General features: G+C 32.6%; 6 protein-coding genes and 1 pseudogene across 9 annotated transcripts; all 7 read right to left on the minus strand.

Annotated features, from left to right (window-relative positions):
• Positions 1 to 4,856: 4,856 nt before the first annotated feature.
• On the minus strand, positions 4,857 to 10,092 carry LOC123193028 (CTD small phosphatase-like protein 2-A). Of its 2 annotated transcripts, none has more exons than XM_044605785.1 (7): positions 9,953 to 10,092; positions 8,685 to 8,911; positions 8,351 to 8,487; positions 7,656 to 7,758; positions 6,881 to 7,417; positions 5,983 to 6,320; positions 4,857 to 5,786 (listed from the first exon to the last, which is right to left on the minus strand). In XM_044605785.1, the coding sequence occupies exons 2-7, from the start codon at positions 8,848 to 8,850 to the stop codon at positions 5,628 to 5,630; spliced, it is 1,440 nt and encodes a 479-aa protein (XP_044461720.1). In that variant the 5' UTR covers positions 8,851 to 8,911; positions 9,953 to 10,092; the 3' UTR covers positions 4,857 to 5,627. The 2 variants fall into 2 exon arrangements, with proteins under 2 accessions (XP_044461720.1, XP_044461721.1); XM_044605786.1 differs by having other exon boundaries at positions 8,685 to 8,912; positions 9,949 to 10,055.
• Positions 10,093 to 12,409: 2,317 nt separating this feature from the next.
• LOC123230380 (putative pectinesterase 63) lies at positions 12,410 to 13,886 on the minus strand. The gene is made up of 4 exons (XM_044656569.1): positions 13,734 to 13,886; positions 13,436 to 13,642; positions 13,072 to 13,334; positions 12,410 to 12,653 (listed from the first exon to the last, which is right to left on the minus strand). Exons 1-4 carry the CDS (start codon positions 13,884 to 13,886, stop codon positions 12,410 to 12,412), a joined length of 867 nt encoding a protein of 288 aa, XP_044512504.1.
• Positions 13,887 to 17,326: 3,440 nt separating this feature from the next.
• On the minus strand, positions 17,327 to 19,304 carry LOC123230381 (annotated as a pseudogene).
• Positions 19,305 to 20,256: 952 nt separating this feature from the next.
• On the minus strand, positions 20,257 to 21,681 carry LOC123230382 (putative pectinesterase 63). The gene is made up of 4 exons (XM_044656570.1): positions 21,157 to 21,681; positions 20,853 to 21,059; positions 20,520 to 20,764; positions 20,257 to 20,416 (listed from the first exon to the last, which is right to left on the minus strand). The coding sequence occupies exons 1-4, from the start codon at positions 21,679 to 21,681 to the stop codon at positions 20,257 to 20,259; spliced, it is 1,137 nt and encodes a 378-aa protein (XP_044512505.1).
• Positions 21,682 to 25,980: 4,299 nt separating this feature from the next.
• Positions 25,981 to 27,793, minus strand: LOC123230383 (disease resistance protein RUN1-like). Its single transcript, XM_044656571.1, has 3 exons — positions 27,755 to 27,793; positions 26,544 to 26,622; positions 25,981 to 26,342 (listed from the first exon to the last, which is right to left on the minus strand). The coding sequence occupies exons 1-3, from the start codon at positions 27,791 to 27,793 to the stop codon at positions 25,981 to 25,983; spliced, it is 480 nt and encodes a 159-aa protein (XP_044512506.1).
• A 468-nt stretch (positions 27,794 to 28,261) lies between these two features.
• LOC123193532 (protein NCA1-like) lies at positions 28,262 to 33,270 on the minus strand. 2 transcript variants are annotated; one of them, XM_044606562.1, is made up of 8 exons: positions 33,044 to 33,270; positions 32,255 to 32,617; positions 31,917 to 32,151; positions 31,412 to 31,557; positions 30,066 to 30,153; positions 29,826 to 29,972; positions 28,826 to 28,975; positions 28,262 to 28,747 (listed from the first exon to the last, which is right to left on the minus strand). In XM_044606562.1, exons 2-8 carry the CDS (start codon positions 32,602 to 32,604, stop codon positions 28,682 to 28,684), a joined length of 1,182 nt encoding a protein of 393 aa, XP_044462497.1. In that variant the 5' UTR covers positions 32,605 to 32,617; positions 33,044 to 33,270; the 3' UTR covers positions 28,262 to 28,681. The 2 variants fall into 2 exon arrangements, with proteins under 2 accessions (XP_044462497.1, XP_044462498.1); XM_044606563.1 differs by lacking the exon at positions 33,044 to 33,270 and adding an exon at positions 32,778 to 32,977.
• A 6,670-nt stretch (positions 33,271 to 39,940) lies between these two features.
• On the minus strand, positions 39,941 to 52,968 carry LOC123192371 (protein ZINC INDUCED FACILITATOR 1-like). 2 transcript variants are annotated; one of them, XM_044604902.1, is made up of 17 exons: positions 52,456 to 52,968; positions 51,539 to 51,579; positions 50,968 to 51,028; positions 50,749 to 50,851; positions 50,510 to 50,621; positions 50,378 to 50,431; positions 50,243 to 50,305; positions 49,866 to 49,915; positions 49,685 to 49,760; positions 47,952 to 48,161; positions 46,137 to 46,224; positions 45,175 to 45,260; positions 44,974 to 45,081; positions 44,011 to 44,055; positions 43,800 to 43,888; positions 43,290 to 43,333; positions 39,941 to 40,226 (listed from the first exon to the last, which is right to left on the minus strand). In XM_044604902.1, exons 1-17 carry the CDS (start codon positions 52,604 to 52,606, stop codon positions 40,147 to 40,149), a joined length of 1,461 nt encoding a protein of 486 aa, XP_044460837.1. In that variant the 5' UTR covers positions 52,607 to 52,968; the 3' UTR covers positions 39,941 to 40,146. The 2 variants fall into 2 exon arrangements, with proteins under 2 accessions (XP_044460837.1, XP_044460838.1); XM_044604903.1 differs by having other exon boundaries at positions 50,519 to 50,621; positions 52,456 to 52,965.
• Between the last annotated feature and the right edge of the window lie 19,121 nt (positions 52,969 to 72,089).

Raw genomic sequence — 72,089 nt, forward strand, 5'->3', positions numbered from 1 at the left:
AAGCTATGACCATTTAAATGTTTAGCTAATAATGAATGTAAACATTATATTTTTATAAACTATGAATCAAATGGTCATAGCTTATATGGAAGTTTAATATCTATTTAAATTGTTTATGCACTTGATAAAAAGAATGTTTGGTTGGGTATCTAAGATCAATTTTATACACAGAACATTAAATAATTTTTTTTCTTTTTCACATATATTTGTATGGTTTTAAGGTTGATGAAATTTATTTTATTATTATAATTATACCATATAATAATGGATCATTTGCAATCCCTTCAAGTCATTTACATATATATTAATCTCTCTCTCTCTCTATTCTAGTTTTGGGTTTAAATCATAGCCGACGACTAAATATCTTTTGATTCTAGTTCAAAATGGATATTTTTTTTACTCTTATTAGAACCTATCCTACTTTTTTTAATTTTGACAGAATCAAAACCAAAGATCAAGTTCTTACTAATCATAGTCTTATACGGTCGATTTTCTCAGCCTACCCAATATCTATAAGAAACTATAATACAAGAAACAAGAAATTATCTAAAATATAATAGCATTATCAAAAATTACAAACAACAAAATCAACACATTGAAATAAGAACAAAATAAAATATGCAATTGAAAAAAATTAGGAAACACACGAAAAAGGGAATGAAAGTTGAAATAGGAGATTCACTTTTCCTATTCAACAACTGTATTCATATTAAAACAAACCAAAAAGGGAAAAAAATTGGAATAAGAGATTTATCTTTCCTATTTGAATTCTGCATACCTACTAGTCATAATATTTGTACCTTTTTATTTTGATACTTTTATAAGTCATAATATCAATAAAATTGTGTGTATAACTTTTATACATAACTTTATATATAAATAATGATATTGTTTTATCTTTAATTTTTAACTATCTTATCACATAATGACATATCATTATTTATACATAAAATTATCCATAAAAATTGTATATATAACACTACTTGTCATATTATAATACTCATACCAAATCGCAGCCCAACTTGCATTTAACAATCCAATAACATTATTAGGATGAAACCCAATATTTATAAGTGGCAGTATATTTTCCCTCCTAAATTTTCATATACTGCCTTCTTATTTTAAAAACTTTTAATTTGGGAATAATGGTGATAATTATTAACTAAGTTTTTAGTTGACTCCTAAAACATTTAAAAATTCTAATTCTCTGTAAAGTTACTTTTTTTAATCTTTATCCTCCTTAATCTCTACTCACAATGTTGCTCCTATTCAAGCTCTCTAGGTATTGTTGTAAGCGTAGAGATATGTAGGATTTGAGTTTATTTCCTTCTTATTCTGGTTTGATTTGTGTTGATTTGAAGATGTTATAATTGGGTTCTTGGTTTATATTGCTTTTTGTATGAAGTAGAAGTTTGTTGATTTGTTTAATTTATAAATTTAGATTTATTTAATTTTGTGAACGATTTGTGGTTGATTTTTTATATAACTTTTCTAATATATATTGTTAAATGTCCTATTTATGATTTAGACAAAAGAATTTAGACAAAAGGGTAAATTAATTAATTTAGACAAAAGAATTTTCGCCTATATCTTTTTAAGCCAAAAAATTTGAGTATTATTTTTCTAAGCAAATCTCATATTTTATGTTAATAATACCCTTTTAGTTATATTACCTTCTTCTTCACCAAATGACAAGCACACGCTTTCTTTTACAAACATCATCACATTCTAAGTACCATTTTCTTCTCAACACACTAAATGACAAGTACATGGTTTCTTTTACAATATCATCATATTCTAAGTGCGATTTTTAACTTATATATATAAAAATCTAGAACTTTCATCTGCTTATGTTAGTGTTGAAAAGTTTAAGCTTTTAACAATTAAATCATGATAAATTTTGAAAGATGTTTTTTTGTTTGTTTGTTGGTAGTTAAAATGATTATATTACTTGTAAACAGTTAATATCTGTTATATTTGTCAAAGTAAAACAAGTTTTAGTGTTTAGATTGGAAAAATACTAGAATCACGATTTTCTTGTAAAATGCAATGTGTTTAAGTATTTGTGTTTGCTTGTTTGCATGATTGCATTTGTGATTGTGTTTGCGCTTGGACTGCAATGAAAATTTTCAAAATATTTGTGGGTTAGTTGCAATATATTGACACATAATTAAATTTTTTTTTGCACAGGAAAAAGGGTTGAGGTAATATATATGCTTAAATATGGTGGGCAAGAGGTTGATGAAGTTGATAATAGTTCGAAAAACATTAGAAGGGTTCAAACATTAGTATCAGTTGATGCAAAAAAAATTACGATGGATTCCTAGAAGTAGTGTGTTCTTGCTTGGGCATTGACTGAAGTTACAATAATGTAAAAATTAGGCCAAAGGATTATTTCCCACCCAAGTTTTAGCTCAATCTTAAAAGCATACTAACGCATTTTCAAAAACCCAAACATCCACCCATTAACCAACTCTTGTTAGAATTTTTTATTAGGGTTAATGGTAAAAATTATCATTTTATCAATAATAATAAAAAAATATGTAATTTTTTCTCATTCCCCCTCTCAGATGTTGAAAACTCACATTTCACCCCTTAACCTCAACTTTGAAAAGTAACTTTTTCTTCCTAAATCTCTAGGGTTTTCTCCCCTCTCTGGTCTCTATCGACGATAGCCACCACTGTCTCTACTATTAGCCCAACAATCCTTCTCAACAGAAGATGTCAATGAAAATGAAAAACTTCATCTCCATCAACAAAGACGAGACAAAACACTATCTTTTCGTTGAGAAAGAGACAAAGACGTCATTAATGTAGATAGAAGACAATGAATCTTCTGTCTCAGTCGACAAAGAGACAAAGACAAAGACAAATCATCTCCATCTCTTTCTCGACGAAGAGATGAGCTTCTCGTCTCATCTTTGTCAACAGAGACGAAGTTTTTCATTTTCGTCGATGTCCTTTGTTGAGGAGGGAGACAATTGGCTAAAGGTGAAGATGGTAGGGGCCACTGTCGATGAAGACCAAAAAAAGGAGAAAACTCTAGGGATTTGAGGAGTAAAAAGTTACTTTTTAAAATTACGAATGGGGGTTAAAATGCAAATTTTCAAAATATGGGAGAAAAATGAGATAAAATTATATATTTTTTAATATTATTAATAAAGATAATAATTTTACCCTTAACCCTAATAGAAAATTCTAACTGTAGTTGGTCTATAGATAAATGTTTGAGTTTTTGAATAGACGTGGGTATACTTTTAAGATTAAACTAAATCTTCGGTGGGAAATAGTCCTTTGGCTAAAAATTTATATATAAAACCCAACCACTGCTAATGATTTGTTGTATCTATTAAAATAAAGATTACTTTGGTAATATTTAAATACTTAAAGTAGAGGTGGTAATAAAATTACCACTTATATTACTTATCACATCACCATTAGTAATAAAAGATTGTCAGAATATTTTATTACTTATAAATCAAATAAAATAATATAACTAATAAAAGATAGAGTATGAGAGCAAGTTTTTTTTTACCCTAAACCAAAACCCCCTTAAGAAATATTTTTATTACCTATTTGACTTAATTGCAGCTTCTCATGAAATCTACTATTTATTTTTGGCCAAAAGACTTATTCCCACCCGAGGTTTAGTGTAAACTCAAACTCTTATCCACTAATTTTTAAAAATCTAAATACACACTATTGTTAAATTTTTTTATTACTGCTAGGGATAAAAACGTTTTTTAGAGATTTTATTTAAAGAACAAAATTTATCTTATTTTTTTCTATCTTAGTTTTGAAAACTCACAATTCTCCTCTAGCCACATATTTTCCAAGTTTAAAAACCGAAATTTTCCCTCATGTCTAGGTTTTGCAACCTCCATATTTTTCCCATTTACAACCCCTCCCCTGGCCTTCTAAAAAATCTTAGTTTCAACCCCTCTTTTAGTTTCAACTTCCTACACACTCTGATAACCTTTTTTAATCGACTCCTCTACCCAAGACCATGCCTCCCTTCCCCTCCAGTGTTAGTCTAGCCTCTTTCTTCGGTTGAGTCTCTTTCCCTTGATGCAATCACAACGCGATAGCTCTCCCTATTGTCACACAACTTTCATTTGTCGCAAGTGAGCACATCACACACATTCCCTTCCAATGGTTATTTATGTCTCTTCGTTGGCTCTTGAGATCTCTACACACATTCTCTCATCGTGCCTTCATTCACAATAGAGACAACATCTTCATCTCCAAAGACGAAGACGTCAACCGAGACAAGGATGAGGGGGAAATGGATGCCAACAACTTAGACTAGATAGAAGAGACGCTGGTGATGCAGAGAGAAGGTCGCCGATGACAATTTAGAAACTGAATTTGAAATAGGGTGAAACTAAGATTTTTTAGAAGGCTAAGGGACAACCATAAAAAGAAAAATATGAAAGTTGCAAACCCTAACCTTGAAAAAAAAAAAGAGTTTTTAACCCTGAAAAATGAGACTAAAGAGGAATTATAAGTTTTCAAAACTAAGATAGAAAAAAGAAATATTTTTTTTTAAATAAAATCTTTAAATATCAATTTTACCTATAGATGAATAAATATTTAAATTTTTAAAAGTTAAAAATAAAAATTTTAAATTTACACTAAACCTTGGATATGAATAAGTATACTTGGCCTTATTTTATTTCACTCGTAACTTTGCGTTGTGCAACGTCACCACGGTTCTCGAAATGTTAACAATTATAAGAATAAAAAACTTATAAATATCAAAGACCTCTGAAGTTTACATAATGCATACCGTCAGACAAAATTCACAACTTTAATGCAATTCAATCTTGGCAAAATATAAAACAAAATGAGCTGAGTTCATCATAAACGTACATGGAAAACCCTTGATTATTTCCACAACTGAACACATAAAGTACATTCAAAAGCTTCATAACTCACAAGGCTTCAACTAAGTTTACATCAAGACTTTTAAGTATCTCCAGTACAGGGTATCCCACAAATTGGATGTTATCAATCTACATGAGAATTCTTTCAATAACAAAATAACCTAAACAATATAGCTATTTCTTTCTTATCATTTGGAAGACTGCACCTAATTATGTAAAAGACTGCAGAAAATGATTCTAGTTCACCGTAGAATTGTATATATATAAACAACTCTAGCTCGAACACACATATAATCCATATTTTGAAAAGAAATACACTCTAGTCTTTCAGCAACTATAACTTTTGACTTGGCCATATCTATGAAGAAAACACCTAGGAAGTGGAAAGAACACTAATTTAACTAAATCTGCAACCCTAGCTGTACATTTACTATAATTAACGACTGGCTCTGGCAGCAGGAGAAACTCACCAGAAATGATTGAATCCAAGTTTGTGGTCATTTCCACAAAGTGGAGGATAGATGGTTGTTTTTTGTTACAATAAAACTATGTATACTTATAGTGAGTACCAATTTGAGTACTATTGATGATGTGTCACGATGTAATAAGATAATTTTGAATTAAAGATAAAGTAACACTCAATTATATGACAACACATCGTTATTGGTACTCAAATTGTTACTCATTATAAGTGCACATAATATTTCTCTTTTGGTTAATGAATGATTAAACGACAAAAAACTATTCCTTCATGCCGAATGTTTTAGCTATGATCGGACGAACATCATCCACATTTGCCAAAGTCTCTAAAAAGGGAATTAAAGAAATTAGTGCAGAGTCTGATGGATCATCAAACCAACTTTCTATTGGAATACCGTTATTCACTTGCAACCGATACACCTGAAATTGAAAAAGTGATTAACACTTCAGTAACTTTTAGCTACCTAGATTTAAAGATTGAGATGTAGTAAAAATAATAAAAATAAAACACCCAACTTTTTTCCAGGTTTTTTAATGATAAAGATAAAACATCCAATAACTTGAAATGATAAAGAACACATGAAAAAGAAAAAGAGGGTGAGAGAGAGACTGCTACCTGTGGAGAATTGTCAATTATAGCTATTTTTGAAAGGTCAACTCCTACAGCTGTCAGATCCTTTGTGTAGCTACCATCAGAAAATATGCATGATTCTCTAAAGAGTCGTCGAGCTATATACTTTTTTTCAGGATCCAGTATATCCAGCACCTGCTCAGCATAAATGCTTTGGCTGGCGGTAAAAATGACGACTTCAAACATCTCTGCCACTCTCTCCAAAAATGTCCGGAGGAAGGGTCTTTGTCTTACATACACAGTGTGGTCTTTCATGTCAAAGGAAACTTGAAAAGTGAAGTCTGCATTACTACAAGGTTCCATGGTGGAGTGGACGAGTGTCTCTGCATATTTTTCAGTTAAAAGAAAGGTTGCAGCAGTTGATTACAAATTCTTAAAGTCGACAACATTTTGCTTTAAAAAAAAACAGATTTAAATCCAGCTTCATCCATTATACCAAAATTTATGAAGATGGAAATACCATCCAGATACTTGACCACCACTTAAATATAATTAAATTATGAAATTTTCTAGGTAAATGTTGCAACTCCACTCATTTTAGACTCAGCAAGTCAAAAAACATACAAGGGGAATAGCAGGACTTTATCAAGGCAAAAAAAATTAAAGAAAACAAGAAAGTAAAAATCATCTGCAATCAACTCCATTTGACCATGCACAATACAAGATATACACTTCAACACAAAATAATTGTGCAGAGTTAGCATTTTGGTAAGGGAATTAACTCAATGTCACAAAGGGAATTAACTCAATTTCTTTTGCTGACATCAAAAGAATGTTAAATAGCTACTGTGCTCACTTAAATCAGACAATCAAATTGAAATAACAGAAAATGTAAATAGCATTTAATAGGAAAAACAAAAAAAAAAAAAAACGATTCTCTTACCATCCAAATCAAGAACTAAGGTTACAGGTTTCCTACTGCTGGTCTCCTCAGGGACCAATACTGGCAACAAGTCAGCCTCCACGTCAGAGAAGTCCAGGAAGTTTCTAATGAACAATTGTGGATCAAAATCTTCTTCATTTATATCAACAGAGTTAGATTTAACATCAAGCTCATGATCATTGAATCTTATCTGCTGGCTATGGAACCATGAATATCCAGAGGTCTTAGGAAGCTCTTCATAGGATCCAGAAAAATGAATATTCTTTTTCTCTATTGGTTCCTCCTCAAGGGCAGGCAACTTCATACATTCCTCAGTCATATCAAGCATCAAATTTTGCCCAACATAATCTGGCTCGGTTAATAGGTCCTCAGTTAGAATATAATCTAATTCACCAATCCCTTCAACTGATACTGGAACACTCATGTCAGAGATATAGGAATCTGAAGCATTAGAATTTTGACAACTATATGAAAAACTGCTGCAACTAACAAAGTCACCAGCTGTCATTTCTGGAACAGTGGTACCATCTTCACACCCTAAGCACAATATCAGATGAAAGTAAGCATAATAAGGTCAGGGGAAAAAGCAATCAATATGTCTAAATGGAACATAGTTCTCTTAAAATGGCATGCACAACTTTCACCAGTTCACTCAAAGAACAAGAGGGATGCATATCCAAATGGAACAGAGTTCTCTAAACTAGATGACAGTGCTACCAGCCCAAATGAAAAATGCGTGAGTAAAGCATTAGGGAACATGACTCCCAGAAGTTACCTTCATGATCCTGAGCACTTGACTTGAGTTGAATGCCACTGCCATCAATAAGAGGAGAGAATATTGCTTCCGAATTTATGGAACATGCAAAATGTGGAAAATCCTGCCAAAGAAAAAATTAACTAAACAACAGAAAATAACAAAAGGATAACAACTGCTTTAGTTGAATAAAAAGGTAAAATTACACAAACTTCAAAAAAATATATAAAAGCATTGGGATTCATAAGTCAAGATGAAAAGTAGTTCCTGCCAGCTTAGGACAGATAATGCTAACATGATCACTATCTAGATGACACTCAGGCAGGTTAATGTCGCAATCATTAAAATAATAACAAACTTTAGTCTAAAACAATAAAGCAACAAAGTCTCATTTCTGAATCACATTCTTATATCTTAAACTAGTAATTTTAAAATAGAGCGAAAGAAGAAAGGAAGAAGGTGTTTTTGGAGAAACATAAGAGTGTAACTTGCAATCCACTTCCAGGAGCAAATATTAAAATCTTCTTTTTGGTCCCCGATCATTAATTGAACCAGACACCAGTATTCTTTAGCAGGGTTCAAGAAAATACAACATTGAAAGGCAAAAAGTATAAACCATGACATAGTGAGAAGAGATAAGCAAGAATGTACTACACTGAATTACAAAATTTTGTAGAAGGATTATATGCATTTAAGCGTTGAAGATAACTACTTACCATTATTTTTACGGAAATAGTATCTTCAGCACATGAAAATTGTTTTTGGCATGAGAGAAATTCTCCATCATGAAACATTTTCTGAATAACTTCGTTACCTCCATCTTCCATGGCAAAAATTTCAACTTTGCTAGAACCTGAATCAACAATATTACATCAGATGGTGACAAGTCTTATTTATGGTGTCTGAACAACCAGAAACCCACTCAGACCCTATAAGAATCTTCCATAATAACTTGAAACTAGGACAGAATAACCTAAGTGGATTGCAATAAGGTTTGTTTTATATTATTTTAGTTTTTTCACTTGCCTAAATAAAGTTTCAAAGACTTACCAGTTTCACAATTTTCAATTGATGAATCCAATTCTGCCATTTCATGAAACAATCGGACTAGAGAATCTGAAGTCTTGGAGTTTTTACATGACTTCTGAGCAACATGGAGACAATTTACTTCTTTTACAGAAGTGCTTGATTTAGGCTTCATTTTCATGGCAGGCATTGGATCTAGATTTGTGAAGAATACTTCATATTCAATTTGAAACACAGAGCAGAAATAGCTCCCTGTTTACATACAAGTCACAGGAGTAAACGACATGAATTTGACATTTCCAAACATTCTTATTGGTATAAGATATAGAAATATACTACGATAATGTACGAACAAGTACCAAGGGAAGGAAATTTGTACAGTGATCATAATTACCATCTAGGCAAGTAATTCATATAAGCAATTTGGAATGGGAAGATGGTAGCTCTAATAATAAAATACAGAAACCTAACGTACGAAAAACAAGAAAAGCTTTCCCCAAAAGTACATACCAACTTCTTTTCTAAACAACACTTCAAAAGATTTTCTTGCTTATACCAAAGTGTTACTTTTAGAAAAGGAACTATCAATTTTGTGATTCAAAAATGCACTTGCATCATTTCAGCAGAACACCAGAAAATTTACACAAAGACACTTTTAACCTAATGAAAGCACTTCTGATAGCTTCCCAAGCAACTCTGAACGCTTTATAATAGCCTATATCATACACTATTTCCACCTAATCCCAGAAAGTATAATAAGAGATCAAGTCGAAACCCCAGCACTGCAATGAAACCCTAGCCTAACCACATAATCAGAAGTCTAGTCAAGCAAATCATGAACGAAAACCCTATAATTAGCAGAGCTCACTGTACATAAACACATCGGAAGGTCAAAATATTTGTATATCTCTTGAACAAATATATACTACAGTAAATTTCCTTCATTAATCAAACAATATTTGAAAGTGGAATCATAAACTTATATGAAAAATCACCTTAAACCCAAATTTAAATCAATAAAACAATTCACAATTCAAAACCCACAAAAAAATTCACATACAACTATTTACAGATCACCAAAGAACTGGACTTTAACTCATCCAAACAATTCATAATTCAAAACCCACAAAGCAACTCAAGTACACGTAAAAAAATACTCGAGCCTTAGCTCGCTTAACAAATTACAATTCAAAATCCACAAAAGAATTCGAGAAAACTGAAGAAGACATGGACGAAAACTAGCTCAGAACAAACAAAAAGAGAGAATTTTGAGAGAATATTCAGATACCCACCTGTATGGACCACGAAGGTGAAGACCCTTTTCTCTGCAAAGCTCGGCTTCTTTTCTTTCCCTCTCTTCTGAACTTTCAGAAGAAGAGAGAGCGAGAAAGGTTGAAAGAGGAGTCAAACTTGCGGGCTCGATTTGGTTTTATAGGGGTCAGGGAGGTTGAAGATCCAACGGTGTTGATAGATTTTGGTTTTTTGTTTGGATGTGCAGGACACTGAAACGTGTCAGCTGAAGAATGCCCAGCTCGGCAGCAGCAGCTTTAGAATTGGCTTTCGCTTCACGAAAGATTTTGACACCCAAATCACTTAATTCGGAATTTTATTTGGGGGGTAAGAGAAAGATTTTGTTTTTAGGTTTAGCTGCTATTTTTCACTTTTTTTTTTTTAATTATCTCTTCAATTTAAGATAAAAATCCTTCTTCAAATATAAATAATTAGAATAAGTCTTCAATAGAACTTTCAGAAATCTTTCATCTTCAAATATCATGATCATTTTGGTATATTAATGTTGTCTGTGGTCCTTAGTACGAATGTGTGTTTTTATGTTTCCCTTAGAATTTTTTGTTGAAAAAGTAGTTCAAAATTGACATTAATTGCCATTTCAAATAAGGCTGTTCAATAAATTTTTTCTTGAATTTTTTGTTATTTTGTTGCTTCAATTATAATATTTTCTTGAAATTCTTAATTTTTGCTTAAGCTGAAATGTTATTCTTTTGTCCCACATAAAGAAAACAACAATGTCTCACTAAGCAAAATGATTTTGTAAGACACTAACAAAATTTTGACACATGACTTATGCCATAACAAAAAATGAAAAAATAAAAAAATTGCTAAAATGTGTAGAGGAGTGCTTATTCCAAAAAATACGAATAGCCTTTCCATTTTCTGGGTTTCTCATTCAATAAAGAACACCCTCATTCCACTATCTATTCTCTATTATGTCTAAAGTTGAATACAAATGAAGAACGAAGAACGAAACACTTGTTCAAGAGATTGAACATCCAGTCTATATTATTTCAAGTCAAGAACTAGACTATTCACAAGTCTGTTCAAAGTTGAAGAAAATTAAAGTTTGAAAGTTGGACAATCGTTTCAGAAAGTTGAACGCCTATTCTATAATATTTAAAGTCAAGAGCATGTTGTTTAGCAAGTCATTCACCTTTCTGGACAATTTGAAGAATATGTGAAGTCTAAAGGAAAAACGAGCATTACAAGTGTGGATAAATTGGATAAATTGACATTTTACAAAGAACAAGATTGTTCCATGACATGTATTCTACCTAAAGTTGGATAAATTTATGTAGAATTGAATGTTTGTTATAAGGATTTGAACTCTATTTCCAAGTAAAAGATGACAAAATTACATATAATTTCAAGCTCCAAATACTCGATCTCCTTCTCATAAATTCAAAGGTTTTGGAATTTTGTCCTTGGACTTTATTAGAAATAGTTTGGGATAACAACTCCTCATATCCTACTCTACCTCCCAGGTAGCCTCTTTGATTTTGTGGCTCTTTTAGAAGACCTTAACTAGCAAAATTTGCTTGTTCCAGAGCTTTTTGACCAATCTATCCAATATTTGTACTAGTCTCTTATAATTTAGGTCATTTTTATGCTCAGTATCCTCAACTCTTAGCAAGTGTGAAAGATCCTTAATATACTTAGGTAACAACAAAACATGGAATACATTATGAATACGGTCTATGTTTATTGGAAACACTAGTTTCTAGGCCACCTTGCCAACCCATTCAACTACCTCATATGGGCCAATAAACCAAAGAGTTAGCATGCATTTTCTCCTGAACCTCATAACATGCTTGAAAAAAGGGCTACCCAAATAAAAACTTTATCATCCACATTATACTCTAACTCATGTCATCTCTAATCAGTATAGCTTTTCTATCAATCATAGGCCTACGTCATCATTTGTCTAATCCTTTTGATATTCTCAACCATCCTATGGGTGATCTTCAACCCAATCAACTAAACTTAAACATCCCTCTTACTGATTTCATCCTAATGCAAGGGAGAATGACATCTTTGGCCATACAAAGCTTCATAAGACGTCATCTTAATATTTGCCTAGTAGTTGTTATTATAAGCAAATTCAATCAAGGGCAACAACTCAACCCAACTCACCTTATGGTCCAAGCAATAGGCTTTTAACATATTCTTTGACACCTATTAATCCTCTTTGTCTAACCATCCATTTGAGTATGATATTTGATATCACAATCATAATCTTTCACCAGTTACAATCATCTCTGTTGTCTCATGTTTAACTCCGTCTGGATGAAGACATATTTCAAACTCTTGTGATTTGTATAAATATTGCATACCCCATTAAGATAATGCCTCCATATCTTTAATGCAAAAATTATCGTTGTCAGCTCCAAATCCTGAGTGGCATATCTCACCTCAAAGTCCTTTAACTGTCTCGAGGTATAGACTATTACTTTACTTCATTGTATCAATACAACACCAATCTCACTGTGAGAAGCATCAATGTAGACATCAAACTCTACCCCATCCTCAAGCAAGGTCCATTGAAGCAACATCTCTTTCTTAGTGAGTGTCATAAGGGGCTTAGCTAACTTGGCGAAATCATCAACAAAACTTCTATAATAACCTGCCAACCTAAAGAAACTTCGGACCTCCTTAACCGTCTTTAATCTTTGCCAATCAATTACAGTTGCTATAACACTCCTTGTGTCAACACCACATGCCCCAGAAAAGTCACTCAATCCAACCAAAACTCACACTTGGATAACTTAGTATATAACTTCTTCTCCCTTAACCTTTGTAGTACATCTTAAAAATGTTAGTTTGGACGGGTTGAATTCTTCTTATTTACTTGAGTTTGATTTTTTGTGTTTGTTCCAAGTCACTTGTATTATGTGCACACGACTTTCCCTTAGTGAATATGTTGTCTCTTTTTTTTCATTATTTGCTTAGTTTATTTTCACTCGAGTGTATTGAGCCTCCTGTTAATCTTCTTGCTATCTGCACTCGGCATAGTTTCACTTGTTTTTTTTTTTTCTCTCGATTTTCCTTATTCACTCATTATTAAACCTTGGCTTCTATATTTATATTAAACCTTGCACTTGTTCTCTCCATAAAATACCTTTCTGCATAATTGCAATTTTGATTGTTATTAGATTCTCCATACATGCCATTAAGCCATCCTTGATCGTTGATGTGTTCACCCGTGAATGTGAAAGCAAATATCACCCTAGGGCTTTTCTTCCATGCACGTCCAAGATATGTGTCACCACTGCCGATTATTTTGCAATGGACGAATGCAAATCCACTTGAGCCACTCACTTCTTGTCTGCCATGGACTGTTATTACTGATAAACCTATTGCCACTGATTTTATATTCGAGTTCTACATTAAAAAAAAAAAAAATCTAATTGTTTGTTTTAGTGCTTGTCAAAACATCAATCTACCATCTCTTCTATAGCCATGATTAAGAGTCTTTCAAGTACCAGGTATAAGGATTGACCATCTCCAAAGATGAAATCAACGGGGCCTTCAATGTAACAGTCTCTGAAAATATGTCTGCCAACAAAATCACATAAGGTGTCTTGATAACCAATAAATTTGCAGTTATGGAACGCTGTCTTATCTTCTGATATTCTCAAGGCCACTGCCTGTTGATCATCTCTCTTTGCATCCGGCATTGAAGCCGAATTCTGAAATAATAAAAGTAACAAACATGAATATTAAAATCACACGGGAAGGATAAAGACTGAAAATAATGTATTTAAATCTAAAAACACCTACGACAAATTCAATATTAATAGCCACGAAGTAGTCGCTCTCCACAGCTACTGTGGCACTATCCACCGTGCCATATTTGGCTGCTGTTCTATCAAACACAATCTTCGGCATGCTTTTTGGATCCCCAAAAAATGTTTGACGTTTTGGCCAATCCATTCGTCGAGTTTAGATGAATCGGCAGGTATGATCTCTGTTTCGCAAACCACAAATGGTATGAGGTTAGAAGAAATTAGAACTTTTGTTAACAAGGTTGCAAGAATGGAGAATTGTTTCATCTCTTCAACCATTCTTGATTTTTTGTTTTTTCCTTTTTGTTTATGATATGCAGAATGAAGAACTATTAAGGTATTTATAACCAGGCAACTACGTACCTTAATTTTGTTTGCTATATTTGTTTGAAGATTTTTTATGTAATTGTTTTGTTAGTTAAATGTGTGCTCCCTTTCGAGAAGTAAAATTCCGTAAATGCCTTTCTCACATCCAGGGTGACTTCAAAGTTCTTATGGATTTTGTAAGGAGTAAGATATATGTGTGTGTATATATATATATATATCATTCTTATGGATTAGATAAATAAATTTAAGATATAATAACCAGGTCAATAATTACTATATTGATAAATCGAAATTTTACAAATGTGATAGGGACTTAAATATAGACTTTCATATTAAAAGTTTTAATGTTCTATTAATTTTGTTAACCTTTTGAAATCAAAAAACAATATTTATCTTACTGAAATCTTTTCAGATGTTTTAATTTAAACTATAGATATGATAAACAAAATATAATTTTTTTTTTTTTCAAAACTATTTCTAAAGCACTTTCCTCCCGAAAATTAATAAATATAGCTCAATATTATGACACAAGGCAGGAGTATTTTAGGGATTTGGGTCTTTCTTTTTGTTATGGAATGGTTAAAAGCTAACGAGATATTTTGTTTCTCATGACCAGAACCGCTAAGCTGAATTGGGTGTCGAAGTGTTCAAATGTGACATGACCAATAATAGCAATGGTTAAGAACAAACTGTGCATACCACCATACTTATATATTCTATCTAGATTTGATGGTCAATTACGTATTAATTTTAAGCATATTAATAAAAACACACACACACACACATATATATATATATATTTAAAATATGTATACATAATTTTATTATTAAAAATTAGATAGAATAAGGTTAAAGTATTTACTTGTAACATTAAACGTGCATAACATATGCGACAAATTAAATGTAAAACTATCAATATTAAATACAAAGCTTCAATTAGGAAAGATGTATTCATATTTACCTTTCACTAAGAACATAATTACTAGCAAACTTGAACACTGCCCACCTCTGCTTAATTTTCAATATTTTTTAATTCCTTGGCCAGGACAATTTTACACCAACTTAAATGAGTCTTCATCAAGCATATTCGAATGATTATTGATCTTCTTTCCTCACATAATCACACAACCATTCTTGTTTTTTCACCAATCACTTCGTTCAATACATGTATATCTACAAAAACCTAACTCATCTAAAACAAATAAATTGTAAGTAAAGGTCAGTTTATACCTCAAATAAAGATAAGTCCCAACAACAACATTGTGAGAACTAAGCGGACACTCCCAACACCTTTAATCTACACTTTCTCATTGTTTCCAACCATAATATCACCAAAATTCACATTGTCTTCCACGTATGCAAGCAACTTCTATCATTGAAGACATAGACAAAAGTAGTGGAATCTAAAAAGCAACTTTGCTCACTTTTTAAGGCTCGAGTCTTATCTACAAAGATCATCAAAGAAGGTCATCAGCAAATACAATGGTTGTACCATATTCTTTTATCATCATTTGTCTTTTTGAAAATAGTCATATCCTCTATCTGGTTCTTGCAACACATTGGCATATATCCATTAATTCTTACCAAAATAATAGCACTCTTTGCCATTAATATACTTTCTAATCTTTCAATTACATAAGCTCAAAAGATACCATAATAGACTCGATAAATTCTATTTCTCCTTGTTGTATCGTTGATTTAAACAAGCTTTTCATCCAATTCCTTATTTATTAATTAACTTAGAACAAACTCTCTAGATTTAGATTAACAAATGCATTAAAAAGCTAGAAGTCCACTGAATCAAGGCATAACTCATAAAAGCTTGGTTTAGTTGTCTTGAGCGATTATTCTCATCACAATTGATTTACCATTTATTATTTGAATCACTTTAACGATTATGCACTTAAGATTCTAGATTGGTTATTAATGAACTGCCCCAATTATTCATTTGCACACTTAAAACGCCAACAAATCCATCATGGTATTCAAATGGAGAATAAACACAAAGCTGAAAGGTATGGAAAGAAAGGAAATATAGATTTTATTAAAGATAACAATACATAACTAGGGTTTTTAGGTCACCCTCAATCACAATAAGTTCAGTTCTCCATAGAGATCACAGTATCTATATGACTATTCAAATTTATGATGGCAAAACAAATGACAAGGAATAGAAAACCTTAGGAATAACAGGTTGATATAAAAGTCGAACTCTTTCTGATTTGCTAAATCTTCACTTCGAATCACTCTTTACTTTAAATGATTCTCTCTTTTTATGTCTCGAATCTCCCCCTATTTTGCCCAAAATTTTTTTATTTATAGTCCTAGAGCATGTATAAGTGTCCTTGGAAGAGTTCTCATCGAACTGGGGAGTAATTCAAAATCAAGAAAACCGAGTCATGTTGTGGCATCACTTTTTCATAGCCGTGACACTGAAACTCTGCCCAATCATTGTCGTGGCATCAATTTCCTATTGTCAAGACATTGCCTTGAATAGAAGAATCCTTCCTTCGGATCACCATATCTTCTTTGTTTCAACTTCAATTCTTGATCTATTTATTCCCAAATATCACAAATCTATTTCTCAACATCATTTTATATTGAAACTTTGTTTCCAAACACTTGAAAATTAAAATTACACCAAACATACCTGTGATCCAAAATAACACCGAGTATAATGCAGTTTCAAGCACTTAACCAAAATTTTTCAGTTGTCTAGAAATATAGAAAGATAATGATAAGATTTAGACTGAAAGATGAGGATCATATTTTGACACCCCAAATGTTTGCTGATGGTTAGAATGTGATTATGAACGATTTTTAGATTCATAAAATTATTTATAAATTTCATAATTTGGCAAATAAAATTATTTAGCTTAAGAGATTTTCTTGAGATTGTGATAGTAAAAAGTTTAAAAGATGTCCACGAGATAAATCAAACTTGATTATATGTTTTGAAAACAACAACGATGAAATGTCTCTTAAATTGCACACCAAAGCCTTTTATTCACAAGTCAATATTTATTGAGATAAAACTCTTGTTTGAATCCGGCGAAATCAAGCCTCAATCTTGACTTTCCACATTCCTTTATTCACTAGTAAAACATAGAAGAAGATGAAGAAGCTCAATCCAACTAAACAAGTGGCAATGGTGAGTCCTGAAGATGGTGATAATACTGCATACGTTCCTGTAGCAAAAGCCACCACCATGGCTGTTATGGCGTATGTGATGAGCGGAAGGGTATACAATCAATAATACCGTCATTTCGACATGTTCAATGATACAACGATGTAGATAATGACAAGCCAAAAGGGAGAGCACCATGGATATAGTGTCTGCTATAACAAAAGCTTTAAATGCCGTATTGCTAATTAGGACTGCTGTGCCTTGATCGGGTCCACCCCCATTTTGGTTGCCGCCAGGCACTGTGAAAGCTGCCGTGAAAGTTACAGTTGCGAAGAGTGCCGCCACAACCAATTCAGAATCTTTTGATTTCTCAAATCTGGAGAGCTGATCGATTATTCATCTTTCATCTCTAAGAATAATCCCTCGTCGATATGGTCCTGTTCCATTCCATCAATATTTGACAAGTCTTGGATCTCTTGCTGTAATACATTATTGTAAAAACTAAACTTTAAACATAACGATATAAGCTTAGTTTAATCATACATATTCCGTTTTATTCAAAGAACTATAAAAAAAAGATCAAAATTTAACATGGGAATGTAGAGTGTGATTTGGTTTTAAGTACCTGCGGCTGGGGGATCCATAACGTTTTACATCTTTAACAGTTTCATTTTGGTCGTTAATGAATCCATTGTCTTTCATCTTCTTCATGATGATACTGAACAGTAGTGGACGACAAGCAGCTAGCACGTGAAGAGGAATGTTTCCTTTGGCATCCTTCCCAATCACGAGATTACGTCTAATTTTCTTCAAACTTAAAGTTTCTAGCAAACTCTTCAAGTCACTGATATTTAACTGGGTCATAGCAAAGTGAAGAACATTCCATCCCTGGTTGTTAACTATTTCACAACAATCTGGACATTGGGTTATAATTTCGTTCATTATTTTTGCATACCCTTGGCCGGCTGCCAGATGAAGGGCTGTCATCTTTCGTTGTTTATCACCAACATATGCAGTTGATATATCACAACTTTAAAGCATTTTTGCAATGGGAAAACTACCATAATATGCAGCGAAATGAAGTGGAGTCCACCCGTATTGGTCTGTCTCACTTGTGAAACTCTTCTTTGTATCCGGTAGTCTTTTCGCAATTTCTAAAACAAAATAAACCAATAATTGAAATATTTAATAATTACATCAAACAAAATTAACTTGTAATCGATTATTGTTCGTACCTAAATGCTTGTTTTTGACAGCCACGTGCAAAGCAGTCCTTCAGCAGGCTTGCAGTTTTGTAATATTTCATTCAATGTGAGGATACATCCTCTCTCCGCAGCAATGAAAAGCGGAGTTTTCCCCACATCATTAGCAAAATGTGAAAACTTAGCATCTTCTTTGGTTAAAATTTTCACTACATCGATGTAATCATTCCGCACCGCCTCGTGCAAGGCTGAGTTTCCCTAGTTATTGCTCATCCTCAACATCAGCTGTTTGCATCCGAATCCCCTTTCTAGATCATCAGGTTGAGTTTTGGCGCATTCAATAACAACTTCCACAGTATCCAAATGTCCATATCTTGCTGCTACATGAAGTGGTGTATCACCATTGTGGTTGACCTGCAGAATCGGTGAAGGACATATTTCAAGTCTTAGCTTCACGAACTCGGCCAATTTTACTTTTATGCTTCAAATTGTGTTGAAATGACAAGTTTCCACCCCTGAAAATTGAAAAATGACATGGAAACGTGTTTCTTGTCAATATTTAAGAGTATTAATGAAAATTACACCAGTCAAAGTCTAAAAATGTGTGAGCAGATCGTAACTTATTATGTTTCATTCTGAACGGTGAATATTGATTATAAAGTTAAAAATAAAAAAGTGTTATTGAGCTTAATATTAATCCCCTATTTTATGAGGAAACTTCTTTTATCCTAGAAGAAGCTTGTTATTTTGACAGGATTGCTTGCTGATTTACTTTTCTAATTTTATTTAGAGCACACGTTTGTATTCTTATCATTGGAGATGCCAGAAAATTGACTTTGCTGTGCTTTTTCAAATTTTTTTTTCTTGCGTTAAAGAGCTAGCAAACAGTAAAGAAAAATGACACCCGCATTGATAGTGGTTGGACGAAATGGGGTGGTTGAGGAAGTTCATTAATTCATCAAGAACAACCTACAATGACATCATTTTCAGTAAAGGAATGCAAAATCTTTACAGGATTGCCAAGAACCCTATAGCTAGCTTTACATATTAACAACTCAAGTAAAGTTTTTTCTCTTGATTTTCTTTTGTTCACTTGTTATTGAACTTTGGCTTCTATGTTTATACTAAATATTAAAACATTTTACAAGTTATGGATAAATCTATGTTTGTCAAGTAACACTTTGCTTTTTCTTTTTTTTTTCTTTCTCTAGTGTATACATGGCAAATGTGGCCGCTTACATTTCAGCAAAGTGTAGTCTTATTTCTAAGGTGAACATGGAGTTTTGTTTATTTATTGTGATTTGGAAGCTCATTCTCACATCCATTTTTTTTCCTTGTTTTTTTAAATTATGATTAAGAATTTATGATTCTCATTTTTATTTGAATTTGTGAAACATTGCCATTGTTTGTTTTCTCCTCTATCGAAAAAATGTCACATTACTAAATGCATAGTTTTGTAACTAAAAGTAAAGATTTTAAAAATGCAAATATTGCCATTGGAGATGGACTCAATATTTTAACATTCAAAGTTGAATATCCATCACGATGACAAGACATAATACGTAGAATGAATTTATGAAAAACTATAATTCATTTAGGAAGGGGTCAAATATTGCAACAGTTACCAATTATTGATTAAAAACCCAAATAATATTATAAATAGATTAATGTGTAAGACAATACTCACATGAGCATCAACAGCTTTGATCAACGATCCTCATAAGTTTTTGATACAATCTCTTCTAAAAAGGGAAACTATATTTTTAGGAGAAGAGTTCATCTAAAATAAAAATCTACAAATCTGCATAGTTGAACTTTCCTTCAATGGAGCATTGTTGTTGGATGCATATGTTAGTGAAAGTTCACACCTTGGGAGGTGGAAGAACCCACTTGTTTCCATTGAGGTAAGTCATGCTTAAAAAGGGCTCAGCTTCTTTATCTGATAGTATCTTGGCAAATTTGGCTCGACCAGTAGAATCAGCACCTGGTCCCATGCACTTGTACTCTCCATAATATACGTTTCTGTGTAATTGCAATTTCAACAAAATACACCATTAGTAGGAGGTTTACTACTAATTAAAATCGTGACCATTTAATTAAAGTAATAAGATGATTAGGGTCGTACTTTTGACTGTTTTTAGATTCTCCAGCCATGCCATTAAGCCATCCTTGGTCGTTGATGTGTTCACCCATGTATGTGTAAGCAAATATCACCCTAGGGCTTTTCTTCCATGCCCGCCCAAGGTATGTGTCACCACTGCCGATTATTTTGCAATGGACAAATGCGAATCCACTTGAGCCGCTCACGTCTTGTCTGCCATGTGCTGTTATTACTGATAAATCTTTTGCCACCGATTTTATAGTCGAGTTCTACATAAAAGATCTAAAGGTTAGTTATAGTTCTTGTCAACACATCAATCTAGCATTTCTTCTATAGCCATAAGAGTGTTTGAAGTACCAAGTATAAGGATTGGCCATCTCCAAAGATGAAATCAACGGTGCCTTCAATGTAACAGTCTCTGAACAAATGTCTGCCAACAAAATCACATAAGGTGTCTTGATAACCAATGAACTTGCAGTTATGGAACGCAGCCTTATCTCCTGATATTCTCAAGGCCACTGCCTGTTGATCGTCTCTTTTGGCATCCGGCATTGGAGATGAATTCTGAAACAATAAAAAAATGTAACAAACATGAATATTAAGTCGTCACACGAGAATGATAAAGATTGAAAATCATCTATTTAAAACTAAAAAAGCTTACGACAAATTCAATGTTAATAGCCACAAAGTAGTCACTCTCTACGGCCACAGTAGCGCTATCCACCGTGCCATATTTGGCTGCTGTTCCATCAAACACAATCTTTGGCATGCTTTTTGGATCCCCAAAAAACGTTATAAACCTCTTGGACATATCAATGGTGATCTTTTCTCGATACTCACCTGCTTCAATTTTAATTACCATCCTCTTTGTGTTCCCTGATGGAATGCTTTTCACTGCATTAGAAATCGTCTTAAAATCTCCCTTACCATCTTTCCTGACAGTTATCACTTGAAAACCAGCCTCCGCGGTGGCCAAAACATCGTCCAAACGAGCACCTTTTTCGTCATTCAAACTTTTTGTTTCTACGTATTCTTTGATGTTTTGGCCAATCCATTCGTCAAGTTTAGATGAATCCGCAGGTATGACCTCTGGTTCACAAACCACAAATGGGACAAGGGTAGATGAAATTAGAACTATTGTTAACAAGGTTGCAAGAATGAAGAATTGTTTCATCTCTTCAACCATTATTGATTATTTATTTTTTGCTCTTTGTTTATGATTTGCAGAATGAAGAACTAATAAGGTATTTATAAACCAGGCAACTGTGTACCTTAATTAATTTGTTAAATTTGTTTTTAGTTTTTTAATGTAGTTGTTTTGTTAGTTAAATGAGTGCTCCCTTACGAGAGATTAAATTTCGTAAATGTAATAGATAATAGATTTAACGCTAACAAGAAATCTTGTTTCTCATGGCCAGAACCGCTAAGCTGAATTAGGTGTTGAAGTGTTCAAATGTGACATATGCCCAATAATGGCAATGGTTAGAAACGAATTATGCATGCCACCATACACTACAACTAAAAAAAAAAAAAATGTTATAATGGAGAAAAGTTGGTCATTAAAAATTTATTTTTTTACCGAGGGTTTTAACAAATAAAAAAATTCTATCGCTACCCAACCCATCGTTATAACTTTTACTATTAAAAATATTAACGATGGAGAAAAACTAATCGTTAATATAAATAATAAAAAATGTAAGCTCTGTCGTTAAAAATAATAATTTCAAATATGGATATACTTACAAATTCTATGTATCCTTGAGCACTTAGGAAATAGAAATATAAATAACATTTGTTAATTTGAGGAAGCATTTAGGTAATAGAAATATAGAAGAGATGCTACTTTGTTTGTCACCGAGTAAATGTGGAAACCAAAAGATTTTGCGCTTGTTGCTTCATCTGCCGAAATTTCTGCTATTGAATGACAATAACTTGCCCTTCATTGTTTTTCCCTGGAGTTTTTCCTCGGTTGATTAGTTCCAGAAATAATAGAATCATAAAAAGAATATTAAAGAAATGAAGAAAGACATAGAGATCAGTAAAAAGGCATAGCCAACCAGTGACTGAGTTCCTTTGACTATTCTCCTCAAGCCAATCTTCCTGTCAAGTTTTTCCAGTATGATACAAAGTTCTGCAGAGGGTAAATTGAGGCAGGACAAAATGATTGAGTAGGTGCTATCTTTCTAAATTTACAGCAGAAAGCATTAAGACAGTTAAGCCTAAAGTTAATTACAATAGAAGCAAAGAACATGGTTGCAGAAACAGCTGTTTGCACCATTCCCTCCGGTAGCCACCTGAAAAGTGCATCAGTCATTTGTGATAGTGAATCAGCATAGAAGAATTTAGAATATCATTTTCCTTCATCCATTTATTTATAATTAGCAATTAAATAAATTAAACATGACATTCATTAATTACTAAATATTAAATCACAAATACATTTATTTAAAGAAATAAGCAAAAAAAATTGCCTCTCATTATCAAAGGTTGGCTAGCAGAGGACAACCCTGAATTTTTTTGTCAATCTTGTATTCTGAGCAAGGTGCTTTGGTAGTGACTTCAAATTGGGCACTCAAAGAGTTTCAAGTAAACCAGAGATGATATGATTGTAATGTCTTCTTCTTCTCCATATTCCAAAATTCAATTCTTTTCAGTTTGGGGAAGAGAATAGACGATAAAGATGTGCCATCACTTTGTTCTCCCAAAAATTCATTACTCACCCCTTTCAAACTTGTCATAAACCTAATGTGTAAAAATTCAAGGGATGGCAATTCTGCCAAGGGAGGCAAATATTTGGAGTTTAAGCAATCACTAAGTGTTAAGTGTCTGAGTTTGGTTAAAGACATCAACCAGGTGGACAAAATAGTGTTGCCTCTGTAAGCCCATATATCTAGTTCCTCCAAATTTAAAGATGGTTGTAGGGTAAAGGGGCACTTCAGTCATTTCCCCTATCATGTGAGATTGCAATTTAGTGCTTATTTATTGAATTTTGTTGGGTATGCAGTTATGGGAAATTAAGATTCTAATCCCATGATTTTAAATTGGCCTATAAATAAAAAAGTAATAATAATAATGATAATAAATCATGATTTTTGCCATAGATGATGAGGATTTTCTCCCAATTTACGCCAAAGTGAACTTTAGATGGAGAGAGTTGCCATGCTGATTTTTTATCTTTAATGCTTATTAAAAATATAGCTGCATTGGCAATAAAGGGGATTTGCTTTTCTTTTGAAAATACACAACACCAATACTCAAAGAGAGAGAGAGAAAACTGAACTTGTACACCAAAGAAGGAAGAGAGACTAGAGGGAGAGATAAGACGGGAAAGAGGACAGTCGACTGCAGAGATAGTGAATCAACGCCAGAGAGAAGAGAAACAAATTCTAAGAGGTATTTGTCACTTTTCAAACTTTAGATTAAGAAGAAATTATAAGATTTTTAAATCTAAAAAGGAAAATGTGATAAAACTTTAATTTTTTAAATTTTTAATAAATAACAATTTAACCTCTAATTCTAACTAATATTTTTAAAAGAAATTTGTTTATGGGTAAGTATTTGGGTTTTGAAAATTAGAGAATAAAAGTTTGAAATTTCACCATACCTTGGGTGGGAATAAAGTCTTTTGGCCTACACAAATGTCACAATCTTTTGACTCTACAAACGTCTGTTTCCTGAGTTGATTCAATAACGTTACCAAAAAAAGTTGACTCAATAAACTGAGCAATGATAATAATGTTGATTATGCCACAATTAAGTTGAATATGGCTATATATGTGTGAGAGAAGGTTTTATGCCTTGGGCTAGCTTTTTGGGGTGAGACACAATTACCTGGTTCAAGACCTAAAAACACTTTTCAAGGTCCAAACAAGAGCTGACCATTTTCATCACAATTTATTAATTCGATATGGCATAATATAATACAATACGAAAAAATTAGGTTAGAATTAAGTTTTCCTGATATAAAATTTATTTAAAATAAACTCAATATGATTAAAAATTAAATAAAGTAGTGTTAGAATTTACATAAAAGTAATACAGTACTATCCGAATTGAAATATTATTTTAATAGATTTTATTAGAGATGAATTATAGAAATATTGAAAGACAATATTAACAACAGTTGAATTCTAATATCAATAACAGTTGAAATTTTTACTGATTACATATAGTTGTATATTTATATAATTATAATTACTAATATTTTTTTTTATTTAAATATTTTATATTATTATTAAATAGTAAAAATGTAATTTAGTTAGTCATTTTATTGATGTATTTTAAAAGGCTTAATATGTAATTTTTAGACCATTTATAAACAAGACAAATACTATTCTGTGTTTTATTAATAGTATGGTGGAGTAATTGGGTAAAAAAATTAAAATGGTAAAAACATTTTAAAGAATGAAAACAATAAATAATTTTGAGTCAATTTAGGTCAGGTTGAGTTAACTCGAATATTTAAAGGTTAGGTTAGGATTAAAAATTTTTGACACAATTTTAATTCAAATCGGGTTAGAGTTAAAGGTCTCTAATATAAAATATGAATTAATATGATACAAATACAATCCAATAACACGAATTGTCAAGTCTAGTCCAAATTTACACGATTATGCAACTATTTAGATAATTTAGACACTCGCTTGCATGTATTAATAACTTTGGGGTTTAACATTTCATATGTATAGTAACCGTTAAAACATATAAAATTCCCTATTTTCATGTTCATATTATTATCTTGATTAATAAATTTTAATGGTTGAACAATATTTACTGTTGGTTCTTTAGGCATTGATGTAATTTGAAGGGTGTTTCTAAATTTTTGTGAAGGATGCATGGGAAGGTTAAACCGTGCACAAGTGAAGGAGAATACATATGCTCGCACATGTCCATACATAGTATTATTATGTATACCCATCGGGTTAAGTCATATATAGAATGATAAATATACAACTGTACGTCTTAGATAGTATACGTTTGTACAATTAAGGAATGAATAGTAAAAATGTTGAGTGATGATTTAAATATTTAAAGTTTGTTCTAAAAGATAGTATAGACTTTTAGAGTATGTAGTAGCACCGAACATTCTCAAGAGAGAAAAAATATCTAGGGCATGAGATGCAACTTAGGGTGAAAGCTATTATAGGCATATATTGATTTAGTGATTTGAGATGCATACGTGCTAGTTCATAGTTAGAAGTCATGAAGGTTATTACGAAGAGGTATTTTTGAGTAACAACTAGTTAAACACAACTTAAAAGCTCGCTAGGTTAGTAGCAGGACCCTATATACATGAATGTAAAGTCTTATAGAAAAAAATGACCACCAATTCCAAAAAGAATTGATAAAACATTTTCTTTTGGGTTCTGGCCATTAGATCTTCTCATTGCAAGTATGAGGCAAAAATAGTCTTAACTTGATCATGCAAGTCCACCAAAATCTTTCAAGTTTCTCCTCAGATTATTTGTTCTGAAATCTTTCTGGTTTAATTTAATTCACTTCTCCATTGAGAAATGCTTCGACCATGAAGTTTAGAACCCAGAAATTTAGGAGCTAAAGGAATGCCTTTAGCATTGTTAACTGGTGTGTATGCAAGGACTTCATAACCTCCTCCAAGACAGTGCTTCTTAAATGCATACCAGCTGAAAAGCTTAACTGCATCATTCATATTCAATTCCTTAAGCCTGTAAACACTTCCCACTCCATGCTCAAAACTTTCAGCTCTACAAGTTATAATAATTCTACTTCCTTCTCCAATCCAGTCCTGCTCTCTGGCTAATGTTTCTAATTGTTCCCTCTGATCAACATCATCAAGAACTAGAAGAACCCTTTTTGCAGCCAAGCCAACTTCTTATCACATCAATTCCTCTCTGAGTATCAAACAGCTTAATCCGTTTTTCTCCAAGCATTTCAAAGAGAAGTGTTTCTTGCAGCTGAAAAGTAAGCCTTTGAGGTTTCTTTGAGTTTCTCCAACACTTGTGAGAAAGCTATGACCTTCAAATTGATAAGCTAAATTGTTACAAACAGCTTTTGCTATTGTTGTCTTACCAATTCCGCATATCCTAGATATGACGATCATCGAGAAGCCATTGGACTTGGATTCAGAAGTTAGAAGCCAATCAATCTCCTGCAAATGGGAATCTATCCCAACATGGTTTGCAGCAACACTTAATAAGGAAGTTCCTTTTCAGTTTAGTCAAGACTTACGTCCAGGGTTGGATTCGAGTTGAGCCGAGCTCAAGCTTGGCTCGGTTTGTATATAGTAGAACTCGAGCTCGCACTTATGGAAGCTAGGCTCGAACTCGACTTGTTTCGAGTTCGAGTTTTAACTATTTCGTTATTAAAATGACGTCGTTTTAATACATATTAGTTGAAATGATGTCATTTTATATCAAAATTTTTAATTAGTAAATTTTGGCAAATAGCTCGAACTCGAATGAGTTTGTATAGAGCTAACTCGTTTCTGATTCGTTTGAACCGAACTTGAGCTCGAGCTCGAACAAACTCAGTTTGAATCCAACCTTACTTACGTCAACAATTTTGTGAATGAATTTAGCTTCGTGCCTAGTAAGTTAATAGATATATACTAAGCTTGACATTATGCCACTGTCAAAAACCAGACTAAACTGATTGATCAAACCATTAATTAGACTAGATTGATTGGTTAGACCATTAACCAAACTAGACCGATTGATTGGACCATTAAGGACTTGGATCCAATACCTTATCAAATGATATAATGTGTGTTCGATCAAACTAAAGTTTTTTTTTTTTGCAAGTACTATTTAAATTATATATTTAATGATATTAATTATACAAAATTGTTTTGAATAAAATATTTATAGATAACAATACCAACAAATATTTAATTATCACATTTTTTTTTATGAAAGGGTCAAACTATCAGATTTTTTTATTCAAATTACTAAACTTTCACTAATTATATATATATTTTTTAAAACAAAATAAAATAAATAATTTTAATTGTATTTGTTTGGTATCTTATAAAAAATAAACACTAAAAGTTTGATACCCGAGAACTTAGTCTTTTCTACAGATAACAAAAAATTTCTGTTGCAAAAAAATGATAGTTTACTGGATCAGCCATCAATCAACTTGTTCGACTGTTAGGTGAACCTGACCAATCCTTTTGTCAAGTCCAGACATGAAAACATTGCATTTAACATTAGGAAACAGAAGCAGCAGAGAAAGTTAAATATTTACTCATTTTTCAAATGCCACCCAAACAAATTAGCAACCTGTTTAAGGGTTGCTCTCCATCTCTGAACCTTCTCCATATTTTCCCCATAAAACTCAAATTATATGATCAGGTCATAAAAGATAATTTTAAAGAATTTAAAATTTTAGACATTAAAAATAAATAAATAATATATATATCATATTTATATTTGTAGTCATACATTGTATAATTAAATTAATTTATAATATATTTAAATATCCTTTGATTAGAAGTGAAAAATTATCAATAAAATATTTGAGATATAACTATCAATTTTCTAATTAAAAAATAATTTTTATTTAAAAATAAAATAATAATTTTAACACATCAACCAGCCCATTAAAGATTCGACACAATACAACCTTATATATATAAGATCATGTCATTAACTTTTGTCTCTTCGCAAGCTAGCCTGAACGAAAACCAACAATTGTGCAAGCTTAACCCATCACAACCCGTAAACATGATAAGCCGTGCCAAAGCCGACACAACACACTGCCGGCTCTAACAGAGATCCACCAGCCACTTAGTACATCCTTATTATTATTTTGTTTCATACCCAATAATACATCATTCTTCCATTTTAGACTATTACATAGCATATTATAAGGTGCACCCACTACAATATCATACGAAAGATCAATTCAACAGGAGTCATTTACATCAAAACAAAGAATTACCCACCATTAACTGAAAGAAAAATAAGAACGCTTGAGATGATGTAAGCCATTGATCCACGGGTACAAACTTTAAGTGCTCTTCAAAATTACAGTTCACTAGGCAAGACGTCGCCGCCATCACTTGTGCAGAGGACTGCCTCAAATCTTCGCTCGGCTCATGAAAGTTATCTTCATCCTCTGTGACTGCCTTGTCTAATTGAGCTAATTATAAATAGTAGAGCCTATTTTAATTCATATATAAATTTTACAATTCTGATGGCCCGGCCTCAGGCGGCTGACTCAGGTTGTTTTTCTCCAAGTTGGCCCCTGACAAATTCCAACACAGAAAGACGCTGCATACCAAATGAAGTGTGATGTCACTTTAAGAATCAAAACTACTAATGAGATAAAGTCAGGAATAGTTAGATAACCTTTTTCTCGAGAGCAGCTTCTTCAGGTTTCAATGTCAAGGATTCCAGCAATTGAATGGCTTCCTGAAATCCATCAATAGCCACCTTCTCATTACCAAGACTCCGACCAACATCCGCAACTTTTGCAAGGGAAACAGCCACATCCAAACTCTGCAGTTAGACAAAATAACCAGTCAAAATCTTCATCACTTTATTTGTATCTCATAACCAGCCACATCCAAACTTAGAAAGTAAAATTCATCACTTTATGGTCCTCCTAACTTAAAATTTTCAGGCATCCTACGCAATATCAAACAGTGCATGGTAGGTGAATCAGAGAAATAATGAAAACTATGCACATCCACAAAATAATGAGACTTTCTATTGAAGAGAACAAAGGGGATGCACGAGTTCGACATTTTCCTGTTAGGTCAGGAGAGTTAAAGACATAAGGTATGAAACTAAAGTGTCATAGCATGAAATACACACCACCACTTGAAAAAGTTTCAATCAGACAATTTAATTTTTCCCTACCAACCTTTACACTTTCTTAGCATTCTTTTAATTAGTTTTATTTAACAAAAAATTTTATTGAAAACAAAGGAAAAGAAAAAGTAATGAAAGAGGTCAGCACTCCAACCTATCAAGAGAAATGAAAACTCAGCCCTAAAGAAAACTTAACCCATCCTTAGAAAGGAATTTCCATAATTCCTTCAGAAACCAAAACATACAGTAGAGCAAAATGCATTAGTCTCCAAAAAAGTATTTCAAAGTTTTCTTATTTCTTTTTCCTTTCAAAAGGTTTATTACTTCCTTCGCTCCAAACATCATAACACCGCTTCCACTGATCTTCATATATGAAGCAAACTAGCAACCTTTCTTTATTATAATCTAGAAGACTTCAGAAATAGGTTTCTCTAAACTCCAAATATATGATACCAACATACGTATAGCATTCAAATGACAAAAAGAATATGATAAACAGTACAATCACAATTAGATTTTGCAGAAGTCAGATGACCTGGGAAGGAACATTTGATTGATATTTGATGGCATCACGACGAACGTCCAAAGAATGAGAATAGTAAGATCTAGCAGCTTGCAAATCTCCGTCATAGTACTTCAGATCTCCAATTTTGTTAAGTGACACAGAAAGTGTATGCGTTATCTGTATCGCAAAAATTCAAAAAACTGAGAAGGATTACAAGAGTCAACTGTGCAGGAAATGCAATGTTAAGTAGCAGACAATGTGATGCTATACCTCCTTATCATCCATAGGCAATTTCATGAGGAAGTCAACACTCTCTTGGAAATAAGCAACTGCAGAAGCTGCATCTCCCATCGCTCGACTGCATCAAAATGTGAGGGTTTAGATTTTGCTTAAAAAATCACACAAGGTAAATATCCCATATTTGAGATGATATTCTTGAAGACCATAACAATTTTTCAAAGAGAACAATACAATCCCAGGACATTAAGAACATAGAGATTCCAGTTTCTCAGTTGAATATGACACTAAGACATTAGTAACTGAGAGATTCTAATTTCTCAGTGAAAAAGCTCACACATGTATTCATCATGTTTGAACACTTGCATTTAGTTCTCATTAGGGCATCTTATCATAACTACCTCTTTGTTCTTGTCCACTATATTATGTTTTTAAGGTCCACTAATTAAATTATTTTCCTCAGAACTTCTTTGCCATCAGAAGAAGTTTCAGAGTCCAAAAGACAAAAAAGGCAAGCTAGGGTTTCTTGTGTTAAGAGTTTATGTTTAAAAGATTATATTAAGGCTTATGGGATAAAAAGGAACAGATTGTTTGAATTTCCAATTCTGGACAATAAGCAAGTATCTAGGCTGATAATTATTAGTTGTTGCAGTTTAAAGAGGGTGAGGATCTACTGGCATTCAAAGTTTAAAATGGTGTAAATATAAAAGATTGATACAAAATTGAGCTAGAAAACAGACCAATTGATAAACTGTTAACACCTGCTAATGGTTGCTGTGAACACTAACTGGAAGTTCACTTTTCAATATCCTGTGTGATTAATGGACATAGTTGATTTGCCAATATATATTTCAAGATTCAATGTGTGGTAGAGTATCATCTGATTGCAGTTAAAACATCCAAAGTAATTGAGGAAAATGAATCTAACTAAAGTTTTCTCAGTGTATCACCTTAAAGAGCCATAACCAAGCCACAAAAGACAACAAAGATTCTGGAAAAACTTCTATTTAACTATCCTTAAATTCTTCATACAAATCTCACTGAAAGTGATCTTATCTGCAAACATTAATGATCTTCATTCTTGGAAACTCCTACTTGAGAATAAACTTTGAGAGTCAACAAACCAAAACTAGCTAATATTCTCTCTTTTGTTTTCCCTCTATTAGACCCCACCCAACAGGTCAATAAGTAATGCCATGTGTGTTTAATTTTAATAGCGTATATTTTTTGTCTATAAGTCATCCCTGAGTTTATTTTCCCATGGATCAATTTGATAGCCAGCATAAGCACCAATTAAACATGGCAACTATTTGCTATTCAAAATCATGATGAAAAAAATACTGTACTAAAATAAAAACAGAGAGAAAGAGAGGACATACGAGCAGTCACCAAGCATGCCAAGAACTGCCCCAAGTTGTGAACACAACTCTGATGTATTGCCAATTTTTTCTATCTGACCTCTGATATCTTCTGCACAGAGACTAAGTCTTGATTTTGCACTTTCTACATTCTGGGCACGAAATGCCTGAAAATGGGAAACAAATAAAGTAAAGCAGACACAACCAGAAAAAAAGAATAAGTTACAACTATTGGGTCATTTCCTGGTATATTAAAGAATTTATAATTGTAAGTTAGAAGAACCAAAAAAGAAAAAAAATTATAAAGGCATAGCAAAGAAAGTTTCTGTGCATAAATAAGACATCTTCTGTACAAAGGATTTTTTGAGAGGGAAGAAGGATTATTTAGTCAGGTGGGAGATAGACTGCCAATATATTTATTAACTAAAGTAACATACATCACATACTCAAAATAGCAAGTTCAATTTACATATCCTTAGAAATGAGATCTTTAACACAGATATGGTACTGCAACCACCCTACTCACCCTCATGGCATGTGAAACCAAGAAAGCACCTCTCTCCATGGAAACATCCTCATATATCACATTTTTATTTTCACTCACTACTTCATCCTCTTTGACGGAAGTAACATTAGACCTCTTGATTCTAGCATGACCTTCAATGAAGCGATCAACAACTTTCTGAAGTTCTGTGTCAGGTTCAATCCTCTCAATGTCAGCCCCACACAATGGGCAGTCCTTAAAGCGTGATATGCATACTCTGATTTTCAAATTCACAAAAGTTTACCAAAATACATTCAATGACCAAATGTTGTAAAAAAAAAGGATTTCAGGATAAACAAGATGCTCCATTATCAACTTACTTGCAAAATTTATGAGAACAAGGCACACATTTGCTGGTATCAAAGAGGAGCGCTTGGCAAATCATGCAACTAAGTGGACCTATCTTAAACGTTTCAGAATCATATCCAAAAGGACACCTTGGAGAAATGATGGCAGGGTTAGCATTGGCTTCATTCTTTGCCTTGTTAGCCTCATTTTCTGCCTCATGTTTACCCAAGTTCTCACCTGGTTTCTTTGAGGAGCCATCGTCACCACGAAATGTTTTAGCAAATGGGCACTCCGCAGGAGGTTTATTTGAATTCTCACCTCCTTTTCTTGAAGAAGCATCATCAGGGCGTGACACTTTCACAAATGGACAAACCGGCGTCATCTTGATCAAAACCCTAAATCACAAAACACCATCAAGAAACTAAAACTTAATTCCTGAAAAAACCCTCACTCAATTGAGGCCAAAACTACAATACCATAACCTCACCGGGTCATCGAACAACTTCATAATTCAGTCGGACAGTAAATAATAAATCAAGTATCCAGTAGCCTTACCGTTTAGGTAATGTAGCAAATCTTTAATTGACAACAATCTTGACAAAAATCCCCGGATAGATTTTAACGCAAAAACACGTCAATAAGGAAATTGAAATATTAAGCATGAATTCGTACATTAAGCTAGTGCAAAAGTGAACCATTAGTTCAACTCGGAACAAAAAAATATTTTGGGTGGGGCAAAAGGCAAATGAGAAGAAGAATGCAACGAAAGAGTATAGAATTCAAGAAAAATTAACGGCGTCAAGCGATTCAATCAGAATTACCTGAAATGGAAACCCTGAATCACAAACAGGATAAAAACGACGTCGAATTTAAATTTCTCTCTTAGTTCTGCTGGCGAAAAAATAACCCACAGAGGAAATGAGCGTCTTGGAGATATGAATAAGAATTGATAACACCACCACCAACTGCCAGTTCCATCATTTATCGTGATAACTTTTAAAAGAATCCCTTAACTCTTACAAAATTTATGAAACCCCCACTAGTTGTTACAATGAAAGGACAATTTCTGCCCCTTTTCAAAGAAAACCTTAAACATAATAAAAGGCCAAACGACTATTTCCCACCCAAGGTTTGATGTTTTCTCAAAAGTCCCCCCTTTAACTATGGAAACACCAAATACCCACCCATGGCCGGTTAGATTTAACCAAACCCTAACGGTGGTAGGGGTAAAATTGTCATTTTTGTTATAATATTAAAAATAAACTAAAATAGAATCTAATTTGCCCCCCTAAACTTTAAAAACTAAATTTTTTCCCCAGCCTAAGTTTTAAAAAATAGCAGTTTCACCCTAGGGTTTGATTTTGAAATCTTCGACGGCCTCTCCCTCCCGAAGCAATCTCTCCTTCCGACGAATGTTTTCCTCCCATTTAGAGGCTCGATTGGCGTCGACTTGGCCTTGGGAGACGAAGAACTTCGTCGGGGAAGACGAAGTTCTTCGTCTCCCCAGACGAAGACGACGTTGTCTTTGTCTGGGAAGACGGTCATCTTCCCAGAGGTCTTCTTCTGGGAAGACGATCGTCTTCTCAGACAAAGACGACGACGTCGGCTTCGTCTCCTAAGGCGAAGTCGACACCGATCGAGCCTCTAAATAGGAGGAAAACATTCGTCGAAAGGAGAGACTGCTTCAGGAGAGAGAGGCCGTCGGCAATAGAGCCGGAACGGTCACCGGAGATTTCAAAACCAAACCCTAGGGTGAAACTGCCATTTTTTAAAACTTAAGCTGAGGGAAAATTTTAGTTTTTAAAGTTTAGGAGGGCAAAAGGAGATAAAATTTTCAGGCATTAGGGTTTGGTTAAATCTAACCGGCCATGGGTGGGTGTTTGATGTTTCCATAGTTAAAAGGGGGATTTTTAAGAAAACATCAAATCTTGAGTGGGAAATAGTCGTTTGGCCCATAATAAAATTACAATCAAATTTGTATGGTATTTATGGAGGTGACAAAATAGTGTGACCTACAGATAACCCATCTGAATATAGTTATGAGTTTTAAATTTGTAATTCCATATCCGTTTTAGATCTATATTTGTAGATAATAAATTTTTACGAGTATAGATTCAGAATGAATAATTAAACATAAAGAGATAATTAAATAAATGTGAGTTATGTCAATTTAATTGTTCACTATGAATTCTGAAGAGTCCATTGTCTTTCAAAATTTTCAGTTGCAACCAACATGAGCCAAAATGATAAAGGAATATTTTTCCTTTTTTTTCAAATTTTTTTTCCAAGATTTGGTGATTTTCATTTCTTTGGACAAATATTAAAAATATCTATTTAATTATTATAAAACACCTTTAAAAATATAATTAATATTTTCTAAACGAAGTGGATAAATTATACTTAATATTCCCATGAGGAAAAACTTATAATTTAAGTTAAATTTTGGTATATAATTATAATAAAAATATGCCAAGATAATTGATTAAATTGATAAATGTGAAACATCTTTTAAATTTGGATAATTATAGAAGGAAAAAATTATAACAAAAATTTCATAAATATCTTTAAGTCAGCAACCCATGTATTTCATTTAATGAATGTAACATAATTAAGTAAATTCATGTAAATTTGTGGGTCATTTTCTTATGGTTTACCACAATGATCAAAGCAAAGTAACCCTAAAATATAAAAATAAAATACAATAATGTTAAAACTGTTATAAACAGTCTGAACGATATTGTCTATTTTGGATTTCAGACCCGCACGACTTTAAAACGCATCATTTAAGTTAAGGGCTTCTAGCTCCTGCCTATATACAAGCTCAGTAGACAGAACAAGAATGATGTGGGACTTCAGGTCACAACACACCCCTCATTACTATCGTGTTGATAACGTGTTATAAACAGCTCGACCGATATTGTCCGCTTTGGGCTTCAGGCCCTCACGGCTTTAAAACGCGTCGTTCGAGTTAAGGGCTTTTGGCCCTTGCGTATATACACGCTCAAGAGACAAAACGGGAGCGATGTAAGACTTCAAGTCACAACATGTTATAAACAGCCTGAACGATACTATCCGCTTTGGGCTTCAGGCCCGCACGGCTTTAAAACGCGTCATTCGAGTTAAGGGCTTCTGGCTCCTGCCTATATACAGCCTCAGTAGACAAAACAAGAGCGATGTGAGACTTCAAGTCACAACACACCCCCTCATCGCTATCGTGCTGATAACGTGTTATAAACAGTCTAAATGATATTATCCGCTTTGCTCTTCAGGAGCTCACGGTTTTATTACGCGTCTATTGAGTGAAGGGTTTTTGGCCCCTGCCTATATACACACTCAGTAAACAGAACGGGAGCAATGTGGGACTTCAGGTCACAACACACCCCCCATCGCTATCGTGCTGATAACGTGTTATAAACACCCCAACAAATATTGTCCGCTTTGGGCTTCAGGCCTTCACAGCTTTAAAACGCATCTATTGAGTGAAGGGCTTCTGGCCCCCACCTATATACACCCTCAGTAGACAGAACAGGAGTGATGTGGGACTTCAAGTCATAACACACCCTCTCCCATCGCTATCGTACTGATAACGTGTTATATAATACACAAATATAAAATGATAAATAAATTGAAGAAGAATTGAGAAGAAAAGAGAGGAAGAGAGCCAAATCAATTCTAGAGAAGAGAAGAAAAATGTATATCATGAAGTGAAGGAGATGGGCTATTTATAAAAATCTTGGTCATCCCTCCAAACAAGTATATGACAATTTTCAAACCAAATCCTCCAGGGCCATTAATGCATTCACATTATAAAATGGCCAAAGTCAAAACATGTGGTAGAAAAATCCACCATCTGCAACACTCCCCCTTGGATTTCTTCGCCTTACAGATAATTATATTAACCTTGCTAAGGAAAAACTCAATGGGATAAAAACCAAAGCAAAGGAACATAATTATTAAATGTCCTATAACTTGGTGTTGGACGTGTTTAAACTGCCTCATTAAAAATCTTACTAGGAAAACCCAGTGGGTCAAAACCTAGTGAAGGAAAAAAGAGTACAAGACACCTTTTGTCCAATATTGAATAAACTTCCAAATTTTGCCTGATAAATACTCCCCCTGAACCTCCAAATTTTGTCCAATATTGAATCTCTAATTTTGGCAATACATGTTACATTGTCTTCATATAATAAGAAAGGAATATCTGTTGTAGAAGGAAGACTGCATACATTCTGGATATGATGGATGATAGACCGTAACCATATGCATTCTCGACTGGCTTCATGGAGAGCTAAAATTTCTGAATAATTTGAAAAAGTTGTAACCAGGGTTTGCTTGGTGGAGCGCCATGATATAGCTGTGTCATTATAAGTGAAAACATATCTCGTCTGTGAATGGGCCTTATAAGGGTCAGAAAGATAACCAATAAAAATTCTAGTTTGGTTGGATATGCAGATGTTGGTTATCTTTCTGACCCTTATAAGGCCCATTCACAGACGATATATGTTTTCACTTATAATGACACAACTATATCATGACACTCTACCAAGCAAACCCTGGTTGCAACTTTTTCAAATCATTCAGAAATTTTAGCTCTCCATGAAGCCAGCCGAGAATGCATATGTTTACGGTCTATCATCCATCATATCCAGAATGCATGCAGTCTTCCTTCTACAACAGACACTCCTTTCTTATTATATGAAGACAATGCAGCATGTATTGTCAAAATTAGAGGTGGATACATCAAAAGAGACAGAACCAAACATATCTCACCGAAGTTCTTTTACACTCATGAGCTCCAACAGAGTAAAAAGATTGATGTCAAGCAAATTAGATCCAGTGAGAATCTTGCAGATTTGTTCACTAAGACACTACCGACATCAACATTTGAGAAGTTAGTGCATAACATCGATATGTGGCGGCTCAACAAGCAACCAAGTTAATCTTACTACAAAGAGGAGGAGCGTTCATCAAGGGGAGTATTCATTAGGCAAAATTTGGAAGTTTATTCAATATTGGACAAAAGGTGCCCTGTACTCTTTTTTCCTTCACTAAGTTTTGTTCCACTAGGTTTTCCCAATAAGGTTTTTAATGAGGCAGTTTAAGCACGTTTAACACCAACTTATAGGACATTTAATAATTATATTCCTTTGCTTTGGTTTTTATCTTACTGGGTTTTTCCTTAGTAAGATTAATATAATTATCTATAAGGGGTGAAAATCCAAGGGGGAGTGTTGCAAATAGTGGATTTTTCCACCACATGTTTTGACGTTGGTCATTTTATAATTTGAATGCATTAATGCCCTGTAGGATTTGGTTTGAAAATTGTCATATACTTGTTTGGAGGAACGACCAAGATTTCTATAAATAGCCCCCCTCTTTCACTTCATGATATACATTTTTCTTCTCTTCTCTAGAATTGATTTGGCTCTTTTCTTCTCTTTTCTTCTCAATTCTTCTTTAATCTATTTATCATTTTATATTTGTATATTATATAACACGTTATCAGCACGATAGCGATTGGAGGGGGGGTGTTGTGACCTGAAGTCCCACATCGCTCTCGTTCTGTCTATTGAGGTTGTATATAGGCAGGAGTCAGAAGCTCTAAACTTCAATGACGCGTTTTAAAGTCGTGCAGGCCTGAAGCCTAAAGCGGACAATATCGTTCAGGCTGTTTATAACACGTTATCAGCACGATAGCGATTTGGGGGGGGGGGGTGTGTTGTGACCTGAAATCCCACATCGCTCTCGTTCTGTCTACTGAGCATATATATAGGCAAGGGTCAGAAGCTCTTCACTCAATAGATGCGTTTTAAAGTCGTAAGGGCCTGAAGCCCAAAACGGACAATATCTGTTAGACTATTTATAACACGTTATCAGCACGATAGCGATTGAGGGGGGGAGGGTGTGTTGTGACCTGAAGTCTCACATCGCTCTCATTCTGTCTATTGAGCGTGTATATAAGCAGGGGCCAAAAGCCCTTCACTCAAGAGACGCGTAAGAAAACCTTGAAGCCTTGAAGGCCAAAGAGGGCAATATCTATTGGTGGCCCAGCAGGTCCGAACCTGCGCGTGTTGAGCCTGAAACTCCCCCCAATAGACGCGTAATAAACTGTGAGCTCCTGAAAAGTAAAGCGGACAATATCTAGTGGTCATATAGATTCCGAACTTGGGTACGGGCCTAAAGCCCTACCCCGCTAGACGTATTTTAAAGCTGTGAGGGTCTGAAGCCCAAAGCGGACAATATCGTTCAGGCTGATTATAACACGTTATCAGCACGATAGCGATTGGGGGGGGGGGAAGGGGGTGTTGTGGGGGGGGGGGGGGGGGGGGGGGGTGGGGGGAGTGTGTTGTGACCTGAAGTCTCACATTGCTCTTATTCTGTCTATTAAGGTTGTATATAGGCAGGGGCCAGAAGCCCTTAACTTGAATGACGCGTTTTAAAGCCGTGAGGGCCTGAAACCCAAAGTGGGCAATATCGTTCAGAGTATTTATAACATCTGTCTACTGAGCTTGTATATAGGCAGGGCCAGAAGCCCTTAACTCGAATTACGCGTTTTAAAGTCGTGAGGGCGTGAAGCCCAAAGTGAACAATATTTGTTGGGTTGTTTATAACACGTTATCAGCACGATAGCGATTTGGGGGGGGGAGGGGGTGTGTTGTGACCTGAAGTCTCACATCGTTCTCGTTCTGTCTCCTGAGCGTGTATATAGGCAGGGGCTAAAAGCCCTTAACTCGAATGACGCGTTTTAAAGCCGTGAGGGTCTGAAACCCATAACGGACAATATCGATCGAGCTGTTTATAACAAAAACGAATTATTTCTACGCATATGTTGTTGAAATTGCCATCTAACAGCAGCCATGGAACACAAGATTTCAAAAGTAGACTAGTGTATCAACAAGGCCAAAAGACTATTTCCCACCCAAATTTTAGAGCAATCCCAAAAGCACACCAATGACAATTTAAAATCTTAAACACACCCTCATCCCTAAACTTTCGTTATAATGGTTGATAAATATAAGAGTAAAACTATTATTTTAACAATGATATTAAATCATATATATTTTTATCTTTTGTTTCTTCTCAGGTTTTGAAAATTAATATTTTACCTCACACCTCAATTTTGAAAAATGACCCCCCCCCCCCCCCCAAATCTTTAGGTCTTTTCTTTACCTCTCTAGCCACCGATAATTACCAGTTTCCAACCTAAACCTAGCCACCGGACGATGCTTCGAAAGGACAACGTTTTCACAGACAATGTTTCGTTGTCCAGATGACAATTTTGATAAGATTTCAAGAGAAAGCAACCGTTCGCCAAAGGAAGTGATTGGATTTCAGGATATCAAACCCTAGGGGGAAAAAGTAAATTTTTTTAACCCATAGTCCTAGGGAGAAATTGTTAATTCTTCAAACTAAAGGAAAAAAATGAACTATAATTTTAATTATTTTAATGTTACTAATAAAATAACGATTTTACCTTTAACTCTAATAGAAAAATTTTAGGTATATAGCAATGTACTAAACTCTGGGTACGCATTTAAGTTTTTCAATTATCACAGATATATATTTATCTTTTCACCAAAACGTGGGTAGGAAATAGTCCTTTGGCCATATCAACAATTATATGGAATAATTGAGAGTACCAATTTGAGTATCAATTTGAGTATAATTGGGTATTACATCACTTAATCATATAACGACATATAATTCAAACTGATATATATTATAAATGCACTTAGTTTTATTGAAAACAGTTACAACAATCCAATTTCAGAGAGTCCTTGAGACTTCTCCTAGGTAATCACAGAACTAACATATCTGCACATACTTCATACACAATATCATGCCTCACAAAAAAGTTAAGATGCTCATACTTATTCCAGGCTACGCTGGAGAGTTGAATAGAGCCATCTATCTACTCATGGCACTAAGTTAGAAAAGGTTTGAATGACAATATTACTGCAATCGCCATAACCACATTTAGCATAAAGAAAATCATTTGATCCCCTGCACAAAATTTTAGTTGCTAAGCCTCTAGATTTCATGAATGACCAACTTAATCAGATAACACGTTATATGCGACTACTAATCTATCTATCATTCACTCGTACGACAACTTAAAACCAATGCAGCAATGCTCATCACTTGAGATCTAAATATATATAAAGCATGTGTTTGTGTGTGTGCAGCATACAGTGCATGTATGTTCTATTTTTATAACTATCAATCATTCTACCCAGGTAACCTCATAAATACTAATGTTGATACACCATTGACGGCATATTTTTGAACTTGTTGTTTTAGTCTGTTAGCAAGGGTTACTTAAATACCATTTTGCAAGCAAGATAACATGATACAGTTAACTCTGTGAGATAGCCATGTAGCAAACTAAATCTATGTTATATGGTGATAAAACTATTAATGAAAACCAAATCCAAAAAACTTTTACAGGGAATTTCTTAGTATAGTTTCTACCATTGATGATTATGACATATATTTCAACAGAAAATCTCCGTCTGGTTTTAGGTTTAGATTAGAAGGGAAGCCACTACCCATACTTTGAATCTAAAACTATTAGCTTCCAGTAATTTAGGAATATTGTAATTTAGGTAATTTAGAATATTAAGATTTAATATTGCATATATTAATTTATTAAATAATATTAGGGATATTATATGAGAATTAACAAAATTATATCACGAGTCTAATGTGGATTCAAAATTAGCACCAATTAGGATTATATTTTGTTGATAGAAATAGTAAGGTGTTAAAAGATTTAGACAAGATTTTAAAGATCTAATTTCAACGTAACATTGTATTTCAAAAGGCGAAGCACTACTGATAATCTTTTGATGGAGTGCTAAACATAGTAAGTTCTTGATTTTAATCGCTATTCATTCAATAAAATATTCAATTCAATCAACACAAATCTCATGCATTTTAATTCTATCTAACAAATATAATATTAATTCATAACAATTGGTATCAGAACTTCGTTTCAAATTTATGGTCAATGTTAATGCAAGGATGGAGAATATAATGGAATCCGTGGAAAAGAGGAAATCAAATAGTTAAAAAGAACAGTTCCAATAGACGGAGGAAAAACCATCGAAATTTTCATTCCAAAAATTGGAAGAGAAATTCTCATAGATTTTGGCTCTAAAGGAGGCGGACTATGATTAGAGGGAAACAAGTCACAGTCAGAGAACAAACTACACTCTAGTTGGAATCACCAACTCATGCAAACCAATCATCATCCTAGTTCCATCAACCACCAAATTCCAAAGACCATCTAAATCAAATTTCAACCTACATCCCACAAACTAGCCACTAACAGGCCCCTTATCAACCTTCTAGCCAAACCTCCAACCATCCTCCACTACATAATTCACTAGCACCACAACTTATCACCACACATCAATTCCACCCTTACAATCAATCACCCCAATTCAATGCCATACAACATACCACTTCTTGCAACCATTCCTGAATTCACCACTTCATTCAAAATTTTCATAAATGACCAACATTTGTCATACAAGAGAATAAAGCTCCCCAACTTCGATGATCAAGATCTAGTAAAGTTGTCATATCGAGCAAAGCAATATATCAAGGTGCATCATACCTGTCAATACAGAAAGTACAACTTGTTTTCGTTGTCATAAAAGGATTGACAATACACTGATTGTTGTGGGTGTGAACCAAGTCACCGATGATTATTAGGAAACCCTTTTGTTGGAGAGTTTACGACGATTTGGAGATGATCATGTTGAAATGCCATATGAGAAACTAGTAACTCTTCAACAAAAGTCTTTAGTCTTTGGTGGAGGAGTTTGTCCAAAATTTTGAGATGGTGGTTGAAATGGTGTCGGGATTGTTGAAGCAAGCCTACTTAGGGATATTTATCAACAAGCAAAAATAGCAGGTTAAACATCAACTGCAAATGCATGAGCTGGCTAATTTGAGAAGAGTGATGGTGATTACAATGAGCATCAAGGAAGAAATAAAAGGAGATGGGTCATGTTGAGTCAAAACTTGGGTGCCTTGACCTGCGGCCCACGATCCAAAATCCTTAAGGCCAAGGCCCTTCCCAATTAATCCATATGGCCAACCCAAGTTCTACCAAAATTGCACACCTACCCAAATCAATATCATTCAAAATGTCCCACCAAGCTAGCCCAATTTCATCCAAATTTACAATCAATCTAACTTTTCTAAAAATTTCCTAAATTCACAGTTGAGAGATACAAAGACCACTCCAACTAATTTATTGCCACCACCACAAGATGACCACGACAATCTCTGACTAACATCTGCTAAAATGCAAGCTCGACAAGCCCATAAGTAGTGTTTTCGATGCAACGAGCAATACTCTCCCAACCATATGTTGTTCAAATGTGCACCCTCGAGTTTTAATTGCAGTCGAGGATGAAGAAATGGACCCATTGGCAACAAAGGATCACAACATTGAAACTTGTCCAACCGCATGTCAAACCATGGTGTTGTGCCTAAAGCTCTTTTCAGGTGGATTTGGGGACTTCAACCTTGAGGACAAGGCTATTACTAAGAGGGGAAGAATTGTTAGGCCCTCGAGTAATTTTGGAATATTAGGATTTAATTATGAATTTATTAAATAACATTATGAATATTACATTATAATTATATTATATTAGGAGTCTAATTTGGAATCAAATTATTGTCATTTAGGGTTAGATTGTTATTGATATAAAGAGTAAGATTTTGGGAAGATTTAAGGGGGCCTTTGAGAATCTAATTTCAACATAGCCTTGTATTTCGAGAGGTGAAACACCATCAATAATCTTTTGGCAAAGCGTCGAAGATATTAGGTTTTTTATTGTAATTGATATTCGTTTAATAAAATTAATCAATTCAATCTATACAATCCTATTTATTTTAATTCAATCCAATAATTACAATCCCGGTTCGAAACCAAAACACACCAAGAAATTTAGGAACTTCTCTAAGAATGCAACACAAAAGCACAAACCTACTCTCATTTATTGTTTGGCCAGTAAGAATTTTCTAGGAGAAATTTCATTTGTATCATACCTGGGAGGAAGACAGCATCTTGGCGCTTTTGTGCCCAAGACAAACTGCAATGATCCAAATAAGGAAATTAATAAGCAACTGATAGTATTTGATCATATATGCATTTTTTCGTAAGAAGGAAATACAATTTTCTAACACAATTTTCTGATATTATTCCACAAAGATTTGGAATATCAGCCAAAATCTTAATTTCAGAACCACCATGTATTTTTGGCCTTTAAGCGGAGAAGACTATTTATCCTCATGCTTGGTGTTGTGACAGTTCTTTATAGAAATAATATCCAAGAGATTATTAAAAGATATTAAACAGTGAGTTTCAAGCTCAGTTAATTCAACTGGAGCTCTTTGTTAGTGTAAATGAATTCTTATAGAGGTGCTATGACTATTAATTTCATGTCGTGGATTAGCATCAGAAACTATATAAATTGTGCACATCTAAGGCAATCCTTTTAATACTGCCAATTGCCCTACAGATGAAAACTTTTTAAGGAAAATCAAGAGGACACTTACAGGGCGCCTCCTCCAGCTGGACCTGCAGCTTTGAAAAGTGACATCGTTGTTATAGCAATTCCATTTGCAGCTCCTCTTTGATGCTGCTCCTGTTGTGATTTGGTCAAATCAACTTGAGAGACATTATAGAAGAAGATTCATAGAGTGACAAAATGAAATTAAAATATGAAAGTGTTGAATAATACTAAATAAACCAAAAAGAGAAATTTACCACTGCACGGTTTTGCAGAAGGGATAATCCAGTTTCCATAGCCACCTAATCATACGAAATAATATACTAGTAAACATAAGCGTGAGAAAGAAGATATTAAGACAATAAACTTTATATGGCATTTAAATAACACTAAGATTTCTTTCAAGACAAACTGAATAATGATAATAAAATCAATCTAAGGACTCATCATTTTTCTCAACACTCAATAAGAGTGAATATTTGCTTTTAAGATAATTTTAGGTTGTTTGGTTGAGTAATTTAAGACATAGAATCAATCATATTTGTCTAAATGAAAAGGGCTAAAAGTTTTGGCTTTTAGTTTAACTGTTAAATGACTTATCCTTGAAATCTCTATCTTAATTTTTAAATTTAACTCATACTCTTTAACACCTTGACTTTTATTAACCTATTTTATTCTAGTTTCCTTATTTCAGTTTCAACTTAGCCAACTTTTTCATCTTATTCTTCATCATGGCAGCCACACATAACATAAGTAATTGCTAGGTTATTTTATATTTGAACTTCTTTTGAAGTTATTGAATTTCTTTCAAAGTTATTTTAATATTCTTTATAGATTCAGCTGCTGTCAATCATTAACTTTTAGCATTCCAAAAATTGATATCAAGCTATTGAATCAAGATGAGGCTGGTTATTTATAAAGATTTTATAGGTTGATACGAATGCTCTTCTTCATTTTGTTGTTTTAAAATTTTATAATGGTGCTTCATTTTTAATTATATCTAATTATCATTGAAAAAATATATATTTTTGTTACACTTTATCAAATTCATAATTAGTAAACACAAATATAATCAAATATCTAAAAGAAAAAATATCATCCAATCTTATTCATTTAGACCTGATCAACTGTAAGAGTTATTTAATTGTCAAACAAATTAACAAAAGCTAACCAAGTGTAAATGTTGAAATCACATTTGTAAGAGTAATAAATGCACTTACAATTAAGATATTCTTCAGCGCAGAAGCACAATTTATTGACAAGGCAAGGCTGAATCCTGATAACTTAGCTATGAAAGTGTAACTTGTCAAAAGGGGTATGGTCAAAACCTGTACATATGATATTATGAATATAGCATCACATTTTCAAAATAAAGATGTTAAATGCAGATTGTAAGTAAAAGCCAGAGTATTAAAATTTACCCCCGCTATGCGTGCCAGCACTATATGCCCAAAAATATTTGACAGCATTGGATAAACAGTGAATTGGAAAACAAGGAGACAGAGACCTAGAAATTCATAAATGGGAAATTGTCAAACATATGTAACATGAATTTTCTAGTAAGCATTTTGTTGTAAGTAATACTTTTATAGTGTGTCAGGCTATAGATAGGAAAAAGTCAAATAAGTCTTCTCTTTGTGCAACACCACATCTTCTAATGGATATTGAAAAAAAAATGTACCTGAGATTAAAATATAGCATTTGAACATCCAAATTAGCTTAACTTTGCTTTTGTAATCTTCTCATGGCAATAAATTTCGTATAAGGATAATTAGAATTAATTTGTAAATTGAAATATTCAAGCAGCACCAATAGACTGATACAGAAAATGAAATTGTTTATAAAAGAAGGAAAGCAAAATTCATATAGATAAGATGAGCTCAGTATGTTAATTCCACAAGAAAATTGTGTCCGTTAATAACAAAAGATGCTTGTTTGAAAGATGGATAACATGTATAATGTGATGAGCTCATGAGCTTTATTATCTGCTTTTCAGAAATCAAACTAAGCATTAATCATTAAGATTCTTTGACACAAAAATCTCTTTGCAAAAACTCAATAAAAGAGTATCAAAAGGTCATCAACTTCAAGCCATGCTGTCTAAACTTTAATATTATAGATATCTTTGGAACAACTGACAAATTCATTTTAAACCAAAGAAGTTCCTCGCATGTTTTAAGATAACACAACTAAAAGGAACTAGCAGTCTAGTACAGAATAGATACAACACTTAACAATGTCTTCTTTTTTTTTTTCTGAAAAGGTCTGAATGGTCATTCATAAATGTGTGTTGACCGCATTGAGATGAACTGAACATGGTAAAACAAAAGAAGTATACGAAGCGATCTTTTATAAAAGGGGAATATCAGTATGTACTTCATACCTGAAATTGCAAGAACTTCACCAACATCTTCGGTTGAATAATACAGACCCCCATACCTCCTAGGGCTGACAGCCCAGAGTGAAAATATCTACAGAAGAACAGTTGCAACTAATTTTGAATAACAGAAAAACAATATACACAAGAAAAAGAAGTACCAATAGAAATAACAATATTGTGTTGTGTGAAGCTCAGATCAGCTTGGTGGCATGCCATAATAGCCCTCTGTCGACGGTAAATGGATGAAAACATGATAAAAATTGGCATTAATCAGCAGAACTCATCATTCTTTTGAATAATTATAGCATTGCATTCAGCGTTCAAGTTACAACGCCCTTTAGCACTTAATCATTTAATTACATCATCATGATGAATTACTAGCATTCTTCATGCCATTTTGAAACAGAATTTAGAGCATAGAATATGACCAAGAGACAGGAAAAGGGAACAGTGCAGCAAAAGGGATAGTGGTACCATATAAAAAAAATGGTACAGTATCGGTGGACATCACCAATTCACCACTACTTGTTCTAGTGAAGTTATCGTGGTCCTAGTAGCAAAGACGGTATCAGGGGTTTGAAAGCATTGTTTGACACTATGAAAGAACATACAGCAACACAATTGGAATCCAGTGGTGGAGTTTATTTTGACATTATTAACAAAAAGGATGCATTAGTTGTTTATTTTAATATTCCATTAACAAGTGTAAATGAACATTTCAAAACACAAGGTTGAGATTTTTCTGAAAAAGTATAATCGACATGACAATAATACACTTAGGATTAACCTGCTCATAATCAGAACAAAGCATAACTGCAAATGCCAATCTATTAACTGTTTCAAACTAAGCATATCTGGAAAGCATGTTCCCTTTCTAATAATTCAACTGTACCTTCAGTGCATTCAAATTACTAGGCATCCTACATGAATATCGGGTTTCTATTTAACATAGAGATCATCTTCTAACAAAATATGAATGCAACTAACTAGTTTTTCAGTCACAAATATTAGTAAATTAAGTGATCTAGGTTAAGAAAACTTTAATCATAAACAACATGCTTTAAACCCAGAGCACAGATAGAGGAAAAATTATACTACTTTTCACCATTGCCAATGCAGCTTAAATTTCATATTCCAGGCCAGCAAATTATTTCAGGTCTTTAATAAAAGAATTTTTTGTTTTTTTATTTTCTTGTTGATAATGATGATATTATTTGGCTGAGAAAATATGCAAACCTTCAGCCTGACTAATTCAATGACATGGTTAGGGCCAACATTCCACTCTGTATTAGATAAATCAACAGTGGAAGCTAAGTGGCTGGCATAAAGAAGAGGAAGGGATTTGACATAGCACTTATATTGTACCACACCTAAACCGAAGTTGAAGGGAGCCATGAACTATCCAATGGTTCTTTTTTATTTCTTTGAAATACTTGAAATCCCATCAGAATGTTGTCTTTTTTTTCCCTTTTTTTTTTTTTCATTTCTGGAAAACATTATGTCATTCAATGCATTTGTCCACAATGACAAGTAAACCCATTAACATTTGTTTTCTACTGGCAACCTGCTGCTAAAATTATGTAGCATCAATGAAAGGAGCCTTCGTCTCGAAAAGAGAATTGCTTTATAGAAAATGTTATTAACAAAAAACGGATACAAGTACAGCACAACAGCACTGAAGAAACAGAACCAGAAATTTCAACCCTGAAGAATAGTAATTTGGGAAAAAAGGAGAAAAGATAGCGACAAATGAGAGCTAGCTTAATAGAAAGCACAAGCCAAACATAAACACCAAACATATATCATGAAGAAATGTACCTCTGTGTAAGCCATGTCATTCAGTGCAACAATAGAGTGAACAATAATAGATGACATTAAGGGCCAATTCTTAATGAGGTTTCCCTTGGAAGTTTTCTTGCTTCCTTCATGTTCTTTATGATATGCGTCAGACCCACAGGATGCAGATTCCATGTCATCATTTGAGAAATCACATGATACATCATCTTCATTATGGATGTGCAACGTCTCCTACAATGACCAGATTTATTTTAGGACAACTCATTGCTGTCAGCAGAAAGCCAATATAAGTCCTTACAAGACAAGCATGAGTTGTTATAGCTTAAATGCTATTGCCAGACACTCATCTATTAGCTTAAGGTCTTTAACTCTGATAATGCTAACAAATTGAATCCGTTTAACCAATGATGCTGTATATACATCCCCCTATTGTATTAATTAAGCTGTAAGAAGTTATGTTTACGGTTATAATTGTATCTATGATCATGTAGTATTTGGTTGACATGCACTAGCACTAGAGAAGTTGTTAAGGTCCCTTGCTGATTAACTAGAGCTTTTGGGATAAGTGATTGTTATGTTTAGCATAAGTAATATAACCATTCATGTTGAATACTTAACATTTAGTTATAAGAACATTCATGCATATCAGTGAAATAGACATGATTAAATGCTTTTTAAGGAATTTTCCTTATTATCTCTATACACCAAAGGGATATTCATCAATTTTGATTAAAAAAACAAAAAAAGGCATTGATCATGTATAGATTGAGAGCATTCGACATACAGAAATATGTGCAAATACATGCTACAAAACAAAATTGTGAATTGGCAATAAAAGAAGATCAGTTTGTAGAGTCATATAAGGACGTACATAACAAAGAGAACCGCATAAAATATAATCTGAATTTTGGTAATAAAATTATCTAAAACCAGTAAATCATAACAAGTTAAGAAGATATATATGGGTCAACAACAATAATTTAGCTTTAAGAGCTATTTGACTGAAAATGTGAAGAACATTTACCGTTCACCATTTGGATATAGAATTCCTGCCTTATTTTGATAGGTCATAAATGTATTTCACCTCATTCTTTACACATGCACCCACATGTAGAACAAAGGGCAGATAAGAAGTGATCAACTGACATTTACAAGATGGAAACTAAAACAAATTTGTGACATATTTGAACATTGAATTACTACAAAAACTAGTTCAAAAGAGCCTTGTACCTAGTGGAAATGACCTTTGAGGTTTTTAGAGACCGTCATTTCTGTCCAGAGTTCATGAGAATGTAATATTTATAGTTTCTCTAAGAAATATGTCTAAGTGTGAAAGTATTCAGAAAAAAAGAAAGAAAGAAAGAAAACGGAGACATGAGGAGAAAAGAGGTTGCAAAACAAGGTATTAAATACAAAGTTCAAGTTAAAAAGTGTTGAAAATTCCACCTACACAAGCTTCACTTCTCTGTAAGACCTTTCAATCATTACATGTTCTTTCTCCATAAGAGTTTAAATATGAAGGCAAAGAAAATGGAAATGTCCATAAGATTAATTTTCAACCTAAAGTAAGTCACAGTTAGTTAATTACATTGTGATAGGAAAATGTCTTGACATGTTAGGAGAGAGTCACATAAAATTGCATCTTTCTTAGAGCAAATAGTAGCACAAATCACTAATTTCATATGGTATAATGGTAGAGATTAGACTGTAGCAATAATGCCATCTGGAAATCATAAATAACATAAATTATGTACCGGAAGCCAACAAGATGCAATAGTAACTCCCAAAGCAATAAGTGACATGACAAAGCAGGGTAAGAAGTATGCAAACCTGTATAAATTTCATGTTTCAGAATACCATCATACTTTTAACATCTTACAGAAAAAAAAATAATAATAATAATTCAAATAATAAGAGGAGGTAAAGTTCACTTACTTCGCAAATAAGGATTCTTTGGAGAATATATATGGATATTTCTCTGCTGGCTGAATAATGAAATTATCCCCCAAATGAGTACAGTGCTTTGCAAACAGAATACAAAATGAAAAGGACATGGACAAATAGACTAGGTGGTTATGGGGTTGTTGACAACAAATAGATAAAAGTGATATTGGAAAAGATTCGCAGACAGCTAAGAAAAAATCCTGAATAATGGCCATTTCATAGAGGGTTTTTTTTTTTTTTTTTTGGTAAATCATTTCATAGAGTATTCCAGATTACTTGAACTTGCAATATTCTCAATAATAAAGGAGAAGGAAATATTATCTACAAGATGTATTTACCTGAACAAGAATCCAAAAAAATATTAGTACCTGAGCCAAAAAACCACCCACTGCTGGGCCCATGATGAGTCCTATCCCCCATGCTGTGCACACCTGAAATTATATAAGAGTTCTCAACCCTGGCTCCAAAGTAAAATTCTTTTATTCATGGAGATATAAGCTCACTGTTGACAGTCCTAAAGCTTGGTGTTCTTCACGCATAACTTCAACAGCATATGCCTAGAAAGAAAGAAGTTAGGCACCAATACTGGACTGAAGTGGAACACAAATAAACAAAGAATCTCGTAAAGTACAAACTTTCCATACTGTTATTGTTCCAAGTAAAGCATTCATACTCCCCAAAAGAAATCTTGTGATGAGAGCCATCCAAAAGTTTATACTAAGCCCAAAGAGAGTGCTCAAAATAACCCTATGACAAATTTTTAAGCCAGATAATTATGAAAAAAATTGTAAACAAGATGTCTGAAATAAATAAAATCTGCAATTAATTGCTCATTATCACTATCAAATTTGACAGGAAACCAGCAGTTACTAACACTGAGATTGTCCCTGATAATATTACAGGTTTTCGTCCATAATGATCAGCCACTAATCCCCATAAGACAGATGTCAAAGCTCTGCCAATCATATATGAAGACCCTTCAAGGTATCAAGAGGTTTGTTAGGATTAATTTTTAGGAACTCAAATGTGATGAATAAGCATATCTATATTAGAATATGCATCATCAAAGAGGAAGTATAGAAGAGATGCTCACCCACAAAGCCAGCGTAGTAGCCAATATCTCCCTCCCTTTTTGCAATATGGAAATCCCTTATCTGAAATTATATAGTAAATAAAAGGAATGTTGTAGAAAGCAATGCAAGATTCAATAGAATAACAGGAAGGCTTTGTTTAATATCTCCTAGGCAATGGAAGCTAAGCAGATAAATCAACAACCAAGATAGTCCCATCTCAAAAGCATAAATTATGTATAATATATAAATGCAAGAATCAAATCTGACCACTACCATTTTCTATAACCATCTTGTAACATATCAGCTTTAATTAGTTGCAGAAAAGTTGTAAGAACTTCTCTGTATTGTCTTCTCCAGACTAAGGAAGTGATCAATGCTGACACTGGTAAATTTTACTTCTCGGATGGTATTTCACTCATCTTGTTCTGATATCAATCTTAGTGCATTGACTGTTAAGATGCTTCTGTAGATTTTTTTTTTCCAAAATCTTCATTGCATACTCTTTGTATGTCATTTAGCTAATTTCTACATTTGTCTATAACTCATTTTAATAATTTAATCATCTGCATGCAGAATAACATCTTTACTCACCATGAAGTAAAGGAAGGGAAAAAGTGAAGATATTGACAGTGCTGAAAAAATTGAAATAAGAAGGATATCAGTATTATGGATAATGTACAAGACAATTCAAATAATAAGCAAATGTTTAATATCAGCTAAAACAAAACGAAAAACACTGCAAGAGGGCATTAAAATGAAATTTCAACCTTGAAGAAAAAAGGTGCATGCTACCTTAAATCAATAACACAACATTACCACACTACTATCACACCAAGCAAAAAAGGCAGACTCAACATCCAGCAAGGAGATCAAAGTGCATTCATTTACTGATGGAAAGACATTAAGTTGAAAATAATTCACCAAAATAAGCAAGGGGGGTGGCTGAAAGATTAAATCTTTTAATATATTATTACCTGGATTTCTATCTAAAGAGATATACCTTCATTCAGATTTTGTTGCTGAAGCCAAAGGGAGCATGCCAACTTTTTTCCTTATTTTGTTTAACAACCAGATGGGTATGAAAATTTTAAACTATAATTAAAATATGAACCACAAAACTCCAGTTTAATTCACCTAAGCTATTATTCAATTTGCAAGTACGGTGCTCAAACGGACAGACTTTCTCATTTCTGTTATAAACAAAAAGAAATGCCAACAGAACCATATACAACAAGAAAATGTAATGAAGAAGTCATCTTAATCTGATCATATATTCTATCTTCCAATGTATCATATATAAAATGATTTCCCCCTTCCCATAGACAAAAATTCTGTTACCAGTAATTGCATACCCTTAAACATAAAGAGGAACAACTAAAAGTAACGAAACAAATAGCAGTCTCCAAATTTGGAAATCTGCCTAAACTACCCAACTAGGCAGTTTGCAGAAACAAAGAGAAATTTATTATGCCTGTAAATATAACCTGTTAGGATATATGACAACTTACCATTGCAAACTGCAACAAACCACAAAGAAACAATTTCCTGAATGGGTAAACCTTGTTTTAACTCTTTGAGCTTATCAACCTGACAACCAGGACAATTCTCATAATATTTCTTATTCTTCAACGGTGTCTCTGTGCACTGCTCTTCCGACATACTTTTACCAAGACAGCACAAGACAGTGCCTCAGATGTATGAAGTTGTATAACGAATCTGAAAAGGCACTCTCCGCTTAGTTGCATAAACAGCTCAAAAAAAAAAATCGTCTGGTAAATTAAACAGAAATGTGTAAAGGTAAAAGAGAATCTGATATAGCACTCTCTAGTTGGTTATATGAAGTGCTTAAAAGTAACCATTATAAAGAAAATATATATCCATTCAATGGTAAAGCATCTCTTGCACAATTGCAGTAGCATAGAAGTAACAGACTAGGAGTTAAAAAGTTTCTCGGGCAAAATATTCTGAGTCTTGAGAAGATGCTTTTGCTTTGTTTGTGTTAAATGAAAGCGATATATAGCATCCGCATTTATATGATTTTTACTGAACATGTAGATACAATATTGTATCATACCATGCTAGTACGAACAATACATATAACATGCTTGTCGCCATCAATTCCTGAGGTCATCTATTTACATTTAAAACCAATATCACAAATTTTGTATCTTAGGTAGAATGTTATTGACTTACAATTACCACATGAACAATAAAATGACGACATATTAGATAAAACAGTCCTAATAGTGTCACGTATGGCATCACCCCATAATAATAGGATTAAAGTCTGTCTTCAACACATAAGTGCAAAACTCATACATAATTCAAATAACCACATTACAAAGCTCATAATGCAAGATTTAAAAAATGTTCCAAATTTTTACACTTGAATATTCATACAATTAGTACTTGCAATGGGGAGGTTACTGGAAGGTCAATAATGCATATTCTGATTAAATAAAAATTACCTGCTATGGACAATGTTCACATTCTTCATCCTAATATTTTTGTATTCCGTAAATACAAAGTTGGACTCCCAACTTTAGAATTCAACTAACACTTAGAAGATGTATCAATAACAAATTATACTTCACTTATCCCATTATTTTACAATTAATATGATGCTGTTGTATCAGTTGAACTCTAAAGTCGGGATTCAAACTTTTAAATCACTTTACAAATCCGTCCTGCACTCAAAGAAACGACACTTCACAATCACATGAACGAGCACCGTTTAAAGCTTTATGTAATCTGATTAAGACAAGAAGCACAAATAACGGTAACCAATGAGAAAGTGAGAAAAGCGATCAGGCAACATAGCAAGCAAAATTTAAACGAAACACCATAACCTCGAATACAAGCTTTAATAAAACATTTCAGGAAAAGCGACAAAAAGGCTCCTCTGAATCAGGATAAGTTAATGACCAATTAGGGCTCATTTTGGTTGGACATGGAAGACAAATGTACCTTCGGAGGCCATGTGACATTTCGACGTTTCGGTATAAAAGCTTGGTCACCACCACAATCATCGTTCCTTTTGAAATTGAGATCTCAGAAGGCTTTCAATTATTTTTGGCCCCCTCCAATCACAGAGAGCTTTCAATGTGTCTCAATCGTAGTCATGATCACAAACCAAGCATAAATTTATCTTCATCCCTGAACTGAAAAATTATTCCCACCCCAGGTTGGGTGGGAAGAACAATTATTTACCAAATTACCATTCAAAAATTGTCAAAAACCATAAATTTTCATCCTTAAATTTTTCTGTTATTTTAACCGTATAAAATGTGTTAAGTGATGTGTAATGTGAATTCATTCATTTAAGTTGGGGTGAGCACGTTCATTATTATATAATGTGAGGAAGAAAGTTTGGGTAAGAATAGAAGTAAGTAATCTTAGCCAAGGATGGGAAAACAAAGAAGGGTATTTAATGCTCTTCATGTGATCAAGACAAAACATGAAAATATATCAGGATGGTAGGTGGGAAGTCTTGTATAAATTAAGTGATGTATATATAAATGGCTTTTTATCAAGTTAAGTTAATTAATGTGGATTCATTTAAGTTAAGGTGGACACATAATTATTATATAATGTATTGGAGGAAAAAAGATTAGCTAAGAGTAGAAAAAATTTTGACAAAAGATGGAAAAACGAAGAAGAGCATTTAATGCTCTTTATGGGATTAAGACAAAACATGAAAATATATTAAGTCATTAGATCGAAAGTCTTGTATAAATTAAGTGATGCGTATGTAAATGGTTTTCCACCAAATCAACTTAATTAATGTAAATTCATTTAAGTCAAGGTGGACACATTAATTATTATATAATGTGGAGAGAAAGAAAGTTTCGTTAAGAATATAAGAAATCTTGGTTAAAGATGAAAAAATGAAGAAGAGCATGCTCTTTATGAGATTAAGATAAATCGTGCAAATATCTTGGGACAATAGGTGGAAATTCTTGAATAAATACCCTCATCTTCCACATTTGAGATCTCTCATTTAATAAACGTATACTCACTCATTACGGGATTAAGACAAAACGTAAAAATATCTTGAGATAATAAGTGAAAATTTTCGTATAAATTATTCTAATTACACTTATAATATGTTATCAGTACTATCAACTTAAATATATTATAATATTAATAATCTTTCAGTTATATCATTATTCTATTTGTATGTTACAAATATGAATATTTTAATTATAATATTATTATGTTTACCAAATATAAACTATTGATGTTTTAATCATTGTTATTCTTCTATCTAATTTTTCATTTATAATTGTATCTAATTTGTAATTCGTAATTTGTAAAATCATGAGTCTAGACATGAGATCCTGAATATCATTTGTAATCCAAAATTTACAAAATCATAAATATGGACCTAAACTCTTAAATATTATTAGAATATTTATTTATATTATAGTAATTATATTCAATTTGTAACATAAAGTTTATAAATCATAAAAATATATATATGGGCTCAAAGTCTCAAGTTTCATCAAAATATTTATTATTACTATATCTCATTTGCACCCTTAAATTTGTACAAGTTATGAAAAGATGAAATTGAAGTCTAAAATATCATTTAAGTTTTATATACTATAATACTCTAAATATTAATTATAAAACCAAAAATTTTTTGAATATGAGACAAATATAACCCTGAAGTTCTAACATAATTTTTCTTCATCATATTACTAATTTTTTTTACTTTCATCAACTTGTGGTTGGTGAAAATAGCAAACCTTGTAAAACTTCAATATGTTGCTCTCTGATTATATAAAGAAAATTATACTAAATGGACTCTGGACACGATTCTCTATTTAAAATTTATGAGTCTTGGAGAAATAGTAAAAAAATAAAATAAAGCATTCTATCAGGATAAATTCATGGCTACTATTTTCTTACGTCACCATATCTACAAAGGATTACGAATAGAATATGTGGATATTATGAATCCATTAGAGTTATAGAGAAACCTGAAAGAAAGATTCGATCATCAAAATTCAATGACACCATATGAACGGACTTGTTTATGCTTATAAAATTTTAAATTTGTAAGTGAATATAACTTTGCAATGTTTAAAATAGTCTCCCAAATAAGGTTATGTGGGAAAATTATAACTAAAAAAAATATGTTAGAGAAAATATTTTCCACATTTCATCCTTCAAATATGCTCCTCTAACAGTAATATTAGAAAAAAAACTTCAAAAAATATTTTGAATTGATATCTTGTTTGTTGATGGCTAAGCAAAATAATAAATTGTTATTAAAATCCCATCAAACATGCCCCATTGATGTTGTCTGTTTCCTGAAGTGAACACAACTATCAGTAATAGTTATCGTGAGCGTAGACAAGACCCTGGACAAAATAAGTTTCGATCCAAATGTGATCATAATAAAAAATCTCACAACCATAAATGAACCAGAGATGAAACAAAACAAGACAAAAGAAAAATGATATAGAGAAAACCACAAAATCATGAAAGTAAATGCTATAGATGTGGTTTCAAAGGTCATTGGGCATGCACCTATCGTTCATCTAAACATTTAGTGGATTTATATCAGGCATCTATCAAAAATACTGATAAGAAAATCGAATCAAATTATATTGATAATGTGGATCCTGTCAATCTAAAGAATTTTGATATTTCAAATTTCCTTTAAGAATAAGAAATTATGTATATTATATTATGTAATTGGTACTATATAATTCTTCCTTTCAAATTTTGCAATGACTAATATAAATTTCAAAATAAAAAAAATGGACTCCAAAATAGAAACGTTAACTTCAAAAGCTAGTGATGAAAACATATGTCTGATGGATAGTGCAATAATACACATAATACTTAAGGAAAATAAATTCTTCTTACTTTATCACCAAATGAGGCTAAAGTAAACAATATATTAGGATCAATAAATCTGATTAAAGGGTTCAGAAGAGCCATAATTTTGCTGAAAAATTGGACTAAATTAAGCATCAATGATGTATTATATTCAAGTAGATTTAGAAAAAAATCTATTTAATTTTAAAAATATAAAAAATAATAGTTATCATATTGAAACCATGAATGAAAATTATGTCAAATATCTATGTATAATTGAAAATGCCTTTAGAAGAAAACATATACTAGAAAAATTACTCACTTTATCATATGAATTATATTATAAAATTATAAAGGCATTTAAAACACAAGCAGTATTGAACTAGAAGTTCTCTAATCTAAAAGTTTTTATGTTTTGGCATGAGCATCTATGTCACCTAAGAACTACAATAATGCGTAGAATTGTTAAAAATTCACATAGACATGCATTGAAGAATCACAAGATTTTATTTTACAGTGAAAAATTTTACACTACCTATTCACAAGGTAGATTAGTAATCAGACCATCTCCCTCTAAAATTGGAATTGAATTTTCATCATTCCCACAAAGAATTCAAGAGAACACATTTGGACTCATTCATCCATCAAGTGGACAATTTCGTTATTTTATGGTCCTAGTTGATGCATCTATACGATGGTCTCATATTTATTTATTATCAATTCGAAATGTTGATTTTTTAAAATTGTTAACATAAATTATCAAATTAAAAACACATTTCACAAATTATTCAGTCAAGTTAATATGTTTAGATAATGTTGGTAAATTCACATCCAAAATATTGGATAATTATTACATATCTATGGGGATCAATGTTGAACATTTAGTCCCACATTTCCACATTCAGAATGGATTAATTGAGTTTCTTATCAAACAATTTAGGTAATTGCATGAACATTATTACTAAGAACTCAATTATAAATTTTTATGTGGGAACATACTATATTACATGCTACAATTGACCTTTCTTTTATCATCAATATTCTTCTTTACAATTGGTTCTTGGTTATCAACCTAATATATCTTATTTAAGAATATTTAGTTATATTGTATATATTTCTATTGCGTCTTCTCAACACATAAAAATGGAATCCTAAAGTCGTTTAGGAATTTATCTTTGATATAATTCACCATTCATTATCAGGTATCTAGAATTATTAACAAGTGATCTTTTTACTACATGATTTATAAATTGTCACTTTGATGAGACAACATTCCTACATTTAGGGAAAAAGAAAATGTCACTTGAAGTTATATATGAACTTACTTGGTACATATCTATCATGTCTCATCTAGATCCTCGCACATCCCAAAGTAAAACTAAAGTATAAAGGATATTGTATTTATAAATTATTATCAACCAAATGTATGATGTATTTATAGATACAACAAAAATGACATGATCACATATACTGGCTGCTAACGCACAATAAGAATTAATGTGACTACTGAATAGTCTATTCAAGTCATGACTGATCAATCTACTAAATATTAGAAGTGTGATAGCTTGTTGTATCAAAGAACATTGTTCCTTGAAAAAGAAAGAAAAATAATCAAACAGATATTAATCATGATAATCCTAAAATGAATGAAAAATCTACACTCTCTAATATTCTTTTGAAAGAGGTTATGGTTTCTGAAAAGACTCAAGCTTTTGAACTGACACAAACCCTTGAAAAATAAGAAAATGAGAATATTAAAATATCTTTAAATTATAATTATATACGAGAGATATGAAATTGTGAAACGTTTAATATTGATGATGTATTCTCATTTGCAGTAGCTATTAAAATTATGAATGATGATGATTTTGAACCATGTATTGTGGACGAGTATAGACAAAAACATGATTAGCCTAAATAAGAAAAAACAATTCAAATAGAATTAACTTTTCTAGCAAAACATCAAGTGTTTGGGTCTGTAGTTCTATCACCTAAAGACATATAACCTATTGGATATAAATGGTATTTGTGAAAAAAAAGAAAAGAGAGAAAAATGAGATTGCTAAACACAAAACAAGACTTATAGCCCAAGGTTTTTCTCAAACTTTAGGTATAGATATAATCACATTTAAATATTTAATTAACTTAACAATATCTGAAGGACTAGATATACATGTTGTTTATTTATATAAAAATTTGGATACCGAAATTTATATGAAACTCCTTGAAAAATATAAATTGTCTAAAACAAAAAGGGTTAATTAAATAGGCATGTACTCCATCAAGTTACAAAGATCATTATACGAATTAAAACAATCCAAAAGAATGTGGTACAATCGTCTTAATGAATATTTGCTAAAAGAGAAATATGTAAATGACTCTATATGTCTATGTGTCTTTATCAAAAGGTCAGAATCGAGATTTGTCATTGTAACAGTTTATGTTAATGACATGATCTAATTGAGACTTTTAAAGAGCTCCAAAAAACTATTGAATATCTGAAAAAAGAATTTGAGATAAAAGATTTAAGGAAAACAAATTATTGTCTTGATACGCAAATCGAACACAATTCAAATGAAATATTTATCAATCAATCAATCAGCGTATATTAAAAAATTGCTAAAACATTTTAATATAGATAAAACTTATTCTTCGAGCACCTCAGTGGTTATTCGGTCTCTTGATTTGGAAAATGACTTATTTTATCATAAAAAAAAGATGAAAAGATACTCGATTCTAAAATACCATACCTTAATATCATTAAAGTCATATTATATTTGATCCAATGTATTAAATTGGATATATCATTCATAGTCAATTTGCTAGCTCGATTTAGCTCTACACTAACTCATTGTCATTGGAAAAGAATTAAGCATATACTCTGTTACCTATGTAGAACTAAAGATTTGAGATTATTTTATTCTGTCAAACTCCCTAAAAATTTTAGTTTGATTGGATATACAAATACTGGTTATCTTTCTAACCCTCAAAAGACCCACTCGAAGATGAGATATGTTTTTACTTATAATAATATAATAATATCATGATGTTGTACCAAACAGATTTTGGTTGCAATATCTTCAAATAATTCAAAGATTTTAGCTTTTCATGAAACCGTCAAGAATACATATGATTGCAGTTTGTTATCCATCATATTTGAAATACATCCAGTTTTTCTCCTACAACAGATATTTATTTCATATTATATGATTATAATGCAGTATGTATTGCCCAAATTAAAGATGAATACATTAAATAAGATAGAATCAAACATATCTCACTGAAGTTCTTTTACATTCATAAGCTCCAATAAAGTCGAAATATTGACGTCAAACAAATACAATATAGTGAAAATCTTATAAATTTGTTCACCAAAACATTATCAATATCAACATTTGAAAAGTTAGTACATAAAATTGGTATACAACGGCTCAACAAGCAACTAAATTAATTATATTATAAAGAGGGAGAAAATTCATCAAGGGAAGCAAATTGTTTAAGTATATCACATATTGAATAAATTGTGTATTATACTTTTTCTTCTTTCATTAGGTTTTGTTCCATTAGGTTTTTCTAGTAAGTTTTTTAAAGAGACAGTTTAAACATGTCCAACCTCACTTTCCAGAGCATTAAATAATTATGTTCTATCACTTTGGTTTCTATCTTATTAGGTTTTTCCTTAACAAAGTTAATGTAATTATTTATAAGTGGTAAAATCTAAAAGGGAGTGTTGCATACCAAATCCCCTTAATTAATATGAATTCATTTAAGTCAAGGTGGGCACATTAATTATTATATAATGTGGTGGAGGAAGAAAGTTTGGCTAAGAATGAAAGAAATCTTAGCTATGGATTGGAAAAATGAAAAAGAACATTTAATGCCCTTTATGAGATTAAGACAAAATGTGAAAATATCTTGGGACAGTAGGTGAAAATTCTCATATAAATGCCCCTTATCTCTTACATTTGAGATAACTCTTCTCTCATTTAATAAAAACATACTTAGTCTATTTTGCAGCTCTCATATCTTTTCTTATATTATCATACAATCTTAGTTACGTAAATCTTTTATCTTATAATTTGTAGTCATAAATTATTCCAATTACATTTATAACATTAAAATAATTTTTCTTATTTGGTTTTAAATACTAATTATAATTGTATTTATTTTTTTATCTTTCAACAATATTGAATAAGCCATAAGTTTTGTCAACAGCAAATATAAGCCAATTATGTAATTTTTTTTAAATCTTCTTTCTCATTACTTTTTCTTTTTAATTTTTCCTTTTTAGCTTCATCAACTTCTCTTTTCTTACTCTCTTCTTTGTCTTCTTTTGTAGTCCAAGTTTCATCATCTTTTTGCCTTTCTCACTAACTTCATCATCTTTTCTTTTTCTATTTCTCTTTCTATGTCATCCCCAATTTACCTCGTCTTCCTTTTCTCCACCAATAGAAACCCTTTCCACCCTTAAAACCAACATCTTTTTCTTCTCAACACCACTAAAGCCAACAACATCTATATATTGCCACCAACACCACTAGACACCATTACCATTACCACAACAACATGGTACCAAAGCTGCAAACTCTTTGTAATCCACCACCAATAACCATAAACTCTCTCGATTGCAATTGTTACATTTGCAACTCTATGCACGATAGCTTTAAATAAAATATATTTTGATCTCATTTGATATGATTTAATATGATTTTAATTTGATATAATTTTGATGCGATCTTATTTTGATTTAATATGATTTTAATTTGTCGAATATTATTTTCTTTATATTGTTGGTTAGACTTTAGGCTAATGATACCCTAATCACTCAAAGAGTTAGACCTCGAGTTGTAACACCCCTCTGTTGATACATACCACTACAAGAAATATGAACTAGAAAAGATGTGTCTGATTAAAACTTTACATGAAAAGAGTTAAATTAATTTTCTGTAATAAATATTATCTCATAATCCAAAAAGTGCATTCATTATTTTATAAACCAAAATAACGAAATCTGAAACACTGAACTATAAAATCCAAGGTTCGTAATAAATAAATACAACTCAAATCAAAATAAAAAAGTCCAATCATATAAAATAAATACAATGCCCTCACCCTCATGCGCCTCTACGAGCTGATTTGCTAGCTCTCTGTTATTGTCCCATTGTTCTATAACTCTACTTGCAAAACCATATAAACAGAACACATAAGTGAAACACACTCAATAGGTAGATAATCCATAAAACACATTCATATTCCCATATCTATACATAATGAAATTTACGTGCCATTTATTATTCTATTTGTGATCCTACAAATTTTTTTTTCAATATCTCAGATGTCTATCCAGATTATCTTAATATCCTATATTCTTTTCTTAGTGGTGGTGTCACCACGAATGACTAGTGCTAAATGATGTAAGTTGACATACTAGACGTTTGGTGAAAGCAAGTGACATCTCGAATGTCATCTATAAGGTGTACCCTGTGCATATATTGGGTAGGCTTAAGCTAAGGATACCATATCAAAATAGTAGTGAGACCTCAAGCTTCTCCCACTATTGCACACGCATCTTAGATGTTGTGCACCCATCATGGGTGTATAATCATCTAAAATATCATGGTCACACAAACTAGTCTTATTGCTTTCACAACCATACTACACACAACTTGGTGGGTCTAATTAGTTTAATACATTATTTCTAGTTTTTGACTCAAAATCATTCTAGTCAAAGTATGTATCATCGTCTACATAATTAGGTATACCTATAATGGTTTTCATCACCAACAGCTTTTGTTAGGGTTTTATTACTGGTTTTCTCATAGTTATCCCTCATAGGGGAAAATTAGCCATTTTAAAACTCTTATACTTATATTTGAACTCCATATTTTCTTTGCTAACTATTTGTGTCTTTATTATCAAATTTTCCCAAAGTATAAGAGTGTGTATCTTTAGGGCAAGGCATACGATCGTGTGTCCTATATCATATGAGTATGTGTCTATTCTCATTTTCACACCCTTGTGGCTTCAACTTACATGGATAGAATTTTCTACCCAAAAGCACATGATCGTGTATTTCTTATACATAGGCATGTGGCGTCAACTTTCTAGATTTTTGAACTATGTTTTTTATGCGTTTTCTAACCTCTTACTCAAATACTAACATCTCTAGAATACACAAACATACTTTAACCACACATACAATTCTTTGACATCATTAGCAACATACCAAACCTGAAATCATGGAATAACATAGCATTTGAAGGCCAATAATTAGATTGAACAACCAAATCATATAAACTTAATTCTAGCGCTAATCAATAACACCAATCCATCTACAAACACTTCACAAACTACTAAACGAACAAACTAGACTACATCTAACAAAACTATCACACCAGAATGCAAATTCAAGACTCTCAAACCACACAAACCGTAACAAAATCCCTAATTAACATAATAATAGTTTGCATAACATCCTCATCTCTACTCTTGTAATCTTTTCATCATTAATTATAGCAAATAATTTATATATCATCATCATCAACATGTACCATATCATAAAATTAATCTTAACAACAAAATCTTTCCCCCACATCATCAAAACATAGCAAATTCAAGAATTACATATATGTTACATAATTGGCAACGAATAATCTCAATCATTCATTGAAGCCACACATCCATTGTGAATATATCGCATAAAAATCCATCATCATAGAATCAATCAATCGCTCGTCACACAAAATATGTAAAGCTTAGGATAGAGTCATCTACTTACCTTTCTTCAATGACTCAAATAGATTTCACGTTGTCTAGATCAATCACCAAAAATCTTTCCCAAATGTCCAGGGTTCCAAGACTTTCACAAGTGCTCTCTCTCTCTTTTAGAACTATGAAAAGAATGTGTAAAAAATTACCCCAATGCGCTTCACAATCCTTTTTATTTTTACTCCAAACAACGATACACATGCGTGTATACAGTTACGCATTAAAAACACATTCCAAAATCCTTATGGAATGCATTCTTATCCACAATTCAAATTTACTAATAATGCACAAGTGTGTATACCCTATGCACAAACGTCCATGTCTTCCAAACTTAGCTAAAAATAAAGCAACAAATGAGAAAAGGATGATTTTGCCCTTTTTCACTACACAGATGGGCTTGTAGCCTCCCCACATGACCATGTGTCATCTATTTTATACATATTAATTATTCAAATTTAAATAAACATCTATGAAGCTAAAAGTACCCTTAGACATACCTGCAAGTGTTACACGAGTCCCTTCTTGTCTCGTACATGCATCCTAGACGCTAAAGCCCCTAATGTCAAGTATAAAATACATCTCACAGGTATCTATATCTCTTAAATAATCCAAATGCTTTCACAATACTACTACACTAGACACAACTATTGGCCAAAATGATATGCACTACTTTTTCGTTTTAAATTCATATTTGCTCTAATTAAGGTTCGTGCCATTATTCACACAATCATAAACCCCAAGATAGCTAACTAACTCATTCTGCCTTTGTAAAGATTTTTTTTATACCTATCCCTTTTCCAACACATAGCATAATGGCAAAACTATTATTTCCCTAATACACAATTGAGTGTTCATAGCCTTTATTCCTCATTCATTTCACATAAGTCATAAACAAACATTCACTTTAACTTGAATGAGTGTTCATCTAATCTGTTGACTAACGTCTTTAATTCTCTTCGCCAACCATGGTAATTCAACCCTACGATAGTTGTTCATCCTAATACAACATGAATGAACATTCATCTTATACCGAATGGTCGTTCATGATGAAACCTTAGAGTGAATGTACATCAAATGCATGAAGATCTATTATCATGAATGGGCATCATACATGCATGAACGGTCGTTCATTGACGTCTAAAGATCTGTGTTCTAACAATTTTCATATATTATGGCTAGTCATAACACAAAAATCAATCTTTAAACATCCTAACAAGTTCATATCAATCACTATAATCATTAAACACAATTCAAAATCATAGATCATGCAATTCTTTATCCTAAAAAATATCTTGTCAATATATGTTTATATACCCAAACTTTTGAATCTCAACAACACAATATTTACTCATTAGCATATAATCTATAACATCTCTACTTAAATATACAAATTCTAGTGAGCTAAAAAAATCCGTAAAGCATAATATCCAACAAAGAAGACTCAATCCAATGATAAAGCGAAGTCATATACTTATCTTATTTTTGGAGATAACTATGCTCTTTTCGTGGCAAGAGTGATTCCCGCGCTCCAAGTTGCTCCCTTCTCAACTCACTTTTATGCTATGAAATTATAAAGTGCCAAAATAAGCTAATAGCCTACACAACCCTTTTTATTTTTGCATTTGAAACCGTATGAATGGTCATTCATTATTTATGAATGGTTTTTCCTACCATTTCCCACTTAAATGCTAATCCCAAAATCATTGCAAAACTAGTCTGTATCCATTTTCAAATTTGTTGAACTAATATATGGCATGCATTCTTCCATGAACGGTCGTTCATACTCCCACACTTAACCATTTTTAATGCAACTAATCCAAAATGACAAATTTGCCCTTCTCAGGGCATGAACGAGCATCCACCTTATGGTACACATCCATTCCAACTCCTAAATAGTAGTTATATAATTCTAAACACTTCAACTCAAATCGTAATACAAAAAGACAATAATAACCTTAAGCGTATATATGGATATTACAATGAGATAGAGTTTATTGAAACTGTTTGAGCAAATTTTGAGAACGAAATTCAAATAAAAGGGAGAAATTATAACAATCAAAAGTACCTCCAAAAGGTGTTTAGGTCAATTTGCATAACTTAAATTTATTGGAATTTATATAAGTATTAATGAACGGTCATTTGTAGAGGATAAATGTTTGTTCAATGTCTATGACATGTTAATAATGGATGAATGATCGCTAGGGCTGGACTCGAGCTCGAGCTCGGCTTGGCTCGGTTCGAGCCCGAAACAAGCTAGGCTCTGCTCGGCTCGATCGAGCTCGAGCTGGCTCGATATATATTTTTTAAAATTTTTTTATACAAAACGACGTCGTTTTGATTCATATATATATACAAAACAATGTCGTTTTGATATGAAAAATGAGCCGAGCTGAGCTGTAAACGAGTCAAGCCGAAAACAAGCCGAACTCGAGCCGGCCATTAAAAAATCGAGCCTAGCCCGAGCTGGCTGCGAGTCGAGCTCGGCTCGGCTCGAATCTAACCCTAATGATCGCTCAAGTGTAAGAATGTAATTGTGATGCCATTAACGCTCGTGCTAGTAAAAAAAGGACACCTTAAATCCTAAACACTAATAAAAAAATCATGGTTCCAAAAGAGGAAGAAACAAAATTTAAGTATAATAATTGTTATTAATAGTTGTGCATAAAGGTTGTGAGCATGCTGATTAGTGGCGAATGAATTAGAAAATCTATATAAAAGGTTCAAAATTTAGGCAAATGATTTTAGACTTTTATCATATATTCATATGCACCATTATCAGAGAGGTTAATGGTCAATATATTATCATTCGGAGAATCATCGTCAACATTTTTAAAGTTTGAAGTAATATAGCTGAAGGATAGGTAAGTATGGTGAAATTATTTTGAAATTTTGGTTTTTAATGAGTACTATGCTTGTGATATATGAGTTAGATCAATTTTGGAATTCATAATGTAATGTACCTTTTGCTTATGTACTGTAAAAATGGGTTTTGAATGAATTGTTGGCATGATTAGATGATACATAAATATGTATTTTGAAATAAATTCAATTTTTTTTGTTGATGCATAAAAGTGAATTAAAGCATGCCTAAGAGTATTCTGGAATGATTTATATGACTTAGGTATGTAAAGCCTTAATTTTGATGCATTAAGGCATAAAAATGGTTGCAAGAAATCTAAGAATTCCAATTATAGACATAATTGAATATATGTTTTCTTTTTTGGAAAGAGAGTGTGTATGAGTATGGAGGTGAATACTCATTCAATTGTAAGGTTGAAGATGAATATAGTGAACTATTCATAAGGGATGAATTGATAGTGAATGAATGATGTGGTGAACGATTATTACAAAGACAATAAACTTGTTCATGCCTTAAAATTGTGTACAGTTGTGCATAAACCATGCACACCATTCATGGAGTTTTTTTATAAGAGATGGAATGTTATATAGCCTGGTTATATGCACTAAGACATACTAACGAGTAATAGCCTCAAAAGTATGATAGCGATTATAAGGAGAATTTTGCTTCGGTGGCTCATATCACATATATTTCGAGTCTTCTAATTGTTGTAGTTGTCAAAAATTGACAACTTTTTTTTATATAGATGAGAAAAATTCCTTTTTGAGTGGAAGTTTTTTTGAAAAATCCATATGAAACCACCATCTACATATAATCACCCATTTGGTATGGCTTGCTATCTTCGCAAACCTTTATATGGACTTAAGCAGACTCATAGACATGGTTTGCCAAATTTAGCTCTACCATTAGTTAGTTTGAGCTCTCTTCTAACTCTTATGATAATATTCTCTTTATTTGCAAAATTAAGAGGGGATGTACTCTCTTGTTGTTATCCGACACTAAATTTAAAATGAAGAATCATAGTCATTTGAGTTATTTTCTAGGGTTAAACATTGGTGCAAGCTATTATTTATCTTAAGTTAAATTTGCTACTAATCTTTTGTCTTAAGTTGGCTTGACAGAAGGTGCTATTTTAGATCATCATACTTTTTATATGTTATCTGTATTGTTATCAATTAATGGTTTCTTCTTGTACTACTCGTTTTGTGGCAATAGTGCTCAGTATCCTTCGATAATAAAATTATCTTGTTTTTGGATCTTCATTTCTCTACTCAATCTTTGCTTATATTATATATATTTTTTTATGTTCATTGAGTTGGTGATCTCATAAATAGACTTTCCATTACTACTTATAGTATCTTTCTTAGAGATTATCTTATCTCTTGACGAAATAAAAAGAAAACATTAATTTCTTATTTGAGTATAAAAGCAAAATATATAATACTTACAGACATTACTTTTGAACTTCTTTGACTAAAGTGGTTGTTACAAGATATGAAGATATCCCAATCAAGTATTACAAATGTCTACAAATTGTCATTCAAATGGTTCATAATAATGTTTTTCATTAACATACTAAATACATTAAGATTAATTATATTTTATTTATCATCATTTTGTCAACGACACTTTACATCTTATTTTAATAACTTCTCATGATGATATAGTTGATGTCTTCACCAAAATCAATTAAATTTCTTTATCCACTTAAGTTGAGGAGATGTTAAAATATATAGGAAAATACAATTTATTGATCTTTAAACTCATTAAATTCCTTGACAAACCAAATCCTATCAATGAAAATTTCCAAATTATAACTTTAGAAACATAATGCAAAAGAATTGCATAGATCAAAATTAACCATACAAGAATCAATCACATTCCCCATTTAACTATAGATGTTCATTATTATTGTGAACGATCAAATTCATTGACCAACGTCCAAGAACGTACAAGCTCATGCATAAAATCATGCAACTTGTCACATTACCCTGAGATAACAAAAACACCGTCATTGTAGTCCTAAATTGATTGTGTGGATAATCAAAGAATGCATGTCCATTGTGAGATTACCCCTACAATTTATTGATCCATTAGTGAGGCCAATCGATTTTGGTTGCCAATGGGTGAGTTGAGTCAGTAAAGGTCAATGGATGCCATGAAAATAACAAGAACTCTGGAGCCTCCCTTGACAATTTTAGTTTTCTACCTATACATAATCATATAACCAACATAATTTTAAGATTGTTTCAAATAAATTTATTATTCAAATAATCAACACTGATGATTGAACCTTAATTTATTATGGCTTTTGAGGATTTGGAAGGAAAAAATAATTAACAAGCCCAAGGGCTTTTGAGAAAAAATTGTATGTGGAGGACTTAGATCAGTTGCTGCATTACTAAACTTAAGCTTGCTATCATTTGTACGTTATAGAATTGGGAATTTCCAATACAATTTGTTAATCTAATATAACACAATACGAAAAATATTCGGTTAGGATTGTATTGGAAATCATATCCCTGGAAATCCTTCATATCCTTAGAAATCCTACATTATCCCTAGAAATCATATCCCAGATTATTAAAGACCATATCCTTGGAAATCATATTCCACATTGATTAACGAATTATTCCATTCCATTCAAAACATAACCTTTTTTGTACAATTCTTATTATGTTACCAAAGTTAGATTAGAATTTACAATATATAATTCATTGTATGTAAAGATTGTAAACACAAGTAATAGAAAACAGTTATTCTTTTTACACTTCTTTTCTTGAGCTTCTCTGGTTCGTTAGATTGAACCAATTCTGCTCTCTCTGATTTTGGCATGGTATCAGAGCAAGGTTCTAAGTTGCTCTCTTTTTAATCTTATGTTCAGTTCCAATACGAGACAACCTCACTTGTGTTCTATTAACTTGCACAAAGGAAAATTTGAATTAGATAGAGCCAATCAAACCAACATCTGTTGATCCTATATCACCAGAATCGACTATTGAAACATCTATGGTGAACCAAGGTTCTAAACCAAATGCTAGTTCACAATAGATGCCAACCTTTTGCCTAATTCCTACAAACAAAAATAAACCAGAGTTTGGAGATGTTTTGTATGTTTCACCATCATATGGGTTAGAACTTATTTCAATAAAACAAACTTTAATTGGAGTCGAGAATTATGCACAATGGGCTAGAGATTTCATAATAACACTTATTGCAAAGAACAAAATTGGATTCATTGATGACACTATACCTATGATGTTTGAACTCGACCTTGCCCGATTTTGGGTACGATGTAATACCTTTGTTCGAGCCTGGATTAACAACTACTTGACTGAGGAAATTGCAGTTGGTCTACCACCTACTGAAGACGTGACAAGTTATGGGGATTCATCAAAGATATGTATAGGGCTTTAGATCTTGCGAAGATTTATAGCGTTCAACAAACCCTTGTCGAGATTCAACAAGAAAATCAAAGTGTCACGAACTATTTCAATAGACTCTCCGCTGCATAGAATGAGTTAGACATCGTCGAAGAGTCAATCGTTGCAGCACTAAAAGTTCTCAGACAAATCCAACGTGCAAAAGTTCTCTAATGGGGCTGAACGAGGGATTTGTCACTTTTAGAACTCATATACTTACCTTTGCAGAGGCGCTATCACTACGACGAGCATATCATCTTGCTATTCAACATGAAAGTGAGAGGAACATCGGGCATGATAAAGAAAAAGGAATTATTGCCCTTAACGTTTATAAAAAAAAAATAGGCGGTTGGAGAAAGAAAAAGTGAATTATGGCCATCTCAAGTGCTTAATTTATATGGAAAAATGAATGGATAGGATGAAACCAAACAATCTAATGGCTCATATTCACCCATAGCACAAAATTAGATTGGAAACCAGACTTTTAACAATTTTCATCTAGCACTAAATGGTTTTAATAATCACAATCAGTCCCCTAAACAAATGGGAAAATTATATTGTGACTATTGCAAACGACGTAATCACACCCATGATACTTGCTGGAAGCTGCATGGTTGTCTTAGATCTAGCAAAACAAAGGCAGAAGGGCCTACAACAAATCAAACTGCTTCAACCAGCTAAGATCAACAACAGGACTCACATCTAAACAATATGATCAACTAATTCAGCTTCTAAATCAGATACCAAAAGGTAAAGACATCTCAACCTCTTACGCAAGTAGGATTTCATGCTTAAATACTTTTATTTCTCTAGATGTTTAGATAATAGATTCAGGGGCTAGTGACCATATGATATGTTCCCCAGAATTCTGTACCAACACAAAATATTTGTCTCCTCCAACATCTGTTAAATTACCTAATAGGATCACAACTTAAGCCACACAAATAGGAGATGTCCAATTAGATAAACTCATACTAAAAAATGCCCTTTGTATAACCACATTCAGTTTCAACCTCATTTCAGTTGCCAAAATATATGCAGACAACAAATATGTAGTAACTTTTTTGCCTATTGTATGCACATTTCAGGACCATTCGACTAATAATCTGATGGGTTTAGGTAAAGAACAACATGGGCTATACTACTAGACACCGAACCCTAAGGCATTTTCTTTATTAAATAAAAAATGTATTACTTCTCCCTATTGTAATACAAATCAGATAAATAAAGTGTCATTCATTTTCCATCAAAATTGGGGCATTCAAGTATTATCCCATATCCAAAGTGTTCTATTTTCCCCTTTGCTAAGCAAACTCACACTAGTTTTCCCACAAGCACTTCTATAACCACAAAACCATTCCAATTGATACATTTAGACATTTGGGGACCTTAAAGAACACCTAATTATGATGGATATAAATATTTCCTTACCATAGTAGATGACTTTTCATATGCCACATGATTGTACCTCATGAACTCAAAGGCTCAAACACATTTTTTTTCCTGAAATTTGTATCCATGGTCTAAACTCAATTTCACACAAAATCCAGTGAATTTGAACAAACAATGCAAAAAAGTTTTTTAACTACACCACCACCACCTACCTTGACTCTCAAAGAATTCTACATGAAAGTTCTTGCCCTTATACACCATAATAAAATGGTACTATGGAACAAAAATATAGACATTTATTAGAAGTAGCTTGTGCCCTCAAACACCAATCCAAAATTCCACCTAAGTTCTAGGGAGATTGTGTGATCACGTCAGCCTATCTAATCAACAGAGTGTCAACCAAGGTTTTGGGTGGCAAAATACCTTATGAACTTCTTTTTGGCAAGAAACCAGACATCAAGAACTTAAGAGTATTTGGGTGTCTCTGCTGCTTCACCAAGCTTCAGCAAGTAGACAAATTTAACACTCGAGTAACTCACTGTGTATTCATAGGATATCTTTTACTACAAAAAGGATATAGCCTATATGATATAGCTGCAGATAAATTTTTCATCAATGGAGACGTCACATTTCATGAAGATGTTTTTCCTTTTGCTGATGAGATTATGGACACGACATCCACCAGTTTACCACCAATGACTCACATTGAATTCTTTGAACAAGAGTATGATGTAATTCCATCTTCTCGCAACACTGACAGTGTATTTACAAGATCTAACTTTACACAAGGAGCCGATTCATCTTCACCTATCCTAGATCCAACTTCATCATCATCCATGGATGTTCCTGTTACTTCTGATGTTTCTAC

This window comes from Mangifera indica, chromosome 12 (assembly GCF_011075055.1).
Source record: "Mangifera indica cultivar Alphonso chromosome 12, CATAS_Mindica_2.1, whole genome shotgun sequence".
Lineage (NCBI taxonomy): Eukaryota > Viridiplantae > Streptophyta > Magnoliopsida > Sapindales > Anacardiaceae > Mangifera > Mangifera indica.

Excerpts from the sequence above, each read along its gene's own strand:
- LOC123193028 (XM_044605785.1), bottom strand. The coding sequence starts at position 8,850 with ATGCCTGCCATGAAAATGAAGCCTAAATCAAGCACTTCTGTAAAAGAA. Across the intron at positions 7,759-8,350 it reads CTATTTCCGTAAAAATAATG|GATTTTCCACATTTTGCATG; the intron begins GTAAGTAGTTAT and ends TTTCTTTGGCAG. Across the intron at positions 5,787-5,982 it reads TAATTGACAATTCTCCACAG|GTGTATCGGTTGCAAGTGAA; the intron begins GTAGCAGTCTCT and ends TTTCAATTTCAG.
- LOC123230380 (XM_044656569.1), bottom strand. The coding sequence starts at position 13,886 with ATGGATTGGCCAAAACGTCAAACATTTTTTGGGGATCCAAAAAGCATG. Across the intron at positions 13,643-13,733 it reads CTATTAATATTGAATTTGTC|AATTCGGCTTCAATGCCGGA; the intron begins GTAGGTGTTTTT and ends TTATTATTTCAG. Across the intron at positions 13,335-13,435 it reads ATGGTCAATCCTTATACCTG|AACTCGAATATAAAATCAGT; the intron begins GTACTTGAAAGA and ends TTTTTAATGTAG.
- LOC123230382 (XM_044656570.1), bottom strand. The coding sequence starts at position 21,681 with ATGGTTGAAGAGATGAAACAATTCTTCATTCTTGCAACCTTGTTAACA. Across the intron at positions 20,765-20,852 it reads ATGGCCAATCCTTATACTTG|AACTCGACTATAAAATCGGT; the intron begins GTACTTCAAACA and ends TCTTTTATGTAG. Across the intron at positions 20,417-20,519 it reads GAATCTAAAAACAGTCAAAA|AAACGTATATTATGGAGAGT; the intron begins GTACGACCCTAA and ends GCAATTACACAG.
- LOC123230383 (XM_044656571.1), bottom strand. The coding sequence starts at position 27,793 with ATGGAGAAGGTTCAGAGATGGAGAGCAACCCTTAAACAG. Across the intron at positions 26,623-27,754 it reads GGAGAGCAACCCTTAAACAG|GAGATTGATTGGCTTCTAAC; the intron begins GTTGCTAATTTG and ends TCCCATTTGCAG. Across the intron at positions 26,343-26,543 it reads ATCTAGGATATGCGGAATTG|TTGGCTTGGCTGCAAAAAGG; the intron begins GTAAGACAACAA and ends TGTGATAAGAAG.
- LOC123193532 (XM_044606562.1), bottom strand. The coding sequence starts at position 32,604 with ATGACGCCGGTTTGTCCATTTGTGAAAGTGTCACGCCCTGATGATGCT. Across the intron at positions 32,152-32,254 it reads TGTTCTCATAAATTTTGCAA|AGTATGCATATCACGCTTTA; the intron begins GTAAGTTGATAA and ends TTTGAAAATCAG. Across the intron at positions 28,748-28,825 it reads AAGCTGCTCTCGAGAAAAAG|CGTCTTTCTGTGTTGGAATT; the intron begins GTTATCTAACTA and ends TTTGGTATGCAG.
- LOC123192371 (XM_044604902.1), bottom strand. The coding sequence starts at position 52,606 with ATGTCGGAAGAGCAGTGCACAGAGACACCGTTGAAGAATAAGAAATAT. Across the intron at positions 49,916-50,242 it reads TGGGTGGTTTTTTGGCTCAG|CCAGCAGAGAAATATCCATA; the intron begins GTACTAATATTT and ends TTCATTATTCAG. Across the intron at positions 43,889-44,010 it reads TTCTGCAAAACCGTGCAGTG|GAGCAGCATCAAAGAGGAGC; the intron begins GTAAATTTCTCT and ends AAATCACAACAG.